This window comes from Megalops cyprinoides, chromosome 7 (assembly GCF_013368585.1).
Source record: "Megalops cyprinoides isolate fMegCyp1 chromosome 7, fMegCyp1.pri, whole genome shotgun sequence".
NCBI classification, from domain to species: domain Eukaryota; kingdom Metazoa; phylum Chordata; class Actinopteri; order Elopiformes; family Megalopidae; genus Megalops; species Megalops cyprinoides.
In genome coordinates, this window is record NC_050589.1 from 37,607,490 (window position 1) to 37,664,197 (window position 56,708).

The following is a 56,708-nucleotide window of genomic DNA, read 5'->3' on the forward strand; positions in this document are numbered from 1 at the left end:
AAAACCAGTTGCAACTTCCAATGTTCCAACACTTCACTGAGCCCAATACTGAGCCCCTGGAGTATATGGTGGGAATTGTCTCTAGGTTACACCTCCTTGACAACAGCATTCACCCACAATACAGACACCTTACTATACTTAATAAAATCTTATATAATTAGAGTGGCATTTCTTTTCTCCAACAATTACCACTCCAATATAGCACCTTTGTTACATAAATGGTCTCATTAGCACAGGCTTGGCGCCATACAGAGGGGTGCAATTGCACATAAGGAGGCAGCTGGGGGTTCACTGAGATCCGTCTGGGTGTGCTCCAAAACACCCCCATAGCGCCGGTCCTGCATCCATAGGCTATTATTGGAAACCATGTTTAATGATTATGTTTCAGGTGCCCTGTGAAGGATTCTGGGAGCAAGAAAATGCTAGATTTTTAAGACATCACAGTGATAATAAGCACATTTGGTATGAACAATAATGGGTCTATCACATAGACCTGTAAAAATACCACATAAACCTACAAAAAATATGTAGAATTGGCCAGCAAGAAAAATAAAAACATTGGAAGGATTGGGGGGTGTATCTGGAATAATCTTAGAACAGTGTTTTGATAGTAAACATATAACACATCAGGCATCACAAATATGTGTAAGATGTTTGGTTTTGTACTAGTTGATTATATTGCTACAGTCCTGCTGTAAGTCATGATCCTGAACAGCCGAGTCTGTCAATTCCAACCCTGGAAACAGATACACAAAAAGATGGGGGGAATAGGGAAGGTATTTATAAATAAAACAAAAATAGAATTATGTGATGCTGTCCCCAAGACATTCTTTTAAGTGTGATAATCCTTAGATTACTGGGTCTGCTTCTGAGGATGCTCAAAGTGCCTTTGTCAGAGTCATGGCTGCTGCTGTAGCTAAACAATAAACAAGGCACATTACAAGGATGATCTGAATGACTAACCACAGTTAATTCTATGAAATGTGTATGGCATTGTGTAGGCACACAAGCATGTAACGCCTTTATACACAAAACCACAGTACATTTCTGAATCCATCTCTACTAGCAGTGAATCTATGTTCTCAACTATTAGGGTTTATGTAACTCAAAAACTAGTTACTCCTCATAATGTTACAAATGGAATTTTGTCTCCAGTAGAACTGTCAGACAACTCACACATCAGTTCACTGCTTCAGTCTCAAAACAGCATATACTTTGTCTTATGTGTTCAAAAACTGACACCAATATATTATGGACCCCACTGATAGGGCCAGCTTGTTTCTGAGTTAGTCATGGGCTACAGACTGTCACATTCCAGAATGAAAGTGATACATATCAGATAAACAGTCCATAAATTAATTCACTACACAGTTGGCTTTTAATGTTTTGAGATGAGATTAATGTAGTAAAGGCACACTTGAATCAAAAAATATAAAACAAAGGTTTAGCAGAGTCAGGGACTGGCAGTGGGGGGCACCACAGTGACAACATCCAAAACAAGCCATTTGGACACAGTCCATGTTTTGCCAAATAAGGTCATAATTAGGCACCAGCCATCCCTTGGTCACCACTGACACTAACCAATTAACCATAAGATAGCAAGCTGAAGACACATTCAGATGAAATAAATTTATACCGAAAGAAAAATATTTAAAGCACTTAACTTTGTATTTCTCAAGTTAAAGATGTACTTCTCAAATTATTGGGCTAGTCCCTTTTCAGTTTATTTCAATACAATAAATGGATTGCCTACTGTACACTAGTCACTGATTTGTGTTGTTGTGGTTGGCACACAAGTCCCTGCTTTTCTGTGGAACGTAGAATTAAAGAATGGGTTTTCAAAGGATGCGCACCTTTGGCACGTATAAACGTATATAAGGAAAGGTGCACACGTTTTCGCAGGTATATGGGGACATTGGCACCACAAAACTTCGCAAAAGCGTTAAGTATTGGTATTCTCCGTTTAACGTGTTCTTGATTTACACAAAGACCGCCAAAAATAGAACGAATTTATTCCTTTCAGATACATTTACATTTATTCATTTAGCAGACGCTTTTATCCAAAGCGACGTACATAGGTTACAGTTCTTTACAATGTTACCCATTTATACAGCTGGATATTTACTGAGGCAATTGTGGGTTAAGTACCTTGCCCATGGGTACAACAGCAGTGTACCAGCGGGGATCGAACCGGCAACCTTTCGGTTACGAGTCCTGCTCCTTAACCACTATGCTACACTGCCGCCTCAGTGTAGCATAGTCTATATTAATAAAACGTTACATATTACTGAAATTCGAAAAACTTGAATGATCTGTTAAAAGACCCTCATATATTAACACTTGATATGTATGTTCTTAAATGCGCCCAGTAAATGTGCATTAAATATTAAATTAACTTGATCACAGAAATTACTTTAGGGATTAAAGTGAATTCAGTTTAGTTCTTCGCGACATTCGGTGCGTCCGTAAATTATCTCTGACACTTCGTACTGAATTTGAGACATCTCTTGCAAGTACTCAAGAAGATTTATGAAACATGTAGTAAGACTTACAGACTTTTATGAAGTCGCTTTGTTTGTGTAGTGTGCTTGGTACAAGGACTTGCGGACACAAATTTCTGTGGGCTTCTTTTTCCCTCCCGTCCCGACACGGGCGTATGCGAAGCCCAAACAGGAGAAAACTTGTCTGGCAATCACGCTGTACCTCCCACCAAAGCATTTTCCCTCATGGGAAATGTTAATGCATTATGCTACACAGGGAAAGGGGGTAACAGCGACCGTGTTCTACCCACCCCAGTCGTTGTCGTGTGTCGTTATTAGAAATGTCTTCATTGGTCAGATAAACTAAGTGAAGGGGTTTTGCTCCCAATATGCTGTTGGCTTAATATCAGATATGACTTCGGACTGTAAAGAGTGATGTCATCATCTCCATCGCGTACCATGAAGTTCCGGCTCCCTGCCCAAATCAAAAAAGTTGTCAAAACTTGTCAGCCAAATAGCGTTCATGCATCGCTTATTCTCTCAATCACTCCGCCAAAATCTTTTATCCACGCCCTGCCCACACTCTCTCTCACTATATTACAGTGTACTTTGCCATTGCATACCGACAATTGCCATTGCATACCATAATTTCATCTCCCATCCTCTGTATATCAGGCATTTATAGAAAATGCTAAGCACAATTTTAAAAATGAAGACTGAATTAGTTGTCGTCTCTGAGTGTCATGTCGTGAGGAAGTATTTACATTCTGAACGGATTCCCTGAATTAACCAACTTCTCAGGAAGTAGGCTGCCCTAGGGACCCATATAGTTTTATAAATGATTTGTGATTGCAGTTTAATTACGATTTAATTCAACGACAAAAAACAAAAGCATTTAGGTTGAATCTTGTAGAACACAATTTATTTATTCGTTCAAATTTAGATTGAAAACTTGTACCATTGGGTTTTTATTGTAGTTACATTATTAACGTTATTTTCCCTCTTAATGATACTTCGCTAAAGAAAAGATCTTTGAACACTACCAGAAATGTGAAGTCTTACCAGTCTGAAAACATTAATTCTTCATTAACAAATTACACCATGAAGCAAAAATCACCAAATGCATTGGGTTAATCATGAAATACATGTTAGTAAAATTATATTTAAGAAACGCAAACGTATGGTCCTTTTGCAAAAAAGAAGCGGATGTAAGCAATGTGGCAGTCAGCTGTTTTGTCAAAAATACGAAAGAATGTAATAAAATATGGATATGTACATAATAATTCTTTTACTTTTGCGTAACATTTTACTTAAAAATATGAAAAATTCAAAATATTGTGTGTGTGTGTGTGTGTGTGTGTGTGTGCGTGTGCGTGTGCGCACACATGCCTGCATGCCTGCATTCGTGACAAACCTTCACGCTCTTCCTCTGCAGTCAGTGTGTCCTAATTTCTGCCACACCTAGCCAGCCTACGAGAAGGCTTGGGGCTCCTACAGTAGTAAGTGAAGTTTCAGGCAGTGTCATCTCTCTGCACTCAGCCTTTCCCTCTCAGATTCCATTTAATGATGCCATTTTCCTCATCTCCCGAATTACTACTACACCACTTTTTTTTTTTTGTAATATTGGTTACAGCATAGTATTTGTTGATAATAATGATATCAGTGAAAATATAAGCATATAAAACTCAAAATAGTACAGCAATTGAAAACAGAATAAAAATATCAACTGAAACAAAGATGATTGTGTAAAATGTCAGATTATTTTGTACATACATGTTGAATATGTTTTGGAATTGAGTACACATTTGGAGCAACACTGATAAACAAAGAAATGTGTGAAGACTCCACTGACGGAGGGGTAGATTGTGTCCGCTCCTCAGGATGGTGGATGGATGGTGGATTCTGCTAGACCCATCCAATCCAGTCCAGCTGATCAGTTGCCCACCAGAACATAAGTACTCCCAGCATAGACACCAGACTCAGCTTCACAACTGACATCAACATCCTGGAAATCTATTGACACAAAGGGAAAGCATGCAACTGTTATATATGTGCAGTGTTGAATCAATTAATCACAGCGAGTTTATTTTTGGTTGCCTTGATGGGATTGAGGTGAAATTTCCCCACAGCTATCTTCACTAAGGTTTGCATTTCTTTCACTACCTCTAAACTGAATTTGTTATATGGGGTTGCTATATGTAACTGTAAGGTATTCCAATAAGACATCTCTCTGTTTTAGATCAACCAAGTTTGATCATACCCTACTGCATCAACCAAGATCACTCTTGGTGATTTTCTGCTCCCAAAGCATCATTGCCCTTCCTCTAAAATTATGTCCACCATAATTTGCATTGTTTTACAAAGTAAAAAGTGTTGTCTTTAAGTGTCCTGTGACATGTCCTTTGTTAAGAGTGCTATATAAAAACTGACTGATGGATTCATTGGTTTAAAATTAATTGATTTGTTGATCAACCGTTCACTTTATTGATCACTCAATAATTTGCTCAGCAGAATCCTCTCTCTTTAGAAGCAAATCAGCAGCTTAAATCATCAGCAGTTTAAATCAGCATAGAGGTTATCAAATGAGTGGAGATCAAAATGTTTAAAAGGAACATTATTGAGGAAGTTTGAGTATGCATGAGAGAAACAGGGAAAGATAGAAAGATGGAAGTAACTAGCATTAGAAAGTAGTGTCTAGATGAAGTCTAGATGATATAGAGTAGGGGAGAGAAGGACAATATCCAGAAGACTGTTATAAACAGACAAATGTGAAGGCTAGGAGGCTAGTTCTCAGTGATACTGTAACATTGAAACAGATTTTATCCAAATACATGGGCTTAAGGGAGAGAAAGTTTCCCTCTTAAAACAGCCACAGGACTCTAGGCTGTTCTCTGCTTCACAGGATGACGTACTGACAGATGTATTTCTATGAGATACCAAGGCAGGATGAACAGACAAAGACTGAGAATAAGTCTGCCCTGAAATAAAGATAAAAGGAAAACAGCTTTAATATTACTGACGTTAGTAGTATTACTAGTCTTGTGATTAATAATTTAATTATTTAATTATCAATTAACTGGTAAATCATAGCTGTATATATTGGTGAATTATAACTGTAATTACAGCTTTCTCTCCCAAAGATACAAATTTTTCTCCACAAGATTCTAAATACAGTTTTCTCCTACACTGGATCATATAAAACACCCAAATGGCAGCAAAAATTTCCCAGGTTTTGCAACCCTCCGTATTCTCATCCAGTTTTGTCTGTAACCTTGGTGTTTAGGGAATATGTTTGGAAATGTGCAGAAAGCAAAGTGAGATCTTCAATGCCAACACTTGTGACCCCAAGCGAGAAACAACATTAGGGTTGAAGATAAAGATCATGGGCAAGACAACAAAGAATATCCCTCTCTGTGTCAAAATCCCCTGACTGAAGAATGTGTGGGAAGCTGCAAGGTTAATTTGCTTCATTTGCATCTGAAAAGCATTAAAATCTGTGAACTTCTGTAGAGTTCTGCATATATTCGGGGTCTGCTGGCATCACAGTGACTGTGATTTAAACAACCAGAGAGAGAACGAGAGTGCAGAAGGCACATAACCTGTAAGGCTGTTTGCCAAAGCCAGTGCACAATGTAAAAGTGTGTAAATGCTCACATGCAAGCGTTCTCACAGGTTTCTCATAGATGTGTGTGTATACCTCATTAGTCTATGTTATGCTGTATTTCTAAATAAAGTATCCTCATGAGTTTTTTAGATGGTTGACCTCTCTCTCTCTCTCTCTCTGTCTCTCTCTCCATTCTTCATTCTCTGTTCCCTCTGTGCCCCACTCTCCCTCTGTCAGTTCACCCTCTCTCTGTCTCTCCCCTCACCTGAATGTTCTTTGTCAGGGTGATGGGGTGTAGGGTTAATCCCTCTCCGTCACAGGAAAACTAGCGCCCTCTGGTGTGGGGAGCCAAACACCAGGAGGGGCTTACTTAGGCTCTTGTCACAATGCTTCAGATAGCAAGCCCTAGCTCATAGGTCAATGCCCAGTTGTACATGTCTTAATGGGGGGAACGGTGGTCCCATGCCTACTGGACACGGGCTCTATGGTCTCCACAATTACAGAAGAATTCTTTCTGGATAACTTTGAATCACATGATCAAGAGTCATTAAAGTCCTGTAGTTGGTTACAATTAAAAGCAGCCAACGGGTACGAAATTCCATATTCGGGCTACCTTGAGTTGGATGTTACAGTATTGGGTAAAACCTTTCCTAGTATAGGCATCTTGGTAGTGCGTGACCCTAATGACCCCTTTACCCATCAACAGAAGCGTGCAGTTCCTGGCTATAAAGAGCTGTTTGCAGACCCCCAGTCTACTTTTCTCCGATCCCCCTCTCTGAGCAGTGTAAGTAAAGTATGGAGGCAAGCTTTCTCTACATGCCAAACAATTGAGAAACTCCAAGGCAAGGGATACTTGGGGAAGGCCAGAGTGCAGGGCTCTGCTGTATGCATTCCAAATGGGTGTTTGAAGCTCATTCCCATAGATTGTCCCAGCTCGGCTAACCTGTCCCTCCACTCCGTACTATTAGAGCCATCTACAGGAGAAGCTCAGCTGCCAATGGGAATTTTAATCTCCAAAGCTCTATTGTCGGTTAATAATGGAGTGGTAAAAATACCAGTTACTAATGTAAGCTCACAAGATGTGTGGCTTCCGTCCCACACTCATTTGGGTGAGCTACACATGGTGCAGGTAGTGCCTACTGAGTGTTCGGTGAGCATCACCGAAGGGGTTAGTGGAAGACAGGTAGCGGTAGTCCAGGCAGCTGAAATTCAGGCCACTTCACAGGTGGACCTTTCTAACATCTCATGGCCCACCTTGTCAGCGGAGCAAGAACGACAAGGAAAGGCTCTCCTCCAGAGGTATGGCGGAGTTTTCAGTCATGGGGATGGAGATTTGGGGTGTACCACACTGGTCGAGCATGAGATTCCTCTCGTAGATGATGCACCCGTGCGGCAAAGGTATCGCCGGCTGCCCCGTCTCAGTACGATCAAGTTAAGGCCCATATCCAGCGGCGTTTGTAGGCTGAGATTGTAAGACCGAGCTCCAGCCCCTATTCATCACCTATAGTCATTGTGCATAAGAAAGGAGGAGATATGAGGCTCTGCGTGGACTATCGCCTCTTAAATGCAAAGACACGGAAGGACGCCTACCCTCTTCCCCGAATAGAGGAGTCCCTTGATGCGTTGACAGTTCTCGACACTTGACCTTACTAGCGGTTATAACCAGGTGCCAGTTGCCAAGGCTGATAAGGCCAAGACGGCATTCTGTACCCCATTTGGGCTCTTTGAGTTCAATCGAATGCCATTCGGCCTCTGCAATGCACCAAGCACATTTCAGAGGTTGATGGAGCGCATCTTTGGGGATCAGAGCTTGCAGTCCTTACTCCTCTATCTGGATGATATTATCATCTTTTCTGCTTCCTTTGAGGAACACTTACAGTGCCTCGACCTGGCCCTGAACCGCTTGCAAAACAATCACCTGAAATTAAAGTTGTGTAAATGTCATTTTTTTCAAAAAGAGGTGAAGTACTTGGGACACGTTGTCTCTGCAGCAGGTGTAGCCACGGATCCTGACAAAATAAGAGCAGTAGCCATGTGGAGACAGCCAACTAACACCAAAGAGCTGAGGTCTTTCCTGGGGTTTGCTTCATACTATCGTCGTTTTGTGGAGAGGTTCGCTAAAATTGCCGCACCATTGCACCGAATGATCACCCAAGTGGAGGGAAGCCGGAACAAGCCCAAGTCCCATGCAAACCGTACCCTTGGAGACCACTGGACCCAAGAATGCCAGCAGAGTTTCCAGACCTTGAAAGCCCGTTTGATTGGTGCCCCAGTTTTAGCCTATGCTGATTTTTCTCAACCTTTTGTCCTTGAAATTGATGCATGTCATGCAGGTCTCGGGGCTGTTCTAGCCTAAGATCAAGATGCGCAAAGGAAGCCCATTGCCTTTGCCAGCAGTCTTCGCCCAACAGAGAGGAACATGCTCAATTATAGTTCACGTAAGTTAGAGCTGTTAGCCCTTAAATGGGCAGAAACAAGTAAATTCAGGGAGTATGTTCTGGGCACTAAGTTTGTTGTCTTTACTGACAACAATCCCCTGAGCTATTTCCAAACTGCTAAATTGGGGGCCACCAACATCGTTGGGCATCAGAACTAGCCATGTTTGACTTTGAGATAAAGTACCGCCCAGGTTCCGCAAACAGAAATGTGGACGCGCTCTCCAGGTTGCCGGCCCCGGTCTCCATAGATGCTGTGGCTCCAGGCCTCACTGTTCCACCAGTCCCTCAGTGCTCTGAGGACTTCCATCAGATAAAGGCCATTTGCCAGGAGACCAGTACATTACCAATGCAGCAAAAGGTAGATCTGCAAGCATTGCAGGAGGCAGATCCCGTTATTGGCCCATTTTTATGTATTTGGACGCGAGGGAGTCTACCCGCAAAGTCAGAACGGACAGTTTTACCAGCAGGAACTCAAAGGCTTTTGCAGCAGTGGCCCAGGATTCGATGCCGGGATGGTGTGTCGTACCGCAGCATTCGGCTGCCAGGGGAAGGTAGGGAAGTGCTCCAGCTCCTCTTACCACAGTGCCTTAAAGAGGAAGTCCTGAAAGGCCTCCATGATGATCATGGGCACCAGGGCATAGAGCAAATGACTAACCTGATCAGAGAAAGATGCTTTTGGCCCAGTATGTCCCACGTGATTGAAAAATATTGTCAGTAGTGTGGCCGTTGTATTGTAGCGAAGGCTATTCGACCAAAGTCACGAACTTTTCCAGGGAACCTAATGGCATCCGAACCCCTTGAAATTGTAGCGATCGATTTTACTACTCTGGAGAAGTCTATTGATGGACGTGAGAATGTTCTAATAGTGACAGATGTGTTTTCAAAATTTACACAGGCGTATCCGGCCCGGGATCAGAAGGACAGCACTGTGGCCAAGTTGCTCACCGAGGGGTGGTTCTACACTTATGGAGTACCCAAGGGGATCCACAGTGACCAGGGCCGAAATTTTGAGGGGGATCTGTTGAAACAGCTGTGCCAGTTGTATCATATTAATAAGAGCAGAACCACACCTTACCATCCGAAGGGTAATGGAACGTGTGAAAGATTCAACCGTATGTTGCATGATTTACTCCGCTCACTACCCCCTGATAAGAAGCGCAAACGGCCACAAGTCCTCCCCCAAATCCTGTTTGCCTATAATACAACTGAGCATGCATCTACTGGCCACTCCCCCTTTGAGTTGATGTTTGGGCAGAAGGCACGGTTGTCTGTGGACTTCCTCTTGGGGACTGGCGGAGAGGAAACGGACCCCATGCACATTCACGATTGGGTGAGACAGCATCAGGATGACCTTAGAGCAATTTACACCCATGCAAGCGATCAGTTAGCTCTGGCCGCCAAACGCCGGAACCAGCAAGTCACCCTCCCAGTGAGCCAGCCACTTGCCCCTGGCACCTTGGTCCACAGAAGAAACCACCCCTTAGGCCGCCACAAGATCCAAGATCATTGGGATCCCACAGTTTATCGAGTGCAGGAGGTCTTGGACCAAGATGGGAGAGTATATAAGATCTGTCCGCTGGATGTAATGGGACCGGAAAGGAATATCCATAGAACAGAGTTGTGAGTAATTCCAGCTGGTGCACGTGTGGATCTCCCCCCTGCTACAATACCTCATCCGTGGTGTGTGGTCCCCCAGGACCAGGCTGAGTTAAGAAGTGGTGGTAGGCAGGACACAGATGAGAGTGATCTTGAAGATGGAGTTCTGTTGGTGGAGCCATCAATAAACCCAGTAAGCAGGGCCGGTCCTTCTTCGGAACTGAACCCACCCCTTCCAACTGTTGAGCCAATTGAAATTGTGTCCAGTATCTCTGATGATCATATGCGTCAGAATGTTTGTACTATGCCCCCAATGGGGACGGATGTTCGAAATGCCCCCCTTCACACTGGTCCCATCGTCAGGCGGTCAACAAGGGCTACAGCAGGCCAACATAGTAACCCCTTCAATCTGCCTAGGACTGCCTGTCCCAGCATGGGCCAAACCAACTGTATTAGGGCCAGGTTAGTACCCCCCAGTGCTTCGGTGCAAATTGTGTTTAGACCTTGGGTGTAACACGTAAGGGGGGGCCCTCTCACCAAGACGGTGAGTTTTCAAAGTGAGGGTGGATGTGATGGGGTGTAGTGTTAGTATTATTTTCCCCTTCCCCTTTTTAAGTTCTGCTTAGTTGTTGATTCAGCACTGGGGTTTTAGGACCCTGAAGGAGCCTTTTGCTGCCTTCCCCCTTTTCCTTCCTGTTGCTACCCACGTAATATTGAGTGAGTGGAAGAGGAAGCAGCATAAGAGAAGCAGCATTGAATTGCTGGTTTGCCATTGTTGTACGCTAGCCACAAGTGAAAGGTGGATGTTTTGTAGTTATTTGCTGCGTGTTAAGCACACGATTTAATTGAAGCAGACGCGAAGAATATTTATTGCTACGCGAAGTAGGTGAGGCCGCCGCCAGTGGTACATTGTAGTTTATTATCTTGTTGCCAAAGTGTGCTTGGTTATATTGCCAAATAGCCAAATTTAGGTCGTGTTGCATCCCAAACAGTGTCAGCATGCTACATTTGCAGCCGGGGTACAACGGGAGAGATGACCATGGATTAGAGTGGGAAATTTTAAACGAAGGTAGCCATATACTGATTAATTATAATAAGATGTGTTCTGGGTATTTGTATGTAATTGTTTTATTCTGTTTGTTGGCTCGTATGTCCAAATCTGGGGGTCCCATAGGCCTATGAAGGAGGGCATGTGTGCAATATGGGGTTGGTTAATTATGCACTTGCACTGTGCTTTTAAAAGTATTTTATATTGCATGTTTGCACTATTTTGTCACATGGGGGAGTGAAAAAGGGAACCAATGTACATTTGGGCCTATGCCGGCCTGTGCTTATGGTACTCTTTTGTTTGGTTACAGGATTAAGGTGCCCCCAAGTGTAATTGCCGTTTTTCCCCACTGTCAATTATTGTGTGCCTCTACCGCAGGTGTAAACTTAGTGTTTTTATTTATTTTTTTGTGTTTTCTTTGTTTTGTGTTTGGTCTGTTTAAAGGTCTGGGCAATGTGCAATTCCTTGGCATAGCCAACTAGCCTTTAGCACCTCAACCTGGCATGGGCATTCCCTTATTTATTTATCTATTTATTGGCGTGGTTTGCTGTGCTAACAACTATCATACTGAGTTGGCAGTATATATATAGAGTGGTGTCTTATTTTGAGTGCCTGCCTATGATTGTTCCTTTTTATGGGATTTTTTTTTGGCCCTGTACCAGGAGGCCCTGCCACTTGATAGCTGCTGCGCTAGTTGACTGTAGCCTTATTGCCAGCTTTAAGTAGCTATATTTTTAATCCCTTTTTGAATCATGACACAATAAAGTATATATTCTTATATCTTTGTAGCATCAGCCTCTTGTCTTGTCTTGTCATTGGAGACGGCTACTGCAGGGAGCCTTGCCGTCACGACTAGTAGGGTCCCTCGCCCCGTTAATGCGAGGGTGGCGTGGTCTAATCTATGTGTAGTTGGCATTATACTACATCAGTGTGGGCTTCAGTCCTCTTAAGGAAATTCTGACAGACAGAAGGAGACAGAGAGTGGCTGACAGATTGTTATGGCTGTACAAGTGTGTTCATTCTGGCCAGGATCCAAATATCCCTCTCTATAATTGAGCTGGTGGAAGGGCAGGAAGGGGAGGGAGGTAACAGTGAAATGCCAGATTAGAGACCATGAGGTGGGGGTGGTGGCCTTCAACTGACACCAGCAATAGTTTCTTCTGGTCTTATCCTGTTATTGATTGTCCTTTCCATAACCTGTCACTGGTTATAAAATTACCTACAAATGTGTATGAAAATATTCAGATGGGAGTGTGAATGTGTGTGTCTTTGTGTGTGTGTTTACATTTGTATATTTTTGTGTTTGCATGTAATTGGATGTGTGAGTGTGTATTGATGTGCGAGAGCACATTTGTGTGTGTCTTTGCACGCATGTATGTGTATCAGCATTTTGTGTTTGTGTATCTGTGCATGTTGCATCGAATGTGTGTATGTGCCTATGTATGTGTGTGCTTTCTGTCAGTCACTTCTGATTCCTTGCAAGCTTCAGCAATTCTATTCAGAAACAGAAACATTCCTTAGTTCTAGAGATGACCTTAGTTTGTTCGGGACTGTTGTTCAGGATATCCCTAACTATCAAGCAGAAATGTCTAGCAGAGATTTTCCAATCGAGTTCCATAATCCAATCATACACAGTGCTGTACATAGGGATGTTTTGATTGTTTGAATTTATTTGCTAATCATTAAAACATTCAAGAGAAAGCTCCAGCTAGGATCATCACTAAGAACTAAAAAGATCTAATTATCAATTATATTTGATGTTAATAATTAGTTATTAATAATGAATTAATAAATACCACATATTTTATCAAATAATTAATTATCAATAAACAATAAAGCTCAAAAGCTTGTTTCCATTATGGTGTTTAAGTGGATGGGGGTGGGGGTAGGGAGGTGGCACATGGCAATTAGGCATCCAATAACAAAGTTATCTTTGCCTAAATTACTTGAAATGGTATAGAATGATGTAAGGTGCATGATGTATGATGTCAAAACAGAACAGTTGTGTGTTGTTAGGTTGGTTGAAAAGTGTAAGAACCTGCTGAAGAGGTAATTTGAATGGCACGTATAGACAGAAGTACAGACGTGGACAAATTTGTTGGTACCCTTCCACAAAAAAAGAAGAACCCACAATTTTCTCTGAAATAACTTGAAACTGAAGAAAATAATTGTCATAAAGCATTGTTTATTCCATATTTAATAAAAATCAGACTTTGCTTTTGATTTTTTATTCAACAGAATATTTTAAATAATAAAACAAATGAAAATGGCACGGACAAAAATGATGGGACCCTTAACCTAATATTTTGTTGCACAACCTTTAGAGGCAATCACTGCAAACAAGCGATTTCTGTAGCTCTAAATGAGACTTCTGCACCTGTCAACGGGTATTTTGGCCCACTCTTCCTTAGCAAACTGCTCCAGCTGTCTCAGGTTTGAAGGGTGCCTTCTTCAGACTGCATGTTTCAGCTCTTTCCATAGATGTTCACAGTAGGATTCAGATCAGGGCTCACAGAAGACCACTTCAGAATAGTCCAATGTTTTGTTCTTAGCCATTCTTGTGTGCTTTTAGCTGTGTGTTTTGGGTCATTATCCTGTTGGAGGACCCATGACCTGCGACAGACAGAGTTTTCTGACACTGGGCAGTACGTTTTGCTCCAGAATACCTTGATAGTCTTGAGATTTCATTGTGCCCTGCACAGACTCAAGGCACCCCGTGCCAGACGCAGCAAAGCAACCCCTCCTCCATGTCTCACAGTAGGTATGGTGTTCTTTTCTTTGAAAGCTTCATTTTTTCATCTGTGAACATAGAGCAACTGTGACTTACCAAAAAGCTCCAATTTTGTCTCATCTGTCCAAAGGACATTCTCCCAGAAGCATTGTGGCTTGTCAATATGCATTTTAGCAAATTCCAGTCTGGCTTTTATGTTTTTCTTTCAACAGTGGAGTCCTCCTGGGTCTTCTTCCATTGAGCCCACTGTTGCTCAAAAAATGACGGATGGTGCGATCAGACACTGATGTACCTTGACCTTGGAGTTCAGCTTGTATCTCTTTGGAAGTTTTCCTTGGATCTTTGTCTACCATTCGCACTATCCTTCTGTTCAACCTGGGGTCGATTTTCCTCTTGTGACCGCGTCCAGGGAGGTTGGCTACAGTCCCATGGACCTTAAGCTTCTTAATAATATTTGCAACTGTAGTCACAGGAACATCAAGCTGCTTGGAGGTGGCCTTATAGCCTTTACCTTTAACATGCTTGTCTATTATTTTCTTTCTGATCTCCTCAGACAACTCTCTCCTTTGCTTTCTCTGGTCCATGTTCAGTGTGGTGCACACAATGATACCAAACAGCAGAGTGACTACTTCTCTCCATTTAAATAGGCTGAATGACTGATAACAAGATTGAAGACATGTGTGATACTAATTAAAGATAATAATTAGTTTGAAGTATCACTATAATCCAATTATTTATAGTCTTTTCTAGGGGTACCAACAAATCTGTCCAGGCCATTTTAGAATATCTTTGTAGAATAAGCAATAATTTGTCTCTTTTCACACTTTCTTTGCTTTACTCTATGACATACCAAAGGCATGCAGGTATACATGAGACAATTGCTTTTAATTTAATCACTTTTCAGGAGGTATGAAGCATTGTTTCAATGAGCTGTAAGGGTACCAACAAATTTGTCCACGTCTGTAAATTGCTTTAGGCAAAAAACACAGAACAGACAAGTAATAATGATGATATACAAACAGTACAGACCTTCCACACTGATAACCTTGTCTTTCCTACTTCAGCAGTTTGCTCCACCTCCTGCCTGTAATGGGTTGCCTATACCTACCTCGTCCTCTCTCAATCTCTTAAATTACAATGCTTCTCTAATCCCCTCACCCTTGGAGCACAGAGACACTGCTAGGCACTTTCCATGCTCCACAAACCCAGCTATGTGAGGTTAAAGTTAAAGCGTTAAGCGTAAAGAGTTAAGACATGTTGCTACCAACTTGAGAGGACTATCCAAACAAACACATTATAATGATAGTGGGATATATTTGACTTCTGGAGAATAGGGCACTATATTAGATCTCATACTTCCTACAGATATCTGAAAATGTCTGTTATGTTTGTTAGTGTTCCAACAGTGTATTACTATTTGTTAGTGAACTGACAGTGTGTTATAGTGCATTAGGTTACTAACATTGTGTTACTGTGTTTGTGTAATTACAAAGTGTTGGTGCACTCACAGTGTTAAATTGAGCTTTTTTGCTTATAGTGAGTGTGTTAATGTACTGCCAGTCTGCTGCAATGGTTTATAGGTTACAGTGTGTTACCATAGTATTACACTTGTACTAAGTATTACAATGTATTACACTTTGTTCCAGTGGGATGCATTGTGCTACAATGTTTTACAGTGGGATATAGTGCATTACTGTACTGGTGGTGTGTTACACTGTGCTCCCGCTTCTTCAAATTGGATACAGTGTGTTACTGTATTGGCAGTTTGTCACAGTGTGAGACAAATTGTTCATGTGGGTTACAGTGTGGCAGTGTACTGATAGTGTGTTACAGTGGGATACAGTGTGCTATTGTGCTGGCAGTTTATTACATTGTGATATAGGTTGTGTTACAGTATGTTAGTGTACACTGTAACAGTGTGTTACAGTGGGATACAGCACATTAGTTACCCTGTCCCTCCGGTGCTTGGTTCTCAGCTCAGTTCTCAGGTTCTTTAGCTCTGCCTGAGTGACCTGAGCTTCCTGCAGGAAGAGAGAGAGCTTTTCCCTATGTGTTGCACCATCAACCTGAAACATACAGAAACACACACACATGCACACACACACATGTGAGGCATCAGTTCATTCTTTCTCTCATCATTATGATTAAGGCTCTGCTGTGCAAAGTATTTGGTCCACAGAGAGTGTCTCTCTCATTTTTTACCTCCAGCCTCGCAGATGGCCCAGTCACAGCTTTGGTCACTACACCAGTCACCACACCAGTCACAGCGCCAATCACAGCATCTGTCTCTGCAGTGTCTGAATCCTCTCTCTCCCCTGAGGAGCTGCTGACAACATCCATGTCACTGCTAAAATACAAGCATGAACACACACAGTGAGTCTTTATATGTATATGGCACATTTGCAGATGGCAACACAATGTCAGTATGCTAACAAACTGTAAAAACAGTTTTTTTTCTGAGAGTAGAACAGGTTTTATATGTTTTATAAGTGTCAAATTGCATTCAAAACAAAGCAGTTACAGCATTTTACAAGTTGCCCAATATCTCAAAAGAGCATACCAAGGAATGAAGAAAATGCCCCATCCTCATTTTTGACACTGTGGTTTCTGTAAGCATCTTCAATGGTGTGTTTAAATACATGTTTGATAATAATGATTTAATTCATATAATTATTAATAATTTAATATAGTTGTTAATAATTTAATAATTACTAAGAGCTGCACTCAACAGTTAAGGCTAAAGATTCAAATAAACTGCCTTAATGCATAGCTCTGTAGCTTGACAATATTATTCTGTAAACAACCTTTTGTGAATAAAATATTTAATTGGCAAACACCACTTCCCTGATTAAGGCAGCATGCTGAATACTTTAAGCCACATCTATGCTAGGAAACATTGAGAATGGATCTTTTATTAATGTATTTACAGATATTGTGATTAACATACTTCTGTTTTTAGTCTATAGACTGAAAGAAGAGCACAATCAACTTCTACTAAAAATGTATTCATATACACAAAAAAGGATTAGCGTAAATTGCATTATTATTATTTAGCAGATGCTCTTGTCCATAGTGACTTACATAGGTTACATTTATATCTATTTATACAGCTGGTTACTTACTAAAGGAATTGTGGGTTAAGTACCTCGCCCAAGGGTATAGCAGCAGTGCCCCAGCAGGGAATCAAACCAGCAACCTTTTGCTTATAATCCCTGCTTCCTACCACTATGTCACACTGCTGCCTAGTGTAGTAACAAGTTTGTCTGACATGTGCATGCACACAATCAAGCAGAAACGAAGCAGAAAGACTTTTAAAGTGGAAGGAGCAACATAATTTAGACTGTGGTCCACTAAAAATGTAATAACATCAAAATGATTACATCACACCGGACTGGACACCCCTGGACACCCCCCCCCCCCCCCCCCCCCCCCAGTCTATTGAATGTCAGTTTTTATCAAACTAAGGGGAAAGAGTATTTGTTTCCCTGAAATCACAACAAAACAGCTGGAATTATGCTTTGTTTGGTTTTGTGGGTAGCCTCTAATTGTTCTTTAAAACACATTTTAAGTAAGACCATGGGACTGGGGCTGTGTCAGAGTGCACAGTTGTGTGTATGCATGTCACAAACATCGGAGTTGATTCTGAACGGAATGGCACTTGCCTGTCAGAGTCCTGCTGGAGTGGGACGGTGGGCAGTACTGAGTCCAGGCAGAATCGGACCATGTGCTTCCTGCCTGAACGCCCACAGGCTGAGAATACAGGGAAATTAAGGGTTAATCTTTTTTTTTTTTTAAATCCACTTCATTCGGATCTACAATGGTCCCATCAACAGGTCTAGTTTTGCATCCAGGTTTTGTTTCAGTGTCAGTCCACATGTTGGGGAACCAGACAGGTGTCATGCCTACTCTTTACAGCCGTATGAAGGAATACAGTGCCCAATGTTAACTACGTAAGCCCACATAACAAATCACAAATCTGATTTAAAATAATTTATTGTAGATGTAGCTGTAGAAAGTTGCCTGAAATTAGTCCCATCACCTTCAAACCTATGCAAATCTATATGTATAGTGAAATGTAAAACTGGATAAGAGCGTCTACTAAGTAAATACTGTACATGTAATGGTGAAAATATTGCAGAGCTTCACTTAACACCGAAACTTGAGGAAGAGGTTTTCATAAAGCAGCAACATACAGCAGAACAGGCTGGGATGTTTAGTGGTGCTCCATTAATTGCATTCAGTTGCATTAGTTATAAATAATAATATGGCTGATACTACTCTTTCTCTCTTTTTGTAACTGTCTCTCAATTTTGAAATCATATAGATAAGACATCAAAATGATGGGACAGGAATTAAGACAAAAAAATGAAAGATCTGACACCGTGAGATAGTCTCACAAACACTGCTCACACACACATACCTCTGAGCATGTCAACCATTTCACTCATTACTGATCAATAATCTTTCCAGTTAAACTGGATCACAAGCTAAAACAATAGTCACAGAGCTATGAAGTAAACATTGCCATGTTTGTTTGTAGTTGACTTAACATGTCACCATGGCAATGGCAAGCTTCATGGATACAGCAAAGCCTTTTTTTCAAAACTGTGCAAACTGCTCTCAAATTATGGATTGAAAAATAACTTATAACACGAGCATGCTATCCCTTGTGCTATGCTCCACTTACTCTTCCGACTTGGGAAATAGATCTAAAAAACATCATTGTGGAGCAATCACTGAGAATTCATGCAAAGTAGTTGTAGATTGGTTATTATTGTGGCATAATGCATGTGTGTGCTTGTCTGTGTGTGCGTGTGTGTGTGGAAATATATGTGCACATATATATGCATACATATATATCTACACCTGTGCTAGTGTGTGAAAGAGAGAATATGTGTGTGCATGCATTTGTGAGTACATGTGAGGTAGAATACTTCCATACATGTTTTCTGCGAGTACACACTGCATCTGTGCATTTTTGTGTGTGTATATGTGTATGTGTTTTCATATGTGTTGCTAGGATATTCTGTGTTTACTAAAGATAAGGGTGTAAACATACAATCTGAAATAATCTTGAGATCAAGGAAATAAAAACAGTGTCAGGGAAATTGTGGAAGACAAACAGAAAAATGAATAAATGTTTAATAAACAAAAAAATATATATTTAATAAATGTACTATTTTCATTCCATTCGTCTCTCCCTCTATTCTTCCCCCTCTCTTTCTTTCTCTTTCTTTCCCCTTACCCATTTTCTTACTCTCTGTTCATCTTCAATTTTCTTTTTCTCTCATGTACTGTCTTTCTCTTTCACTTTCTATATATCTGCTTACATTATCTGTTGCTTCTTTGTGTCTGTCTCTTTTCCACTGTTCTTAAGGGACTTTCTGATGACATCATCACATTCTCCTATGAGCTATGTTTGTGTGTTTCCACATGGTACAAATAAAGGTACACATACAGATGGATTGTTGTGAAATATTTTTAAAATGCTCTGAAACCTGAGAATTCACTTCCATGGAATTGTTTGTGCTGCATGAAATACCTAGATGTAATACTCCAAAAACCCATGTCCACTGCAGAGCACAGAAGTGACTAGCTGGATCACAAGACATACTTTGACATACTATGTCTTTCATCATCCTTGCATATGATTTTTGGTGAAAATGATTTGTTTACCTAAATGAGTTGCTGCTGGGGAATGTTCCACACTGCATGAACACAAGAACATATCAACATTTACTTTTTATTATATTTGCCTATTTATCCTGCATTACTCACCCTCTTCTTCTGCACCATCGTCCTCATCTGGGTCATTGTTGTAATACCGGTAAAAGGCCTCAATCCTCTCTCTTTCCTGCTCCCAGTTCCTCTCCTCTTCACCATCATCCTCCTCCTCATTCCCAAACTCTCCCTCCCCAGTTCCTGGACTTCTGTGTGCCTCAGTACTAGAGAGGAACTGACTGGCACTCCCCTCCTCTGACTCTGAGTCTAGCTGAAGGTCTGGGTCGCTAGTGCTCAGAACTCTGATAGCTGGAAGACCTGTAACATCATGAGTCCAGGCCGTCATGGGGTCAGAGGCTTTGTCAAAAGGATCCACATCACTCAGACTGCTGTCCAAGTTGCTGTCACTGCCATCTCTCTCTGATGGAGAGACAGGCAGAGAGGTCAACCCAGGACTCCAGCCCAACAGAGCTTCTGAACACCTGCCATCAGCAGAGCTTTCTTGATTATTACCTCCATTGTCCGTAAGACAGCAGACCCCCTCTTCATCACCATATTCCAGATTCCCTATGATGTTGTGTTTTATGTCATAAGGTATGTTCTCATGGTCCCACTCTTCTCCTGCCTGTTTGGGTTTGTGAAGAGATTCGTCATAAAATTCCTCCTGTCCTTTCTTGAAACTGTTGCTGTCAGTGTCACTCCTGTGTTCTTCCTTTTTGTCGCTGGGCTGCTCCCCAAGAGTAGCTGCAGGTTCAAGCTCGATCTCTGAATCTCTGAGCTCTCCCCCATCTCCCTCACTCCCTTTCCTCATACTAGAGGAATTTAAAACCATCATTTTCTCCTCTGCATTCCTCTCTCCTTCTACATCCATGTCTTCCTCTGCTTCATTCAAACCTACATCTATTTCTCCACCCTCCTCGCCTACTTCGTCCAACTCTAAACCTTTATTTCCCCCTATCAAACCCCTCTTTCCAATCTCCTCACAGACCACCACTTCCTTTTCCATCAGCTCCCATTCAGAAAGTTTGCCTCCCGGCTGCATGTTCTTTTCCACCATTACACTCTCTGGGAGTTCTCCCAATTCCATCCCTAACCTCTTCGTCTCTTTGCCCCCACAAAGCTTTTCCTCCTCAGATGGATACTCTGCATAGCCCTCTCCTATTATGCCACAATCTGCCTCTGAAAATTCCTTTAGGTCTCCCTTGCACTGGTGCTCATGGTCCTCCAGTGAATCTTCACTCTCTGAGCTGGAGCACTCCTTAGGGGGCCTACTGGGCCACTTTTGGTAAAGATCCTCTTTTACTCCATCCTCTTCCTCATCCTCCTCTCCAATATCTTTGTCCTCATCCTCCAATGCTTCACTTGTCTCTACCTCTCTGTCCTCTGTTTGGGGAGAATGGGATGAAAACAAGTTCCCATCCTCCTTTCCATCTCTGTTACATTCTACTGTGACAGGAATTACTTCCTCACCCTCTGAGTCTGAACCTCCAGATGAGGTATCTGCTTGACGTGTCACTCTCTCCTCTTCTTCCTCTGCTGAATCTACTACCAGTTTTACATCTCCAACCAGAAGCTCAAACTCCTTACCCTGATTTGTGATTGGATTCTCACATTGTGTGTCCTCTGTGTCCTCCATTTGATCACCACCTAAACACTCTACTCCAAAACTGTTTGTCTGATAGCTGTCCAGTGAGGAGCCGGATCCACCTTCTCCCACACCTTCATCCGTGTCTTCTGCTAAGTCTTCATCCTGACTGTAAATCTCACATCTGTCCTCATCTTCCCGTCTGCCCAAATTTACGGTCTCCCCCCATTCTTCATGACATGGGAACCCAGCTCTGCTCCACATGGGCTCCTCATCTGATGTACCATTAGTTGCACAAGCAATTCCCTCTGTCTCTTCCAGGTCTTCATTCTCATCTTCCTCAGTTAAGGCTGGTAGCCCAAATCCACTCTCAGTACTTCCCTCTCCATCAGCCTCATTGAAATATCCTGGCTCAAAGTCAAGCTCTTCTTCCTGGTAAGATGGTAGAGATGTGTCTAAAAAGAGAATAGATGTGTTTCTAATCTTTCTGAAATTCAAATGTGCATATTATATAATTAAAGACAACAGCAAGACATTCCACATGAAATCAATTATTGAACTAAACAGTTCAGCAGAATCAGAGTAAAATGAATGGAATAAGATAATAATCAAGAAGGTATCGTATTTCAGTTCTGATGTAAAGTACTTCAGCAATTTCTGTTTTAAAAGTGTTGCTTTTAAAGAAGAAGAAAGAAAAGTGAAAATCCAAGTGAAAATCAAGAAAACTGAAAATCCAAGGAATTAAAGGTGTATTGATGGAATTCACACATCTCTTACCTATGTCTGATTGTTCCCTAGTCTGACTGTCTCACCCTACAACTCCTATCCCACACACAAGTCACTGTCAGCCTTTCATTCTCTGCAGTATTTGCCAAGAGTCATCTGCAGTATTCAGAGTCATGGAGCACAATTTTAGAGCCTATGTCATATCCACTGCTCAAATATTTTCTCAATTTTCTCCACAACAACATTTTCTCCAACTTCTGCCCTGTCTTATATTCTGCATCTACAAAAATGTATCTCAATTCCACTTTTGCCCAAGAAGGCCATTCACTGTGGAACTAGCTGGTTGTTTGAATGCCATAATTAATGAATTACTGCCATTCATAAGAAATGATACAAGACAGACAGGGGGTGTTAAGGGAGACTAAACTAGATTTTTTTAATTATTAAAAATGATCTTTGTTATAAAGAAGTTTCATTTACTTATGCTTCATGAACTGAGGTATACCTGTGCTCAGTGTTATATATAGTAGCGTTTCCCAAACCTCTCCTGCAGGACCCCTTGTCCTGCATGTTTTAGATCTCTCCCTTCTCCAACACAGCTGATTCAAATGATCAACTCGTTATGAACTCCTGAAGCTGCTTAATAACAAATTGATCATTTAAATCAGCTGTGTTGGAGCAGGGAGAGATCTAAAACATGCAGGACAAGGGGTCCTCCAGGAGAGGTTTGGGAAACGCTGATATATAGTATTCATAGCCATCAAGAGTATTCAGAGAAAGGCATGGACGCTAGTCAGTCCTTCTGAATATCTGTAGCATTGACCCTTACCCTTAAATCTTTATCAGTGAGTGAACTTGTATTTGTAAACTATGTCATGTTTTGATCTCATACACGCTGAAGACTAATGGGGCAATAGTTTTTTGAATTCTGTTTTAAGTGCTTTACATTGTATTGCCAGTTACTCACAATAATAATTAAAAGGTGCTTCTTAATGATTCTACTACCTCAAAAATGCTTCCTGGATAAGACTCTGAGCTAAGAAAATCAATGAATTAACACATTTAATTTAGTTCATAAATTCTCAGACCATATTAAGCACGTTGTCTGACCTCAGCTCAGAATAAATCTTGTCCTTTATGTCTTACAAAACTATACAACATTCAAAAAGTCTGGCAATGAAACACAAAAGTGCTGTTTAAAATGTTGTTTGTGAACGCTGTTGCCATAGCACATATTGATTGCTTTTACTCAGAGGAATGGTCACACATAATTTTAATGTGCAAAATAAAATTGGTTTGTACGAAACATGCAGTCATGGAGCACATGCTTGTCTACAGAAAGACCGCTCATAATCAGTCTGTGTCTGCGTCAAGTAAGACACATGATAAGAAATTCCTGAAATACCAACATTGTCCCTCTTCATTTTATATTTGTTCTGCACTATTTCATGCTGTGAGGCAGGAACTCCTACTGTTATACAAGAATAAGAACATTTGCAGTTTGTTCATTTGTTCATTTTACTTTCAAGTAAAAATGGCCCCATCATCAGTTAATGATCAGTATTGCAATATAATACACAGGAGTCTAGCACAATTTGTGGGACAAGCACCAAAGGTGCAAGGAACTCCTTTGTAATTGTTCAGATTTAGATTACAAATTATAAAGTAAAACACTTCATTACTAGATCACTAGATCATGCTGAAAGGCCAATGATTTATACACATAAGATTCACAAGATTCACATGTTAAAAACATCACCAATCACCTTCTGCAATCCTATTATCACCAGGGGACTGCATGACTACTGTATGTAGCTCAAAAGAAGTTTGGGAATTGTAATTTAATCTGACCAATTGGGAACTCACAATTGGGAACTGCACTCATGTGCAGTACTTAATCAACTGTCCCATTTTCTTCTCAGGAACAACCTCCTGGACGCCCACCAGTCAGGTTTCAGAGTTGGCCACAGTAAGAAACTGCACTCCGGCAGTGACAGAGGCTCTCCACACCACTACAGCCTCCAAACTGTCATCCGTCCTATTCCTCCTTGATCTCTCTTCTGGTTTTGACACAGTCAACCACCAAATGCTAATCTCAAAGCTGTCAGAGACGGGCATCTCTGGGACCGCCCTCTCTTGGTTAAAGTCCTACCTGACTGGTAGATCCTCTCAGATCTACTGGAAAGGTTCCACCTCTGCGCCCACCCCTCTCACTACAGGAGTCCCACAGGGTTCAGTACTGGGACCCCTACCTTTCTCAATTTACATCATCTCACTTGGCCCAGTTATCAAATCACATGGTTTCTCCTATCACTTATGCTGATGACACAGGTCAACAAAAGGAATTCTGCATGACTGGCTGACATCTTCAAATGGATGGCATCCCACCATCTGAAGCTGATCCTCAAGAAAACAGAACTGCTCTTCATCCCAGCCGGTCATTCCCCCCTGCAAGACCTCTCCATCACCGTCGATGGCACCACAATACCATCCTCTTGATCAGCAAAGAGCTTGGGCATCATCCTTGACAGCAAACTAGACTTCAAGGAGTACATTGCTTGTACATCACAGGGCAAGATTCCTTCTCCACAACATCAGAAGGATTCGTCCATTCTTGACAACATACGCCACGCAACTCCTTGTCCAGACCACAGTGTTCTCTCGCCTGGACTACTGCAACGCTCTCCTCACAGGCCTCCCAGCCTGCACCACCCAGCTTCTGCAGCTCATTCAGAATGCAGCTGCCTGACTAATCTTCAACCTCCCTAAATTCTCTCATGTTACACCCCTGCTTAAATCTCTCCACCTGTCGCAGCCAGGATCAGATTCAAAACGCTGACCCTCGCCTTTTCTGCAGTCAACAGGACAGCCCCTACCTACCTCTAAGACCTCATCCAGCCCTACACACCTGCCTGGCCCCTCCACTCAGCAGCAAGTGGACGTCTTGCTCCTCGCAGAGACAGAGCAGGAGGTTCTCATTCTGCAAGGCAACAATGTTTCTCCTCCATTGCTCCACAGTGGTGGAACGAACCCCTGTCCCGCTACGGGCAGCTCCATCACGCCAATCCTTCAGACATGGTCTGAAGACACATCTCTTCAGACTCTGCCTGGACTGACCTATCACACAATTGCCTCCCCCCCGCCCTGACCAGTCACTTCCTAACTCCTGTCTACTGTCATCTTTCAGCTCCCCATCTGGATCAGTGCTGTTAAAAATTGCTGTGTGTTTTTTTGTTTTTTGTTACCGCCTTTACTCTGGCACTCATTGCACTGTTTTGAATTCGAATCTTGTTAGTTGCCCTATACCCTGTATTTGTATTAATTACCTAGTACTGTGTCCTCAAACAGACTTTGCTCTCAGCTGAGAACTACTGTCTCATTGTGTAACTGTACACATCCTGTCCCTGTACTGTCGCTATACTTACTGTATGCACTTTTGTACGTTGCTTTGGATAAAAGCATCTGCTAAATAAATAAATGTAAATATAAATGTGAAAATGCATTGTAATTCCTTATAAAGCACTGCACTCCTACTCAAAGACTCCATAGTCAGAGCCAACAGTTAGGAACATTAAAAGCAAAGCTGTCCCATCCATGTGGGTATCCTCAAAACCTTTATATTGATGTACATGCATCTTCTGCTAATTCTGACTGCAGGCATCACCAAAACCAGTTTTTTTTTCTTGAAATTGACCCAGGTCAGGATAGCAGTTGTACAGTAATCAGAACTGTGGACGAACATCTCTTGCTACAGAACAAGGCTGCATGAGAAGAAAAAGCAGGCAAAAGGAATGGCTGAAGTATTGGACTTTACCTTTTTTAGGAGGGGGATTTTTGCAAACACTTGTTGTAACACAAACTGTATACAATCAAATTATGAGAGTTGCACAATATTTTCTACTCGTCATATACGCAGACCTGAAAAAGGTGGCCGCTTTGTGTTTAGCCTCTGGTCATTGCTTCATGCTTTATTTCTAACAGGATTTCCCATTGTGCTGCTATTGCTTATTACTGCTCTGACCTTACTGTGTGTGCCATTTCCCACTGCAGTTACCTTTTAGTTGCAACTGATGAGTACTCCAGATAACCTGAAGTTGAGATTGTACAATGAAGATTGGCAAGAGCAAGCATACCTAAGTATGGTTGAAACCCATACCAAAGGTGGAAAAACATTATTGTCTTTTGGTATCCCTCCTCAACACAAAGGGGTTTGCAAAGGGGACAAAGAGTTATGCTGTAGAGCTGTGGGAATGGAAGGAATGTTATGGAGAGAATGGGATATGTGTACAGTGTGTCACAGGTTATAGTTTTGCTGTTGAGAAATTATAATAAACGTTTTTATATTATTTATACTGCACTTTTTGTATTTAGATTATATATACTTATTATTTATATTATAATTTCAATATTACAAATATCACTGAAGTTAATCAGGAAGGGAAAACAGAAAGACAGGTACAAAAAAGCAAGTCTTACCTGAAAATGCATCATTCAATAAATCTGCAAAATTTTGTTCCATTGTCTATATGCAGGAAATAACAGAATCAGATTACATCTCTTCATTAGTCATCATCCAATTTGCTATTTGTGTTCAAAAATCTATTCATTTCAACAAAATTAAGTAGTATCAGGTAATCACCAAGAAATGTTTGTGTCTGAGATGTTAGAGTAATCCTTTTTAATCAGACGATCAACAGCTATATGCAATAGGTTCACTATACTATTACATACACCATCAGCAATGATATCACATTAGATGAAAAGGCTAAAATACCCCTGTTAGATTGTGTATCGCCCAAAATTTTTCTTTTACAAACTTGCGTAAAGAGATAGCAACTGGCTCTGACAAAGGAGTGAATTAACTCTGCAAATGATCTGCAACCATGTGTGCTATGTCAGTGAATGATTTCAGTTTTGCCCATACTCTTATAAATGTCATTAAATTGATTATTCTATAGATGTGATTGGGTCAACAGGCCTGCCACATCCACACAAACTTCTTAATAATCCTTATGGATGTCGGGCCCATCAGCCCAGAAAAATGTAAACATCACTCCTTGCAATGTGAAAAAGAGGCAAGTGCAGCTTCTTCAACAATGTTTCAGAAAAATGGTCACTCTACAATGTTCATCAACTGCTTGTGGAAAGTCAGAATTGTTCAAGATGTTCTGTTTACGTGAGAGAGGAAAAGAGAAACCAGTCTTACCTGTGTTCTTTCTTGCAACGATTTCCGGTCAAAATGGAGCACAAAAAAAATTATATTATAGCTGACTAAAGTATTATTCTGTCCCTACATCTATCAATAAAATGAACAAAGTTAGAAAACAAAAGAAGCCATTCTTGGACATGCTGTTAACAATGTAGGGGGAAAAGTCTCAAAACAAACTTTTGATTTGGCGGTCAAAGTAACACACAAAAAAGCAAGCTCTTTGTTGATGTACTTGCTTCGAGATGTAGCAGACGTCACCTACAGTGTGGTTTTGGTTCAGTAACCCAACCCCCCATCCTGTCCTCCACCACCTCCACCACCCCCACCCCCAACAAAATGTTCTCTTTCAAACATTTTTAAATAACTATTTAATCAGATCAACCTAATCATTTTATCAGAGTTTAGTTCATTTCATGCATATTTTGAAGTTTAATTCCTTATAAGCTGACTACATTTGTGCAGGCAGAGACCCCACAAACCGCCAGCTTCCTTCCTGGTTTCTGAGTATGAGATGGTGAAGTGCTGAAAGCTTAGTGAATATTCTCTGAACATCAAAGGTCTTTAGAGTTGCATTCGTGTTGATATTGATGTTTGGTTATATTGATGTAATCTTTGATTAGCAGCAGAGTTACACAAACCAAGAAGAAATTTGATTTTTTTTTTTTTTTTAATTGCCCATACAGTTTCTGTGCTGTTGCAAAAGCTAAACTTTGGTTGCTTTTAGTCTGTGTCAAAAAGAAGGGCTTTTGAATCATGATTTGGGTGATGTTGGTGAGTTGTTAAACTAATATAAGTGAATATATTGCTATACATATCATAATCCCTACTGGTGAGATTCACAGAATGAGGCAACAAAATTTCTGCTAAAGAACTGAAGAAAGCCAACAGTACATAGCAGATTAGTTTTCAATTGTCTGCCGCCCTGCTTAGAAGCGCACACACACATACACACAGGAAGTTTCAGTAAAGGGGATTTTCCCATTTGAAACTGAATACGTACCAAATTTGGTATTGTTAATCAACGCTTAGCGTGAAACAGATATTAAATATCACAAATCAATTTAATAAGCATTTAATAAGCCGTCATCTTTCGATCACGAAAATAATGATCAACTGTTGATTCCAACACCGAACTCAGTATTTTAACATGAAACCATTAAAACTTACAACGACTCCCTAAGTGTGTTCACAAAAAAAAAAAAGAAGATAATTCGGCTGTAGCAAAGGAAAGAACACACTAGGCAAAATTGCTGCTAGACTGTAGGGTGACCATACGTCCTCTTTTTCCCTGACATGTCCTCATTTTTTATGTCCCAAAATGAGGACATGTCCGGGAAAAAGAGGATGTATGGCAGGGGCGTGTCTACGGGTGGGCTTGGGCGGGCACTGCCCACCCAAAAGGGTCGTTTGCCTACCCTAAGAAAAATCGGTTAAATTAAACGTTTAGCTTAATTTATATATGGCTTATCTTCGCTTTTATATTTGTCTAATGAATCATTGGTCATTTCAAATGTGTGACATAATGGAAGAGGAGTGGTCGAGAACTTTCAACAGTTATCAGCATAACCTTGTGTCAGAGCGCTTTCATTCAAAACAGAAGATGCCGGCTCTTGTGAGAGTCACCAACGTTTTGCATACTTTTGCCCGAAAGAAAACTTTTGAATTGTTCATAAAACTTTTGTTTTGTTATCCAATTTTTCTCATTCGTAGTGCTGACTAGTGTTTAGTGGCATTTCTTAGGTTATAGCATATAGCTACAGCTAACGCTTTCTTGACCAGTGTTAACGTTAACGCTGGTTTGTCGCTAGTTCGTTGCTGGTTTGTTTTAAAGTAGACCTAACTAGTTAAGTTTCTAAGAATGCATAGATGGCTTATTCAAAAATTGTCTACCAAGACCACAGACAATAGGCTACCATTGCTGTGTCTGCGGATCTAGCCCTGCTTCAGTGTCGGCGGCACCCGACATTAAAAATACACGACCTGCCACCCCTGAATGCTTCCACTGTCAAAGAATGGGAGTTGAATAATGATGAACCTTCCCAGCCAATTTTGGCAAGTTACCCTAAACGTATGTTTGGCCAGACGACAAGATGCTTTAGCGCGAGCTGATACCAGTCTCGACCCTGGCTGGAGTATTCAGCACAGCGTGATGCAGTTTTCTGTTTTCCGTGTCGCATGGTGCGGTGATAAGGAGGACATATTCACCAAGCGTGGTTTCACAAATGGGAAACGTGCCCTTGACCGAGACAGTGGCTTCCAAAAACATGCGTCCAGTGTCTGTCATGTGCGGGCTATGTCTGTTTGGCAAGAATATCGGCACAGACATGACTACTGGTGAAAGTGTCGCATATCTGCTAGGGCAAAGTCAGGTCGAAAAAAACAAATATTACGTTAAAAGCATCGGCGAGTTCCTCGCGGTAAACAAACTTGCATAGGGGGCAGAGCAGTCAGGGAGAGGGAGAAAGTTTCTTTTTGTGTTATATATCTTTGCCTTAGGAGCCTATAGACTACACCAGTTGAGAATTTGTTTTATTTCAGATTTCATTTTTTCAGTGTTCCAAAAGAAAACACAAGGCTATCTTACATCTGATATTCTTGTAGGCTTGAAAATAACAGCCTGTAATTTTGCATTAAGTTTGCTAGTACTGCACTCTGATCCTTCATTTCTGTAAATTTTGTGTCTATCAAAGTACATTTATTACATTATATTACAGTATCCATTTATTACAGTATAAATGGAAATAATCAGCAATTGTAAAAAATTTTGTCATGTGGAAATAGCATGACCATAAGTGCATTTACTATTGTATATGTGGGCCTACAGCTTTTATTGGAGTATTTCTGAATGAAAAATAACCTGCATTGTACAGGCAGAAAAAGAGGTTTTTGAGTTGTGGCTCTTTTCATTTTGGATATAGTTGCGCACCTCACATATCCAAATGCCCACCCCAAGATGACATGCTAGTAACGCCACTGACGTATGGTCACCCTATTAAAAGAGTGTAAGTGCATGTTTATCAATGAAATATGTCTCTGACTGTCTTTGAAGATAATTGTATTAATAGCCCTTAAAATCGCAAATTGGGTGACTTAGGAGAATGTATGAAAGCACAAGTTGAGTAATGTTTTGTGAACTTAATTTAACCTTTCCTGTTACAGTTGTAATGCTTTGTTTTCTATAGCATATTGAAATTGATTGATTGTTGTGCCTTTTATTAATTTGTAACCCTAGGGGTGTCCAGTGACCTTGGCAGCAAATTAAAGTCAAGTATAAGAATATTATTCAAAATGGTAAGGTCATCAGTTGTTTATTTGCCTTTATAGCTCCCAAATCATATACTGTAGCATATAGCTCCTTTATAGCCCCCTCTGTTTATTACTACAATGATATGGAGGACCATACATGTAATAATAAGACCACGGTGCCTCTCTGGTGTGACCCTAAGGCAACTCAGACACTGAAAATGCAATTTTCACCCTGGCTCTTGCCTTGGCAAGGGCAATGTTGAAGCAGTCCGGGTTCCAGGAGCAGGGTCGGGGTATGGGGTCATCAGAAAGGGTGGGCAGGGGTATTCCCTATCCATCATAATGCCCTATATTGTCACAGAAGACAATAACCATAGATTACACAATTTGTGTTGTATTCATTTTACCACTCTCTGCAGAATACTTTGCAAATATCAGCACAAGAAGTAGGATTGGAAACCTACTGCTTGGTTTTAAATAACAAACGTGTCACTGCTAAGATATACATTGTTGAATTCTTTGGTGCAGTGTGGCTTCCACATTTGCAATCAGTTACTGATTAGAACTTATTAGAGTCAAAAATGATCCGACTAGTGGAGGAAAGAACAGTGTTCTGAGTGACAGTTTTAAATAAAGTTTTAACTTTGAAAGGGTAAAGATACAAAAAAGTCAGTTGGTATCTGTACATTAATGCTGTGAAAGGATTTCCTCTTCACAAGATCTGCCTCATTGGGCCCAGATGGAGCTTTAATGGGAATATGGGTTCCATCAATACACCCAATCACATTTGGAAATCCTAGGGACAAGTTTTTATATGCCTTGTCAGGCTCAACTTAACCTGCCAGACAGCCTGTTACCTTCGGAGGACGAGTTGTCATCGTTACTAATATGGGGTTGTTTTGATCTCGGTTTTTGGATCAGTTAATTCGGGATTTCAATTAATTCTGTCCCTTTATCCCGCTTTCTGGAATACCCCCTGGTTTTGGAGGCACAGCCGAAACTGACCACCCACCTGCCAAATGCAGAATGCAGATTTAGACGTTGACTAAATGAGATAGGATAAAGACAGATTAAACCCGTTCGCATACATTTTTAACCCGTCCAATTTTTATTAATCGTAACCGGGTTTTTTGCGTTGCTTTTCGTTTCGCACCTAATGCGCACTAACTGCACTATGGCTGTTATGACCCATGTGATGCCTGTAGGCCAATCAAAGCCATATATGCTTATACTGTCCACGTAAAAAGCCTTTTGTACATAGTTTCAAATGAAAATAGTACATTTGTCTGAAGGTTTTAAGAATGACAGTGATTTAAAAAATAAAATCACGGATACAGCGAAGCAAAAATCGTCGTTTCCAATTTCATGACAGAACTTTGCTCCTTGGGTCAGCGGAGGTGACGTAACGCAGCGGAAGCAGAAATCGCTCTCTTTCTACCATTAGGTGAGTGCGTGTACAGGGCATGCCGAAAGGCGCTCCGGTAAAAAAATACAGCTAATACCTGAAGATTTGAGCACTTTGCCAAAATATCTCGATATTTACATTTAATAACATCTCCCTTTGTGTTTTATTGCAGACAGTAGCCATGGGACGCCGACCAGCCCGCTGGTATGTTGTTTTGTCTCAGTTTGGAGGAACCGCAGAGTTGTAGCTGGCAAGCTCTGAAAATGGCCGCCAGCACGCCGATTGCGATGGCCATGAGACCATGTGCAGTAATGCTGCATTGGAAAACATAATTATCCTATTTCCACTATACTATACTATATCACTGTACTCACTTTAGTTGAGTGGCAAACCACTCCGATGTAAAGATAGCCACGTGTTATAGTTATATGGGAGTATTACGGAAGATGAGGAACGAGAAGCTATCTAATGCTAAATGCTATCTAGGCTAAGTAAAGTGCGGCCGATAGTTAAAGTAAGCTGTAGCTAAATTACCTACATTTCACAGTGAAGCCTGCATTATATCTAAATGACTAGCTAGTGCTCCATTTCTGCATGTAAATGTAAGACATTTATTAAGTATCGTTAGGTAGCCGATTAGTTAACATTAGCTGCCGTTGGTGTGGTTTTTACCAACGTGACCATTTATTTAATATTTCGGCACATTCAGCTGGCTGCATCTTTGCTCGGTCGAGACAGTTGGCTGGGTTGTGAGTCAGCCGATATTGGCTATATCGCTATAAAATGAGCTTGCCAGCTAGTTGTCAAAGCTCATCGAAGTCAGACTGTCACTAGTCATTTACAGTCACATTGTCCCATAATGGAGGCTTTATCCAGAGCGACGTGCATTTTAAGAATACAAAAGTATATAATAACGGTGTAAATAACAGCTCATCCGAACAAGTCAGTCAGTTACGCATGGCCCTGGTGATCAGTGTGATCGTTAATGCGTGCCGTAATAAATGATAGAGCGTAACACAACAGTCTCTACAGTAATAGGAAGACCACTCTCGAAGTAAGGAAAATGGAGATATAATGGTCCCAGTATTTTGTTTTTATTTGTGCAGACTTTTTTGCCAAGGTAAACATCTTCGTACTAACCCTAGGACGACACAGGAGAGAAAGCGACCAGCTGCCATTCATTTTCAATGAGTTGGCGATTTACAGCGACAAGAGACCGTTGCAAAGCCAACTAGGCAGGGCTAAAATAGACTACAGCAGAGGTTTTCAACCTTTTTGGGGCTAAGGCACATCAAAGGTCAAACCAGAACGTCAAGGCACACCAACTTAGTTGGTTATCGATTATGAAGGATGTCTCGCACATAATGCATTGGGTTCCTCAAAATTCCATGGCACACTTCACTTTGCCTCTGCCGTGGCACACCAGTTGAGAACCACTGGACTACAGGTCTGAGCGATGTGAATGCAGCATGACACACATTGCTGAAACAAATGATCCAACATTTTCATTAGTTCTGTAACCTAGTAATCACAAACCAGGAACACCCATAAGCGACAAGGGCTCCTGTGTCGTCCGTGTGACTGTAGGGTAAGTCAGGTGGGCAGTAGTTCAGTGTGGTGTTTATCTCACAATGTTTGTGATTGTTCAGTTACAGATACTGTAAGAACAAGCCCTACCCCAAGTCCCGCTTCTGTCGGGGCGTGCCTGGTGAGTTCCGTCGAACACATTCATTCTTTAATCTTTTTTGGTCCCGTCATATTACGTTTTCGCTAGTTAACCTTTTCGATCTTTGTACAGTAAAGTTAAGATTTTGTACGTGACATCTCATTCAGGTGTGTCACATTTACTTAATGTTTATCCAACTAAATATGCAATTTAGCTGTGGGGCAGGCACTACTTATTTTTTGATTCCTCTTTGGGGATTTTAAGAAGCACATGCTGTGTTTGACAGAATGAAGAATGTTAATTGTTGCCTCCAGGTTTAGTTCTCTCCAGATTGAACAAATGTTTGCATGTGTCCCCGGGCATGCCGTGCGATACAGTGTACGCTGATTCTGCCTGAAAGATTGTGATGTTGATTACAGCTTGGCCTTCTTTATGCTGTGCAGGCAGGGATGAAATTGCTCTTATCTTTCACTCTTCCAGATCCCAAGATCAGAATCTTTGACCTGGGCAGGAAGAAGGCCAAGGTGGATGAGTTCCCACTATGTGGCCACATGGTGTCTGATGAGTATGAACAGTTGTCCTCTGAAGGTAAGACTGGGTTCTGTCCTGCTTGAGAATGATGCACACAGGAAAGGGACCTTTTTCCTGAATATTAGTCATTGTATCTCATTTGTCTAATTTGTAAACACTATCATAATTTCATCCTCAGGTAGTTCCCTTTTATCTTCATGATATTCTGTTGTCAGTCTGGGAGTGCACTCTAGAACAATGCTTTGCAGTCATACTTTTGCAGTGTACCATTATGGAAATGTGGTACACCAGATCCATAGCCTTAAGCCAAATTATTCTGTCTGCTTGTGCACTGCTCACCAGGTGTTTGATCATGGTAGGGCAGCTGTAAGTGTGTGTCTGTGTGTCTACACAGCACTGGAGGCTGCACGTATTTGCGCCAACAAGTACATGGTGAAGACCTGTGGGAAGGACGGCTTCCACATCCGTGTGCGCCTGCACCCCTTCCATGTCATCCGCATCAACAAGATGTTGTCCTGCGCTGGGGCTGATAGGTGAGGCTCTAGGGCCTGTTAGTCAGTAGCCAGTTAGCCAGTAATGTCAGTGAGGTTTCATGAGCTTTGTAACGTGGGAAAGCTGTCGTGCTATCAGTAACTCATTTACATGAACCGAATGATTTTGCTCCAAAACATTATTGGTTCGTTCTGATCAGTGAGTCAGTAGCAGTTCATTAGGATGTTTTGTGTCAAGTTGTATGATAAGTGCCAGCAATCACATTGTGCCAGTCACACAGTAATTGCTCCTCCCCCCCTGCTGTGATGTTACAAGGTATCACAGCAACTGCATCAGGGTAAACCTTCAGTTTGTATCCTGTTCCTCTTCTCAGGCTCCAGACAGGGATGCGTGGTGCTTTTGGAAAACCCCAGGGCACTGTGGCCCGTGTCCACATTGGGCAGGTGATCATGTCCGTGCGTACCAAGGCCCAGAACAAGGAGCATGTCATTGAGGCCCTGCGCAGAGCCAAGTTCAAATTCCCTGGTCGTCAGAAGGTAGAGATCAGTCATTGCTGCACTTGTATTGTTTGTATACAAAATTTCTGATTGTTGATCAGTGGTTTGCAGTCCATCCTACTCCACCTCAGGCCCAAATTGTTTTAAAAAATGGGTAAGCCAACTGTGCTGGTCCCAAAGGAAATGGATTTGCAGTTCATCAAGATGACCAGGCAGTGGTGCTATACTGCCTTGATGTGGAATGGCTGCTGCAAGTGGCCTTAAGTCGCATACGCAGGCAGCAGGAAAGTCTTGTCTGCTCTGGTGGACTGCGACCTGCATTCTGGCATTTATTAACCTTAAAGCTAGGTGATACTATTTAATATGTATTGCACTTTCAGGAACCTGCGTTTTATTTCTGTAGTTGGCGATTGTGGATATGCATTTCATATCAATGTCTCCACTTAAGTCTGCTTTAAGTGTGTCGGATTAAGTGTGTGTGAGGTACTGAACTCTTATTCCCTGCTCCCCAGATCCACATCTCAAAGAAGTACGGCTTCACCAAGTTCAACGCCTGTGACTTTGATGACATGATGCAGGAGAAGCGTCTGATCCCGGATGGGTGTGGTGTGAAGTATATCCCCAACCGTGGGCCCCTGGACCGCTGGAAGGCCCTGCACTCTGCATAAGCGCCTCACTCTCAGAAATCACGTTAAATAAACGTTTCAACAAGAAACCACCAGGCTCCTGTTTTTTTTTTTTTTTTTAATTCACAGAAGGACAGATGAGAACAGCGGGAAGAAGCGGGTCAGTAAATAAGTTGTTTGAGAATAACCTGGGTCAGATCTGAATTGAATTTTTTGATTTCATAAATGCACTTGTTGAGGATAAGATGCATATTTTGTTTTCAGTACCTTTGTTAAATAAATGGGTTAGTGCCTTTCTCAGAGGTGGAATCAAACCTACAAGTGACAGTCTCAGCTCCTCAGTTAGTCCTACATCACATGAATGAACCTGATTGTTGATGCATTTTGGGACCAAGTCTGTGGATAGCTTAACTTTAAATAATTTTATTCAAAAGGTATGGCATTTACATACAAGTTATTTTCTCTTATTTTCCAGTTCTCACCATTCTGTTTGTATCTGATATAGGGTCACATTATGAAGGGATATAATAAAAATGAGACCTTTAAGGTGGACATGTGTTTGTACAATTGCATTTAACCCTGATCTCGGTGACAAGTTAGGGAAGGTTGGGCTTTGAGCATGGAAAAATTGAAAAATCTGAAAGTAACCAAATAAATTGGAACAGGGTAGATTAAATTTTGTATATAGAGAACTGAAATATGCAAAGGTTCCATCTATGTAAACATCACTACATTTAACCAGGCCCAACTGCTGCCAATGTCCAAGTCCAATTTAGCTGGTAGGAAGAGGTTATTGGGAATATTGGGCATACATGGCTTTGAATAGACCAACCACCAAGCTGAAATGCTTTTGGAACTAGGATCAGATGTTAAACAACTATGGGGCTAGAACTGTAGCATGAAGGAAAGAGAGGTAGCTTGGCAGTATTAGAGCAAGTACGGATGTTGAAAGGCATGATTTAACTCCTGTGACAAATCTGTCCCTGGAGTCTTGAACTATTACACAACTTCTTGAATATTTGCTGCCCAACAGCAGTAAATGAAATTGAGAAGAGCCAATCCTCTCTGTGCTCTGTGACTTTGAAGGAGTTCTTTGCAAATTCTCAGATTCCACCCTACAAAAAGTTAGTGAAAGTTTATTGAAAAATGACTTGAATAAGAAACTGGAAGACATTGAAATAAATATAGGAACCTGAGTAATGCCGGGTTCAGACTACATGATTTTTTTGTCTTTCACGACAGTCACCATGTCAGACTAGGCAGTCATAGTGCCAGTGTTTGACCCTGACCAACCAACGTTCGCTGTACACAGGAGGTCTCATGGAGGAAAAATGATTAGGTTTTGGCAATTGTATACTCTCTCTGGTAAATGAAGATACAAAGATATGTTTTAATATCAGGTGGTTTCACAATCACTATAACTGAAATCAAGAAAACGGTAGATACAGCTCTAGTTCTTTTCATTGACCACCACCTGAAGTGACAGCATATGCGTTTAGTTTACATACAAACGTCACATAGCCCTAGGGGAGGGCTTCTCAAGTCCAGACCTCGATCCGCATCCGGACCGACCGGCAAGTCAATCTGGACCCAGCCCATACCTCGTGTTATGAATACAATCCGTTATGAAGTGTAACGTTTTCTATTTTGAAATAAATTACAGACGTTTAACAATAGGCTAACATACTGTTACTATTCCTAATTTCCATGTTTGCAGAGAGCAGTCTGTCATCCTATTGGTCAACTTCAGAACACGTAGGAGATTCTAAAAAAATTCTGACATGCTAGTCTTTTTGTTGGGGTGTCGTGGGGCATCCCAGACACAGGACCCGCTTCTCGTTCGGTGTTGTTCTAAATGTTCACACTCAGGCCTGACGCTGGAAATTTGTCGGCTACAACAAAATCAGGTCAAAATCTTGTATTCTGAACCCGGCATAAGACAATCATTTTACACAGTTAACTTGACCAGTTAGAGACATGTTAAGTACACCCCATTTTTGAAAGTCATGTTTTGGTTTGACCATCTTAAATTTCTAAAGTGGTGCAATAGCAGAAGATGAGCTGGGTCTTGTGAAATTTGGGAAGAGGAATACCGAAATTAAGGAAGGCTAAGTACACCATTGCATCATGGTTTGTTTATTGTCAAAAATGATACGTAAAATCTGAAATGCTTGAAATGGGTGACCCATGCTAGGGAATAGCATTTTGACAGTCATGCTGAGATCACAGTTCATTGCGCAGGAGGTAGCGGTGGCTGGGTTTCAGGTCCACTTCCACTGGGTAGTGGTCACTGACTTTTAGAGCCTAAATGCAATTAATCATAAAAATGCAGTTAAGAAAACATACACCACAGACAATCACCACCCTGTCTTTTCTCTAGTTTTACCTCTTCCTCAGTGAGTTCAAACTCTTTTTTGAAGTTGAAGGGCTGAGCTGAGTTTGGGACGATCCCAGACATGAATGCCTTCCCATGGACCACAATTCTGATGGAAAAGAGATTTGAGTTTTGAAATGAGGATGAAATATATTCAGCACAAAAGCAGGCAAGCTGTCGGTGTGACAATTAGGAGGCAACTTGTCGTACCTGTGGTGTGCTAAAGCCTGCAATGTATTTAATGCATCAAAATAGCATGCAGGGGAGGGGCTGAGTAGTCCACAAAGGTTACGCTTGATTGAAATGCACAACTGTGCTCTATTGGGGGCGCCATGATCAAAAGTCTGACTTCACAGTCTGCTTTTAGCAGATAGCTGACCTATCATAGGCGCAGTGTGTTTTCTCACGGACAGTGGTGTCCTCCTCATCTCCAATCAGCCAGCGGAATTTTGGGTCACTCCTTAGTCGTACCATTCCCCAGCCTTTTATTGTGACATAACTGCAGGCAGCATTCAGGTCCCCAAGAAACATCACATTCTGGATATCAACAAAATGAATGAGTCATTAAACGAATTCTTTCATTCATATGCTGCCCCTACTGATTTGTCAATTTAATTCACTATATATTGCAGATCTTCACATAAAACTGACATATACCCACATCATACCAAACTCTGCATAACAAGATTGATGTACTTAGAAGAGGCCTGGTAGAGCATAGTGTATCTACATTGCTAAGTCTGGCAGTAAGAGAACATTGTATTGATTCATAGCAGTCTTTGTGCATCAAGCTCTTTAAAAGTTTCTATGCAGACTGGGCTTTTGACCGTAAGCACTGCAGAGATTAGATCACCTCAGTTTTCCACTTCTTGCAGATTGCCTGGAAAACACTGTATAGCTCATCCATCTCCTTCATGGCATTTTTGGGACAGGTGTGCTGGCCCACCAGGACAAAATCCTTCACCACTGTCATGGGTAATGGGAAAAATACAGTACTAAAAACTTCACCAAACAGAAAAGAACCTTTAACTGCTATGTGCTGTTGGATTCACTGTGTCACTGAAGTTTTTCAATGCAGTATTGTGAGGATCCTTAATAGTCAGATGATCAAGCAGAATACTTAAATCATGAATAGTTAGGAACAGCTAGGCTCTTTGGGCAGAGCATCCATTTTTGTCCACCAACAACAACAAAACTGCAAAACTGTCTCTACACTCAGAAAAACCTCTGTGACCCACAGCACATGCTGCAGATATAAACAGAATGATAAAATACTACGGTACTGAAAGAAAAATAAATAAATGAAAAAATGCATCAGTATGCGCAAAATGTTTTTCATAATGAATATTATAAAATTGGTAGAAGTAACACTATACAGAGGCTTTGTGCTTGTGAAATTATATAGCAAGTGCTATGTAAATATTGTGTTAAATACTGTAATTACATGTATGTTTACAAAATATTTGCATATATAATTACACAGGGATAAAAGTTATTACATAAATATATTGTGAAATTTATGACAGGTCCTTAATGCTTTACTATGTATATGTATTTCAAAGCTTTATTTCATTTACTTACATCCCCTTACAGTTCAGTGACTTTAAAAAATTAACCAACTTTTAGCTCTAGGCAAAAGCCAATGGTTTTCAGAGAGCAACCAAGACTCACGGGTGCTGGGGGAGTAGAAGCGTACAATGAAAGGTTCACGGGAGAAGACATCTGTCTCATTGGCCATGCCAGTATTAGGCTTTGGGTACTGGAACTGCTCTTGAACCCGAAGCATGTCAGTTCTGAAAAGCAGTTGTGAGAAGGCGAGGGGAAAGAAAGCAGGCAGTAAAGTCCTAATGGAATAATTTCTCTGTGAGAACAGTGTGAAGGTCCCCCTTTATTTTCATGTAGAAACAGATCCATTAAAATTGTTTCAACATTAACAGCATGCTAACAATGGTTATTGCTGTGCTTCACAGCGTTATTGACAGAAATAATGATACGCATTTATCTAATGCCTTTGATGAATGTGAAAGTTCCTTCCAACAACAGGGTATGAATTACCTCCACCACCACTGTGCACAAGTGAAGATGATAGTTTAATGTTTCATCCTAAAGATGACATATCCTTACAGCAGTGTCTGAACTGGTGCATTCTACTTGATAAAGACACAGGCTTGCGAACTGTTGGTCCACCAAGACCACTTTCAGCAGCTACTTTGTGTTCCCAGGAGGTCTTCCATCCAAGTACCAGAGGTGAAGACTGGTGGTATGGCCATAATGTCAGACTGGTTATGTATGATATGTTGCAGTTACCTGTATATGTAGACGTACTGCTCTTTGTAGCTGTTCCTCCCCAACCTCTTGCTTTCTATATGGGCATAGGAATTTGATTTATCAAACCTAGTATTGAACAAGAGAAGTGTACAAAAGCAGGCAGGTTAGAAAACATGAGCCAGGTGAACAGGTGTCAGTGGCAATAGCTGGTGGACTCTGGAAACTATATGTTTTGGACCCTGGAAATTGTATGTAGGCATATTTAGGTATTACATTTAATTGAAATGTCATGGAATGACAGATCAAAAATAGTAATACTCAACATCAAGTTGTATTTGTAATTTAATTCTAAAATTCATACTCAGCTCTTTGAAAAAGTATCTAATGTCCTGTTGTGTACCTGTTTAATTCCCTCACCAGTGTTGGGATGGCTTCACCTTTGGAATCTCTGACCTCTTGAATCAAGCAGAGGTCACACCGAGCAATGATCTGAGAGAGAGAAAGAATGAGAGAATGAGAAAGAGACAGAGTCACAATTCTGTACAGGCTGACTACTAAATAAATCACATGAAACACATATAGATTGATGTACACAATGATAAATAAAATGATAATTCATGAATTTGTGTCCAACATTTCATATTCAGGAGGTGAAAGTTTTGAATTAAATTTCTTTAATGGATTCATTTTAGGAAATTTTTAGACACACAACTTTTGTTGATGGTATACATTTTAAAAAACTTCTTGGCTGCTAGCTGTTGCATCTCCGTGCTACCTTCCTATCCTTCACATGGTAAATGCATTTTATATTTCTAGCCTTCAAATGTTAAATGCATGTTACATTCCCACCCTTCTCACAGTACCTTTATCAATATTTCCATGACTCTTTTATTTCTAGCTTTGGCCTCTCCAAAGCTTCGGACATTGAAGGCACAGATTTTGAGGGAGAGAGCCACCATCCACAGGCATATCCCCGACAGACACAGCAGGAGAAGTGGTGACCTCATTATAATGTTCCAAAAATGCCTGTAAATACAGCAGTATAATTTAAAAAGGAAAACACAGGTCTTTACCTTAAACATACTGTAACTGCAGGTAGATTGCTTAATTTAGTCAAAGTGAGCACACAAAAACACTGAAGCCGTTCTATTACAACTCCCATGTAAATATTCTGTACCATGTACCCTAATAACAGTCAGGAGATCAGCATAATTTGTTTTGTTCTCATAGGCTTTGTGTGACTCAACAAGTAAAAAAACAAATATCTCTTCTTTTCATGAAAATGAATTACTACATTTCTGGTTCAGTGCTCAAAAACTTCAAACATAAATTGGCATACATAACACTGATATCACAATGACTCAGGTACTATGGCAATGCGTAATTCCTGGGTAGTACAGAGTTATTGTGAACTTCAGATAAATAGATTTGTTGTTGGAGAATTTCTAATTAATTCAAAGTTCACTGCATACTACATGTGGAATTGCATTCTAACAGTATATAATTCGATTTCTCACCCTCAGTGCCAGTTTGTCACTTGGTCCTCAATCAGTCAGCTCCATGTCTTAAATGACCCCTCTGGTATGTTAGGACAGAGAAACAGACAGGCAATGGGAGAGAAAGGTGAGGTCCCTTTAAGTAATGTGCTGTGTCAGGGTTCAGTCAGCATGGAGCTCCATCTAGAACCTAAAAAGACACAGAGCACAATGGGAGCCAGGCCATTCATAAATGCAAACATGCACATACACTCACCGTCAAATGCACATTCACACACACAGATGCATTCAAGCATACACATATACAATCAAATGCACATTCAAACACATTCACACACATATGATCACACACAAGCACACATACCTACCCAAGTCAATGAATGCTGTCTAGCCGTGTTATATAAATTTGTTAAATATGCATGTTCATAATATGTTAACAAAGAATGTTTCTCAGTAAATGAACATCAGCAAGTAGTAAACACATATATAAATTCCATAATGGAGCAAAGTACAAATAAAGGCCTGAAGGAGGTACTACCCAGCTCAGCCATGAGAGGTATTGAGAATTCAGTGTATCAGTGACAATTATTGTGTCTCAGGTTAAGTGAATGTTGTATCTGTCAAATGCAACAGCTGAATGTGGCCAGACTTTCTCTGGGTTAAATGTAGATTGCAAATTTTATTATATACATGCTGATCAGTGGCTTATAGTAAAATGATAAATTATAGAGAAACCGAAAGGAAGATGAACCTGAGCATATCCCTGTCTGCTATCTAGCTATAGTCACTCTGCACTCTTGCTCTGTACACAAGGCTCACAATGGCTACCCTGATTATATTGGTTGAGTCAACTGTAATAGTCACACTGGTAATGGAATGTTCCTTCTTGTAGCTATTGATAATAGTTTCAACCAAGCAAAATCCATTTTGCAGACTGGTATGAGGTTGACAGACACTGTTTATTTTCTGATCTTCATGTACACAACATTCTGACAGACCAAGCAATGCACAGGCAAGAAAATGTCAAAAATAAGTCTTTCCAACATTAATAAAAATTTAACACAGAAGAATACTAATTTCCAAGGTAATATTTATTCTCAATATTCATTTAATATTTATTCTACTCTTTTTTCTTTTTTTTTTTTTTTAAATTAAAGCCTCCGAGTAGAGCGCAACACTTTCCAGGCTTGGTGCTTTAATTGACAACATCTGAATGACAGATGATATATGATGACAACAGATCAGAACTTTTAGTTTTCTTTAAACTTGGGATCATTAACTGTCTGGTCTGAAAAATATTTCTTTACAACAGGCTTTTAAATTTCAGTGTTAAACTGGAATAAATTATAAGCATCATGAATATTGGACAAGCACATGGTTTAATGGCATTCTCAACCTGCAGACTCAAACGTAAACCAAAGCAGAAGTTTCATCTTAGGGGCCAATGCACTGGAAGCAACATTACATTTCACATCTTGGACACAGGAAGTACAAATAAATACTACCACTTCACACACATTCAGTGAGAGCTCCTTGCCTCATATATACAGAATATTCTCTCAGTTTCACAAGTCACCTGGACAAGTTCTGATGTTCTTATGGATTCAACTAAGTTACAATAAACTGTACACAATTTTCACTTCAAAACCAATACATTTTTGTATTATAGGAATAATGAAAACAAAAACTGTACTGCTTTTTGGGGGGACAGAAGTTTTAAGCAAATTCAAAGAGTCAGGGAAAGCTGTAAAAGTGGACAATGGAAGCAAAAAACATTTCTCAAGTTTCTCAGTTCTACACGACCATGAAATTTCATTGGAAAGCACATGCACATCCACATGCGCACACACACAAAGAGGATTTCCTCAAAAAACCTTTCAGTGTTGTGAGAACTCCACTAATGCATACAGGTGAGACAATGGAGAGACAAGAGAAAAAGTTGCCATTTTGTTGAAGGAAATATGGCATAAAGTGATAGTGAATCCCACGATGGATTGAGCCACAAGATTCTTTCAATGACTCCTTTAAACAACCCGAAAAGACTGTTTTCCACAGCAAAATGCTATGATTCAATACTCCTTATTTTGTGGTTCACAAAGCTTAAACTCTGCTATCACAAGCTTTCCTCAGCTGCCAGTCAGCTAGCACTCTGCTGCAGCACAAAGGTCTCCTGCTGCACAGGCCATTGGGCAGCTGGAAAGCGCTCGCAAATCCACAAATTCCCAGCAACACTGAAGCAGACAAACTACAGTCAGCCTGCTTGGTTGTATTTAAAAACTGTGGTGCTTTAAAGTGAATATCATTTGGTTGCCTGTGATAAAATCGAACAGCATCAGTATTGTTCTCTCCATTTGAAGTGTTAAATAAGTGTAAACCCTGCCCTGTTACAGGAAATACTTTACCCGACCACAAAGACACCGTTTAACACGCAACATGGAAAAGTATGGAATGTAATGGTAATTACGGAATTATGAAATAAAAAGAAGAGGGAAGAATTCTGGAAAGAAATAATGGAGCAAACAACTACTGCAGACGAGAAAGCCAGGGAGAGAGGTTGGAGTGCAATCAGTTGCTGTAGAAGTGGGAAGAAGGGAGTACAGATATGAACAGCCGGGGGGGGTGTTGGGGACGGGTGCAGCCCTGTCACTCTGTCTGGGGTACAGAGATGGCAGGCCCTTTGGGGTCATCAAAGCGGTCCATGGTGCGGAGCTGCGTGATCATATGCAGCCCATAGGTGAGGATCAGCAGCATGAGCAGCGAGGTAAGCAGCCCCATCCAGATGCCAGGGGTGAAGAAGCTGGCACAGTCACTGGCATAGGCGAAGTCCTGCCCCGTCACACTGAAACCCTGGATCTAAGGGTGAGGGAGAATACAGAACACAAGCACATTAACACAGAGACACACAAACACAAACACACATCCATGGAATACCAAAGAGGGAGAGACGGATTACTGCTGAGGACTAACAGTCCTCTGCTTAGGGCAGAGCTGACATCCACACACCAACCAGAGCGACAACAGATTGTGGGGGCTGGGGGGAGCACAAAGGGCAGTACCTGGAAGTCACTGAATGAAACCCTCCACAAGGCAGCGTTGTCGGTAGAGAGACGAGGCACCAGCAGGGGATAGCGAAAGTTGGTGACAGATTCACATCGGTAGGAGTACTCAGCAGGGGCATAGATGTTTCGGCTGCCGTTGAAGGTGGCTTTCTGCCCATCATACTCCAGCTCCACCTGATCTAGCGTGAACCAATCACGTGCAGAAACCTTGTAGAAACTACGGCTCATGGAAAAGCTACGAGTAGGGAAAACACAGGAGCACCTGATCTCAAATGGCTGGTTCACAAACTCAGATTAAAAACACAGTCAAATAAACACAAAGGACAGGCCATGTTCTGAAACCAGAATATTCCAATTCCAACAAGAGTTCTGATTACAGTGAACATAGTGTCCAAGATACCTCTGGCATTACTCTCAACCTGAGTAAGCATATAAAAGTGGGACTGAAATAAGACCACATGCTTGCAGTTTTGTGGAATTAAATAATTTATAGACAGACCATGCATGTTTGTGTGCCAAGATTTGAAGCTATACACCTAAAAGATATGCCTAAATGAGTTAATTTGTGTTTGAGACATGTGAACTGGGCTGACATGCTAGTTGTAAATACATATTTAAATGTTTTTGATTCTGTATACATGTTTATTTCTTAAATGCTTAAATGTGTATGTTTCAGGTGAAGTCAAAAGTAAGACAGTGGACAGTAACATTTCTATTTCAGTCTGTTTTATGTATTGCAAGATACTCACATGAGGCGGAAATTCTGGAAGCCTAGGACATTCTGGTAATTGAGGACGAGGCTGAGAAAAACAGGAAGAACGAGACCAATCAGAGTCTTTCAAAGGCACACCCTTCTTAACAGCCATTTGGAAAGCCTTTCAGAACTCATTGTACAACCTCAAATTATGAGTAGCTAATTTATGCATTAGATGGATCCTCTCCTGACCTGCTTGCTATCTAGCTTGCTCAACCTAGCTGGCTTTATTTGTTCTCCTGCTATATTAAATGACATCTTATCTAGTGACCTCCATCACGGCCCACCTCACCGGCCCCACCCAATTCTCACCGGGAACGGGTGTCATTGCAGAGGGAGCCAGTCAGGGTCACAGTAGGGGACTGGCCAAAGGTCTGGGGCCCCAGCTCACTCTGGTTCCACTTCTGGTCCTGCCACAGGCTGACTGTCAGGTTCTTCGCCCACATTAGTATACAGGGCTTGCCGCCTTCTTCGAACATCACAGGGGCATAGGGGCCGGCTGGAGCCTGCAGCAGGGAGCGGCCCACAGACTGCATGCCCACAGACACCTCATGGGTCACCTGGGAGTGCAGGGAGGAGAGAGGCACAGGGACATACTTACAATTTGTACAGCAAAAACAAGAGCACAAGAGCACAGCACACAATACAACAAATACAGAAGTGCACACACACAAAACCAAAACAATACATACAAATTCACCACACATTCCACTTGTGCTGGTCATCAGTAGTACCAAATTTTCCCGTCCTAAAGCAGAGTCCTTTCAAACAGAGTAAATACGAGGGAGAGAGAAGACCTGCTCCTCTTTAGGGGTGGGAATCGCAGAATAACTCACGACACGATACTATCACGAGACATTGCCCACGATAACAATAGTATCACCATACAGCGATTCTGCGATACTCGATACAATGCAAGATCCAGGTACGATACGATACATCACGATATCTGTGTAACTGAAGAAGAAAAAATACCCTTAAAAAGGCAAAAAGCAGGAATTATGCATTTATTCACTGCATTGTGGTGTCAGTTTCACAGAATTTGACAATTAATTAACTAAACTTCGCAAATGAAACTCCGGAAGGTGTTGGAAAATGCCGTTGTGTTACATATTTTGTGGCAATTAAAGTCATTCAATTCAAGCCATGAGTTCATTCTATATTTTACATTAGATGTTTTCTGTATGGCCTCCATGTGTATTGAAATACAGTGGTTAGGCTAGGTGACAAGCTAGATAATGCATTTCCAATTATCAGCTGGCTCCATTACTTCTTGTAGGGACATGTTGATGACAAGCTCCTATATATCATAAATTACCTGGATTGGCTTGTAATGGTTACATCGTTCAGTCTAGTTTCCATATTAGAGCGCTAGCTAGCCGTTAGATAGTTAGTACCACCGGGGTGTAGGTCTGTAGCTACGTTCAGGGTGGTCAGGGAAAAGACTAGGTAATGTTAGTTAAGTAATTGCTAACAGGAACCAACGACAAATTTGAGCCGAGACTGATGCTTTAACCACTTTGTTTTTTGGATAATGTTAGGTAGATAAGCTTTTGTTTAAATGCCTAATCTCACAGAATACTAGCGATATAATTGTAAATTACCTTTTAATTTAGACAACTTTGTAAGTAGGAGCTACCAAGCTAAGTTGCCTAACTACTCCACTGAAGCTAGCTACTTATATAAAACAACAGTCTCTGCCATCCAAACTGTTTAGTCAGCGTTACTTACTGAAATTGAGTTGGACAGATCTCATTTCCAGAGAGGACTGAGAAAGAGAAGTTGTGCGCATTTCTTCACCGCAAGTTTACCTTCATTTATTTGATAAGCGCCACAAGGAGGAGTCATGAAGTAGTGACTCTGGTAAGTCAAATTAGAGAGAGAATCTATTTAGAGCACCTGCATGTTTTAATAAAAATATCGATATGTGGCACCAGTGTATCGATAACGTATTGCAAGAGGAAGTAATATGATATATTCCCGTATCAATATTTTGTCCCACCCCTACTCCTCTTCATAGTCCATTTGGCCATTCTTTTGATTTGCACATTTTGCAAAAACAAAAAAACAGGCAACAATTTTAATACACAGACATGGCTTGGTGCAATTCTGTCTTACTCGTGAGGGTTTGAGAGCAGTATAGATCGCAGTGTACGGTACAGCCTGGGCCCTCATGATGTTCAAGACCTGTCCAATCACTTCATCTGGAAGAAACAATTATTAACCCATTTAACACCATACTCCATTCATCTTCTGCACTCTTCCTATCACATTCTGCATCCCACTTAAACTCCTGTACTACTCCTGTCACATTCTGTGCCACTTCACTTCCCATGTATTGTATTAAAAAACCGCCATCTGCTGCATAGCATCATGCCTTTGTGTATACTGTCTTGTAATAAGATAGCTGTGATTCTGAGTTTTTAGGCAACACGAAGACGACAGTCACTGGCCAATATCCACTCATACTGAATCATATGGCCCTGGAATATTTCTGGCAGAAGGAACTGAAACACCCAAGCAGAGCTTAGATCGCCATAAATGGTGTTCACTCACCATTTCCACTGAGAGCATCCTTGGGAGACATCATGTCAGTGCTGAGAAACAACATGTGAGAAAAAGAGTTCAGCTCCTAAAGTGGTTCCAGCCAAACTGGCCTCATGACTACACTGGCCCCAGTTACAATTTGTTCTGCAAACAGTTAATTCAATAAACAAAAGTAATAATTTGCCATATTAATAACTCTAGTAATCTCTTGCTTTTTCACAGAGAAAATATCCACTCTGGTGTTCTTTTTTGCATACAATATTCTCCCACTTAGCACAACTTCCAATCTTGCCATAAAAACAATTAAGGATTTACTCAAAAGACAAGTCATCAAGCCCATGATGAATACTACAATGACACAAATCAAGTGTGTACACTTCTCTCCCATACCCAGTGCTGTAAGGCAGACGAATGACCAGCAGGGTAGGTACAGAAGCATTGAGGCGCAGCTGGGTCAAGCTTGATGGATCCAGATAAAGTGGTGGGGTGCCCAGGTGCTGTTGCAGCACTCCCAGGACAGCACTGGACCCTGCCCATGACAGAGCTGGCAGCATGAGGGGGGACGGCGATGACTGTAGGGCCGACTGAGGGAGGGAAACCAAAGTCACAATGAGTCACAGTCACAGATTCAGTGCTGAGTGTATAATCACCAGGGCAGAGTAAGACATTTGTTTTACTTATTTTTAACCAGCTTTTTTCCCCCAAAAGCTAACATCTCATAATGAAAGAGGAAACAACATTTCTGACCAAAGTAACACCATCAGGAAGGCATAGGTGTGTCAGGTGAGGGGGAAGGGTCTAACCTCCAGGAAAGGGAAGGCGCTGTCCTGCTTGTTCCCAAAAACCCCTCCAAACATGGTGAAGTCATCCACGCTCAACTAGACAAAGCAAAGAAACACACCAACAGGTTCAAAAGCATTATTCCTAAATTGCCACAACCACCTAAGTTGTTGCACAACCTTTTTTTGTGGTAACGTGTGATAAAATAGTTTTTTCCCCCTCATAGTGTTAGTTTCAAGCCACAGAAACAGTGAGGTAAACAAAGCCCCAGCAGTAAAGTAAGCTGAAGATTCACCTGCCAGCAGGTGTTAAAGAAAGTGTTGATCTGTCCACAGTGCTTACAATTTAAGGTTCACCTTCAGCCTACAGAGGGCAGTGCTGATCAAGCTCACCCAACACCCACCGCTGATGAGATTTTGCTAGGAGATGGCACTTCCCTTTAATGTGTTCTTGGTCTTGCCACTTCCCTTTAATATGTTCTTGGTCTTGCCTTTACCATTTCATTTTAATTGAATTTTTCTTGCTGTGCATACTATCAAAATAACAGAAAAGGCCTCTCCCAGTTTAACAACTTTACAGTGGTTACTGGTGGAGGTCAGTACATGAATCTACTGTAAATCACTCAGCAGAGTAAAGGGATCTGACCTTGTCCTGCAGGAACACCAGCACGTTCTGTGGGGCAGCGCTAAGAATAGAGCTCAAGTAAGAATCCAACTGGGAACTGGACACGATGTGTCCGGCTGCCGGAGGGGTCTGGGGAGGTAGGGTGTACCTGGAAACGCAAGAGGCAAGGGATAACATGTGTCGGCACCATTTGATTAAATTATTCAAAAGTATGTGCAGAGCTAAGGTTCAGTTAACGGGTAGGATCACCGTTACATTAAAGAGAAAATAACAAATCAATTTTCCATCTCTAACAAACATCAACACACAATAGATTGACTTGGTTTTATTCCATGCATATCCTCAGTTGTTTGGATTTACATAACTACAAGCAAACATCAGCGTTCTCATTCGGCATTCTTAATTTCTGCACACATCAGATGACACAAAAGGTGGTTGAAAATAACTGCAAGCAGACTGCTGGGCTAAATTTCGGACAGTATGATAGAAACCTAGTTTCGCTGCAGTATTTAACACCAGGGTGTCATGTCATTTGACTCAAACTAGAAGCGCATTCCTTGATAGCATGACCCTGAGCCAGGTTGCCAATTCACATATTATCACTCGAAAAACGATATTATCTATAAACCTTGTTCATTCTGAGCCCAAATCAAGTTAGCTAGCACGAAAAACGGCATTCCGTCAACATGATTAATATCCCGATTCTGAACGAAGACGGCTAGCTGTGAGTCGTTAACCAGCTAGCCAGCTAGATACCAAATCTATATTATGATTGAACGGACAAAAATCACTTGAAATAACAAAACTATTACCCTTCGCTGGACCACAATACCAGTGGTACCTGGTCGCTGCAGCTCCCCGTAGAGAATACGGTCAATAAAACCGTGAAAAAAGCCATTACAAGAGGGGAACCGGACACCTCCGACACCGCCATTTTGTGTTTGCACTACAAGCGTTACGAGAATAATGTCACGTGTTTATCACCAGCTGACTCTCATGTGAGCAGGGGCGCGCTTCCTCTCGTGGTTACGCGCATCCGTGTGATCGCTTGTCTGCGGCGCCGTTAAGACTGTGGTTGCAGGGTTGTGCGTTTTGACCTGAGGATAGATGTCTTGCGGGCAGACGCATTTCATTTAATTGAAAAGAAGGCGCCTTTTTGTTGTTCTTTAAAAGACTTAATAATATTTTTTATAATTCATAATAAATATAAAATCTACCAAAAATGGCTTCTTGCAAACAAATAAAAATATTTTGACAGATGCGTCTGGGAGACAAAAGGTCAAAGGTTAATTCAACTCAATTTTATTTGTATAGCGCTTTTTACAACACAAGTTGTCACAAAGCAGCTTTACATTGTTACCAGGCCTGAGACCCCCTGAGAGCAAATATAAGGCAACAGTGGCAAGGGAAAACTCCTTAACTAACAGGAAGAAACCTTAAGCAGAACCCAGCTTAGAGGGGGAGCCCATCTGCTTCTGGCCGGCACTGGAGAGATAAAATTACAGAGAATATTGAAGTTGTATAACGTAAATAAGACAATTGAATTATATAGACAATAGTAATCACAGCAACAGAGTAATTAAAAAATGTAATCCTGGTTCTTGGCACACAGTCGGCTTGATAGGCAGGGCAACGAGGTAGCTGAACTGGAAATCGGGATGAGCTACAGCTCCAGGCAGGAGCCCGGAGCAGGGACAGGAAACAAAATGAAAACAGCGATTAGTGGATGTTAATTGCAGGAAAAAAAAAAACAAAAAGGCACAAAAAGGGTGGAGCAGATGGGGAAAAAGAGATTCCTGTGTGTAACAAGGAAAAAACCCAGCAGATAAGCACTATGGCAGCATACCTAGGGGAAGAGAGGCAAGGGGCCAGCACATTCATGAGGGTGACCAAGGCAGTCAACACCAGACCACAGCCGGATCAGCTAAAAACAGAGTCACCAGGCCATGATGTAGTAACAGCAATGGCCACTTAGTCCGCCAGAGACTCTACCATCCATGCAGACACCAAGCCATGTCCCTCAACTAAAAGATTTGATATGAAGGGGAGTTTTTAGCCTAGAATTTAAGGTGGAGAACCTCAGTAGGTAAATTGTTCCATAAAAGAGGGGCTCGATACGAAAAGGCTCTACCGCCTATAATACTTTTACCCGCTCTTGGAACAATGAGAAGTCCCGCACTTTAGGAACGTAAAGTTTGTTTTGGAGAATATGGGTGAAGAAGGTCCTTAAAATAGGGAAGGGCAAGGGCATTTAAAGCTTTAAATGTAAGGAGAAGTATTTTTAAATCAATGCGGTATTTCATAGGTAGCCAATGGAGAGAGGCTAGTACTGGAGTACTGTGCTCCAAGTGTTTTGTTCTGGTTAGAATACAAACAGCTGCATTTTCAACCAACTGAAGGGGCTTTAGGGCATTTCAATACTCCAATTTGGAAGTAACAAAAGGGTGGATTAACTTTTCAGCATTGTGTATTGATAGAATTTTCCTGATTTTGGTTATATTCCTCAAATGAAAGAAAGCAGTCCTGGAAGTGTTTTTTATATGTTTCAAAAGAGAGCTCAGGATCTATAATGACACTAAGGTCTTTGATAGTGGTACTTGTGGCCAGTGAGACACCATCAAGATTTAATGTAATATTAGTGAGTTTCCATCTGATAGACTTTGGGCCAAAAACTAATATTTCTGTTTTGTCCGAATTTAGGAGGAAGGCTTCCATGTTTGATATTTTCAAGGAGACATCAGGTTTGGCCGATGTGTATAACTAGGTATCATCTGCATAGCAGTGGAAATTAATGCCATGTTTACGGATGATATTGCCAAGAGGCAACATGTATAAAGAAAAGAGCCGAGGTCCAAGCACGGATCCGTGCGGTATTCCATGTCTTACTCTGGAGCGGTTGGAAGATTCATTGTTAATAAAGACAAAGTGATGTTGCTCTGACAGATAGGACCTGAACCAGGATAGAGCCTTTCCACCTACGCCAATGAGGTTTTCAAGTCGGTCTAAGAGAATAAGATGATCGATAGTATGGAAGGCTGCACTTAGGTCTAGGGCCACAAGTAGGGAGATACAGCCATCATCAGAGAAGAGAAGTAGGTCACTTTTAGGAGAGCGGTTTCCATGCTGTGATGTGGTCTAAGCCCAAACTGAAAGACTTCCAAAATATTATTGGACTGTAAAAAGGAGCAAAGTAGCTTTGTTACCACTTTTTCTAAGGTTTTTGCATGTATTCTACATATACAGTTGCACAAACACTGATAGCAATGTTTCATTGTATCAAGTATGTTTGTATAAACCTGTTTTGTTGTATAAACAAGAAAGGTTTTTCAAGACCTTTACATACATACAAAGGCTAGTGTTGTACAGCTTACATGTATGTGTACATCACTAAATCACAGTTAGGCATGTGTTTTGTTATGTAACTGCGGTATGTAGCTGGCTATATTGGCTCATTTGGTTGCAGCTCAGCAGCAGAGATGGTACATTGAGGAAGACCAAATATCTCCAGACGCCAATGTACTCTCTTCCCACACACACACACACACACACACACACACACACACACACACACACACACACACACACACACAGAAAAGGCTTTACTCAAAACAAAAGTTAAATAACTTGGCCCTATGGTTTATCATTTTAGCATCTGACCACAATGTTCTTTTCTATTCCTCAAAGTTGTCTGTGCTTAAACAACCCATGCTGAAAACATTCAGGAATAACCAATTCTTTGCAAAGGAAAAGACTGTTTCTAAAGTCTTACATCCTAAAACAGATATGTCTGTGATACATTGCAAGCTGCTTTGAAATGAACACAACAGCCTTCAGATTAAACACTCTGCATGATAAAATGATCAACAAATTTAATCACAAAGATACACAAAGATATGCAGGCATACCGTATATATATATGGATAATTTCTATGGTGCTAGTTTCAAATGCCACAAAAGCTGCATGTTGTACACACCAGTGTCATCCACCAAGGAGCAAACGTTAAAACACAGACATCAATTTCATAAATACTAGAATATTTGACATCTAGCACCACAGTTTTTACTCCATACTACAAAAGTAGCCAATAATTCTGGTTAATATTCTTCCCTTGCCTCCTCTTTATATCACAACGTTGATGGTACTTACGAGAAAAATCTGTTTGTATTTATATATTTCTACCAACACTATGTACAGTCACAGCATAATATGCAAAGAAATTCTATCTCTAGAAAGGTACAGAATGCTAACTTTACTTTAAAGATGACAAAGTCATTGGTTTATGAATAAGATTACTTGCACTACACAATGGCATGGGGCATGTAGTGATGTAGTTGTAAAGCAGGGAAGATCCTCTTTGGTTTTTATATCAGCAAAAAATAGTACTGCAATGAAATCACACACCTCTAGAACTGGTGGGAGATAATGGTAATGCATGTTTAAACTACTTCTGTTTTTGCTAGGGTAAACATGCTAACATTATCTGTATACAGTATGTGAATAACTTTCCCTTTTTGTAGGCCGAAAAAATGTTATTACAGTTTTTATGTATTTGGTAAAATGATAATATGCAGATGAATTTGTGAAGAACAAGTTAAACAAATGTGCAAAGGCATGCATACACACAAACAACAGGAACAGTTGAGTGGCAGATGCCAGTGTTGACTGGGAGAAAATTGGTATTCCTTAGAGAAATGGTATGGTAAACATACCGAGTTGCTAGTTACAGATGTATTGCATCCCTACGTGATGTTTATATACCAGAAAGCTTTCAAATTTAGGATGAATCGTTGTACCGCAGCATGATATATGCTTCAGTGTAGATTTTGATTAGGTTAATGGAATTAAGTCGAACATGCTTCTCATTGTCTGACTACTCCCGAGCCCCAACATACATAGCTATAAGCGAATTCACAAGAATAGTATTTATATAATTTAATATGAAATAATTTAATTTAATAATCAGAGGTGCATGTAGGGACGCAACGAGACCAGGAATTCATCGAAACAACCTTTAGTGAACTTCCGATTGTTCCGTTTTTAAAGTTTATTGTTGACACCAAGGAGGCCAAGATCACGGCTACGCAGCGCCCTGCGGCTTTACTATGAATATTTTATTTATGATCAGACTGTATCCTTAAAACATTCCATATGCCTTGGACTGCCAAATCAATCAAAGCTTGGCGATACAGAGCCCATCTGGATAACTGTCGCGACCCAAGTAAGTTTCGCGATATGTGAGGCAAGGAGCCGTTGACAATGAAGAGGATATTGTGAAATTTCTCAAATAATAAATGATCTTAGTATTGTCGTTATCATCGTTATTATTGCTGTTGATGTTTTTCCTACTATCATTGTACTATCGTAGTGCGCTCTGTTGAAGACAATCCCTCCGTCCAGGTGGATTTCTAGTTTTCTGTAGCTTATAAAATACCGTTTGTTTTAAACAACCTTTTACTGTATAATTGACAAATGTCCATTGTATACTTTATTCAAAGATTTTAAAGATGCAAATTCTACAAAATATACGGACCGCATTGAATGTAGCGCAGTTTTACACAATCCTTTATTAAACAGGCTACATGATAAGAACAATACACGATAAAGATAACCAGTGTTGTAGCGCGGATAGCTAGCCAGTACTAAAGTCGTAGTGAACAAACCCCTGTATTTAGGCTACTCTGTGCGGCAGGCGTTCACGCAGTGAGTGTCACTCTTTACTGCTGCTTAAAAATGTTATTACTGAACAGGTTCGTTTGTCAACCGTCTTTCGGCGTGTCAGTGGCATCGTGCGCTGTATGTTTCATCGCCTTTAGAGTGCAGTGTTGTGTTAAACTTAGCCGCTTCCACAGGCCTTCAGTTGTAGCACCAGCTGAAATGGCCAGTAACATTATTTGTAATTCAGATCATTAACGTAAAAAGTAATACGAGTGGGGACATTACAGGCGCGGCATTATTTTACTTGTAACGAATATACGAATATCGACTGTGCAAAAATTTGGCTCCAACTCATAGACAGAATGACATATTTTACGATCTTCTTGTAGCCTACCGTATCTTCACAAATAGAAATTGATCGTAATATTGTTCAAATATGAAATCACAATTCAACAGCAACTGTATATTTGTCTAAAATATATGCTATTTAAGCATGATTCAGAAACGCTGTCCCTATATCAAATGTTATTTTATTAAAGCGACCATATGGAGCTTCTCATGCAGACGTTGGCTTTTGTCAAAAATGTGTAGGCCTATATCGTTTTTTGACTATTAGAGTCCTTTAAGCATATTTTCTGAGCCTTTTTCTTCATCTTAAAATGAAATGAAAAGGCACGAATAGAATATATACGAGAATAGCCGTTATTAGTAGCCTATCTGTTCTTTTTTGTCTGCAGTTGCATATCAGAACGATATATTACTTTCATGTACGAAATATCACCATGGTAGTATGCCATGGGTGTATCCGCAAACCAGCGTCTCCTGTGACAGTCACAGGACACGTGCTTCCAAGGAATATCCTTTACTGGAGAAAGCGTGCTGTGCCGCGCCTCTTGCCTCTTGTGTTGTCATATGAGGTTCACGCCACACTCATCCTACAGTAGCGAATATACTGTAGAATATACCGTCGCCTGTCAGGGGCCTCGACCATGCTGAGAGTCGCCACATTTTGCTTATACTCCCAGCAGATGAATAGCACCAAGCATATTTGCTTTCTCATTCAGTCTGAACTATTAAAGATGAACATGACAACAACAGCCACCACCATTACTAAAATAATGATTGCTCTATGAACCTATAGCTCTGGCGCTCTCCATGGTGCTGGAAATCGAACCTGCGTGTCTTGCCTGTGTTGCTGTCCATGGTACCGTCTTCGAACCCCCTCAGTCGTATTCGCTGTGTCCTGGGTGTCGAGCTCGAAAACACAAACGGCCCGCCCATTCATAACAGTCTATACTTATTAACTGTGTACTTCTGTCATATTCCCAACATGATTTATTCACTCAAAATTATAAAATGACAGTATGACAATAGAAGGCATTTGTATGTGTTTATTAGATAAACATATAAGAATATATTACTGAACTATTTTAAACAATAAAGTAATGCGTTATGAGACTTTCTTGAGAGCAATTTTATGCAAGTGACATAAATTTGTATACTTTCCAGGGTTCTAAAGGCATGGCTGTTTCCTCTCTCCTTAGCACCC

At 41.0% G+C, this 56,708-nt stretch overlaps 4 protein-coding genes across 4 annotated transcripts; 1 reads left to right on the plus strand and 3 right to left on the minus strand.

The window, feature by feature from the left end:
• Positions 1 to 4,321: 4,321 nt before the first annotated feature.
• On the minus strand, positions 4,322 to 27,358 carry LOC118780848 (dentin sialophosphoprotein-like). Its single transcript, XM_036533568.1, has 7 exons — positions 27,136 to 27,358; positions 26,406 to 26,451; positions 19,676 to 21,635; positions 17,560 to 17,647; positions 16,100 to 16,244; positions 15,847 to 15,963; positions 4,322 to 4,493 (listed from the first exon to the last, which is right to left on the minus strand). Exons 2-7 carry the CDS (start codon positions 26,418 to 26,420, stop codon positions 4,386 to 4,388), a joined length of 2,433 nt encoding a protein of 810 aa, XP_036389461.1. The 5' UTR covers positions 26,421 to 26,451; positions 27,136 to 27,358; the 3' UTR covers positions 4,322 to 4,385.
• A 4,487-nt stretch (positions 27,359 to 31,845) lies between these two features.
• On the plus strand, positions 31,846 to 35,690 carry rpl10 (ribosomal protein L10). The gene is made up of 7 exons (XM_036533069.1): positions 31,846 to 31,865; positions 31,962 to 31,993; positions 33,439 to 33,497; positions 33,936 to 34,043; positions 34,381 to 34,519; positions 34,852 to 35,014; positions 35,488 to 35,690. The coding sequence occupies exons 1-7, from the start codon at positions 31,848 to 31,850 to the stop codon at positions 35,641 to 35,643; spliced, it is 675 nt and encodes a 224-aa protein (XP_036388962.1). The 5' UTR covers positions 31,846 to 31,847; the 3' UTR covers positions 35,644 to 35,690.
• A 2,058-nt stretch (positions 35,691 to 37,748) lies between these two features.
• On the minus strand, positions 37,749 to 41,250 carry dnase1l1l (deoxyribonuclease I-like 1-like). Its single transcript, XM_036533983.1, has 8 exons — positions 41,107 to 41,250; positions 40,644 to 40,732; positions 40,283 to 40,369; positions 39,647 to 39,768; positions 38,829 to 38,941; positions 38,355 to 38,512; positions 37,988 to 38,084; positions 37,749 to 37,905 (listed from the first exon to the last, which is right to left on the minus strand). Exons 1-8 carry the CDS (start codon positions 41,248 to 41,250, stop codon positions 37,825 to 37,827), a joined length of 891 nt encoding a protein of 296 aa, XP_036389876.1. The 3' UTR covers positions 37,749 to 37,824.
• Positions 41,251 to 42,679: 1,429 nt separating this feature from the next.
• Positions 42,680 to 50,457, minus strand: LOC118781277 (V-type proton ATPase subunit S1-like). The gene is made up of 10 exons (XM_036534241.1): positions 50,316 to 50,457; positions 49,525 to 49,651; positions 48,903 to 48,977; positions 48,490 to 48,683; positions 48,109 to 48,149; positions 47,671 to 47,756; positions 45,865 to 46,112; positions 45,548 to 45,598; positions 44,796 to 45,033; positions 42,680 to 44,592 (listed from the first exon to the last, which is right to left on the minus strand). The coding sequence occupies exons 1-10, from the start codon at positions 50,435 to 50,437 to the stop codon at positions 44,383 to 44,385; spliced, it is 1,392 nt and encodes a 463-aa protein (XP_036390134.1). The 5' UTR covers positions 50,438 to 50,457; the 3' UTR covers positions 42,680 to 44,382.
• Positions 50,458 to 56,708: the final 6,251 nt, after the last annotated feature.

Coding starts and splice junctions, on each gene's coding strand:
- LOC118781277 (XM_036534241.1), bottom strand. CDS start 50,437: ATGGCGGTGTCGGAGGTGTCCGGTTCCCCTCTTGTAATGGCTTTTTTC. Junction 48,978..49,524: donor TGGTGTTCCTGCAGGACAAG/GTCAGATCCCTT, acceptor TGCTTTGTCTAG/TTGAGCGTGGATGACTTCAC. Junction 45,034..45,547: donor TTCCAGAATTTCCGCCTCAT/GTGAGTATCTTG, acceptor CCCTACTCGTAG/CTTTTCCATGAGCCGTAGTT.
- rpl10 (XM_036533069.1), top strand. Junction 31,994..33,438: donor GGACGCCGACCAGCCCGCTG/GTATGTTGTTTT, acceptor GTGATTGTTCAG/TTACAGATACTGTAAGAACA. Junction 34,044..34,380: donor TGAACAGTTGTCCTCTGAAG/GTAAGACTGGGT, acceptor GTGTCTACACAG/CACTGGAGGCTGCACGTATT.
- dnase1l1l (XM_036533983.1), bottom strand. CDS start 41,250: ATGAGGTCACCACTTCTCCTGCTGTGTCTGTCGGGGATATGCCTGTGG. Junction 40,733..41,106: donor TCATGGAAATATTGATAAAG/GTACTGTGAGAA, acceptor TCTCTCTCTCAG/ATCATTGCTCGGTGTGACCT. Junction 38,085..38,354: donor ACACACTGCGCCTATGATAG/GTCAGCTATCTG, acceptor CTTTTCCATCAG/AATTGTGGTCCATGGGAAGG.
- LOC118780848 (XM_036533568.1), bottom strand. Junction 17,648..19,675: donor CGATGGTGCAGAAGAAGAGG/GTGAGTAATGCA, acceptor CTGTATTCTCAG/CCTGTGGGCGTTCAGGCAGG. Junction 15,964..16,099: donor GGCCATCTGCGAGGCTGGAG/GTAAAAAATGAG, acceptor TGTATGTTTCAG/GTTGATGGTGCAACACATAG.